At 32.8% G+C, this 71,911-nt stretch overlaps 7 protein-coding genes and 1 long non-coding RNA gene across 29 annotated transcripts; 4 read left to right on the top strand and 4 right to left on the bottom strand.

The window, feature by feature from the left end:
- Positions 1-3,008: 3,008 nt before the first annotated feature.
- Positions 3,009-7,286, top strand: LOC112802953 (receptor-like protein EIX2). Its single transcript, XM_025846393.2, has 2 exons — positions 3,009-6,516; positions 6,958-7,286. Exon 1 carries the CDS (start codon positions 3,268-3,270, stop codon positions 6,499-6,501), a length of 3,234 nt encoding a protein of 1,077 aa, XP_025702178.2. The 5' UTR covers positions 3,009-3,267; the 3' UTR covers positions 6,502-6,516; positions 6,958-7,286.
- Positions 7,287-7,371: 85 nt separating this feature from the next.
- Positions 7,372-9,548, bottom strand: LOC112802954 (uncharacterized). Its single transcript, XM_025846395.3, has 2 exons — positions 8,267-9,548; positions 7,372-7,663 (listed from the first exon to the last, which is right to left on the bottom strand). Exons 1-2 carry the CDS (start codon positions 9,372-9,374, stop codon positions 7,581-7,583), a joined length of 1,191 nt encoding a protein of 396 aa, XP_025702180.1. The 5' UTR covers positions 9,375-9,548; the 3' UTR covers positions 7,372-7,580.
- A 2,438-nt stretch (positions 9,549-11,986) lies between these two features.
- On the top strand, positions 11,987-12,634 carry LOC112802956 (receptor-like protein EIX2). Its single transcript, XM_025846397.2, has one exon. The coding sequence runs from the start codon at positions 11,987-11,989 to the stop codon at positions 12,632-12,634; it is 648 nt and encodes a 215-aa protein (XP_025702182.1).
- A 1,184-nt stretch (positions 12,635-13,818) lies between these two features.
- On the bottom strand, positions 13,819-15,400 carry LOC112802955 (protein MITOFERRINLIKE 1, chloroplastic). The gene has a single exon (XM_025846396.2). It carries the CDS (start codon positions 15,283-15,285, stop codon positions 14,140-14,142), a length of 1,146 nt encoding a protein of 381 aa, XP_025702181.1. The 5' UTR covers positions 15,286-15,400; the 3' UTR covers positions 13,819-14,139.
- Positions 15,401-21,925: 6,525 nt separating this feature from the next.
- Positions 21,926-28,033, bottom strand: LOC112802957 (uncharacterized). Of its 15 annotated transcripts, none has more exons than XR_011882449.1 (10): positions 27,833-28,033; positions 27,303-27,609; positions 27,022-27,227; positions 26,664-26,784; positions 26,054-26,126; positions 25,810-25,906; positions 24,975-25,033; positions 24,161-24,448; positions 23,453-23,600; positions 21,926-22,381 (listed from the first exon to the last, which is right to left on the bottom strand). It is a non-coding gene; the product is annotated as an uncharacterized lncRNA (long non-coding RNA). The 15 variants fall into 15 exon arrangements; XR_011882453.1 differs by having other exon boundaries at positions 23,535-23,600; positions 24,161-24,442; positions 24,881-25,033; XR_003202586.3 differs by having other exon boundaries at positions 24,161-24,442; positions 24,881-25,033.
- Positions 28,034-32,703: 4,670 nt separating this feature from the next.
- Positions 32,704-40,742, top strand: LOC112802959 (PH, RCC1 and FYVE domains-containing protein 1). The gene is made up of 9 exons (XM_025846398.3): positions 32,704-33,280; positions 33,953-34,039; positions 34,691-34,780; positions 34,919-35,005; positions 35,105-35,224; positions 35,786-37,885; positions 38,270-38,416; positions 39,034-39,545; positions 40,112-40,742. Exons 1-9 carry the CDS (start codon positions 33,233-33,235, stop codon positions 40,269-40,271), a joined length of 3,351 nt encoding a protein of 1,116 aa, XP_025702183.1. The 5' UTR covers positions 32,704-33,232; the 3' UTR covers positions 40,272-40,742.
- Positions 40,743-42,898: 2,156 nt separating this feature from the next.
- On the top strand, positions 42,899-58,909 carry LOC112802961 (tripeptidyl-peptidase 2-like). Of its 8 annotated transcripts, XR_011882459.1 has the most exons (8): positions 43,071-43,232; positions 43,346-44,011; positions 44,787-44,880; positions 45,784-45,919; positions 46,018-46,072; positions 58,414-58,499; positions 58,584-58,635; positions 58,709-58,909. XR_011882459.1 is itself a non-coding variant. In XM_072237893.1 (5 exons), exons 2-5 carry the CDS (start codon positions 49,846-49,848, stop codon positions 58,769-58,771), a joined length of 240 nt encoding a protein of 79 aa, XP_072093994.1. In that variant the 5' UTR covers positions 49,474-49,642; positions 49,763-49,845; the 3' UTR covers positions 58,772-58,909. The 8 variants fall into 8 exon arrangements, 1 of the variants encoding a protein (XP_072093994.1); XR_011882457.1 differs by lacking the exon at positions 58,709-58,909 and having other exon boundaries at positions 58,414-58,635; XR_011882458.1 differs by lacking the exons at positions 58,414-58,499; positions 58,584-58,635; positions 58,709-58,909 and adding an exon at positions 49,448-49,586.
- A 5,831-nt stretch (positions 58,910-64,740) lies between these two features.
- On the bottom strand, positions 64,741-68,910 carry LOC112802960 (receptor-like protein EIX2). Its single transcript, XM_072237892.1, has 2 exons — positions 65,488-68,910; positions 64,741-65,081 (listed from the first exon to the last, which is right to left on the bottom strand). Exon 1 carries the CDS (start codon positions 68,056-68,058, stop codon positions 65,503-65,505), a length of 2,556 nt encoding a protein of 851 aa, XP_072093993.1. The 5' UTR covers positions 68,059-68,910; the 3' UTR covers positions 64,741-65,081; positions 65,488-65,502.
- Between the last annotated feature and the right edge of the window lie 3,001 nt (positions 68,911-71,911).

Genomic DNA, 71,911 nt, shown 5'->3' on the forward strand with positions numbered 1-71,911 from the left:
TATACCATATTTCAAAGACGGTACATACTACTTATTGTTTCAAAAATAAACTTACGTTAATTTATGTTGGATATTTTTTTACTAAATTGATAAAAAGATAATGAAAAAAATAAAAAATAAAATTTAGAAAAACTAATGCATATTGTGAATTAGAGACAAAAAAAAAGAGTACTCTTTTTTATCATGAATTTTATATATACTTTTAACATTTATTCTCAATTAATTAAAGCAATAAATATGTACTCTTTTTATGCTATTTCAACTAATGCATCTTCCGGTCACAAAAAAAACTAATACATCTTCGGTTAATAAATGCTAAATTTACTAAAGATACGGAAAAACTGAACAAACATGTGAAAGAGTTCTTCCGATTTTGTAGTGAGTGGGCTTTACTTTAGTGCTAAGTGAAAGTTTTTTTTTCCGCCCAAAATTTCACTTGTGTTATTGTAAACGTTCATTTGAATTTATTTCAGTCACTTAATTGAAAATTTTAATTTAAATTAATAGTTAACTATAATAAAAAAATATAAAATTATAATTATATATCATATTTCACAGACAGTATATACTAATTAGGATTATGAATTTTGACTCAAATTTAAAAAAATAAAAAAAAATTGCCGGAGAAAAAAAATTAAAATTTTGTAACTATTTCAAAAATAAACCTACGTTAACTTATGTCGGATATTTTTTTATTAAGTTAATTAAAAAAATAAAAAAATAGAAAAATAAAATTTAAAAAATTAATACATATTATGAATTAGGGACAAAAAAATATATTTTTTTATCATGAATTTTATACTTTTATCATTCATTCTCAATTAATTAGAGTTATAAGTATGTACTCTTTTTATATTATTCCAACTAATGCATATCTTATCAATTGAAAATGGCTGGGAATGAGAGAGAAAAAATTATCGACAAACTAGATAAGTTTGCACCCTTAAAAATTAAAATTTATTATTAAGGTTTAAATTTGGAAAAAGGAGGAACTGCATATAAAATTTTTGAAAGGGATGGAAAGAAACACTAGAAGCGCGTAATTTGAAAGTAAACATCGTTTGATTTCGCCACGGTGAGCATTGGTTTTGTGGCAATTGAGAGAATCCAATTCAAATTGGCCACAGACAAACAAGAACGTGGGAAACTTTCGCACAATTTAACCACGGAAAAGCAAAACGTTGCAAGTGATTACGACGATCATGGAAATTTGCCACTGTTTCTTGTTCGTGAGTATTTTTCCGTGGTAAACTACCGTGTTTCTGGTAGTGCGGGAATAAGAATGAATAATGTCCATATAATAATAATAATAATTTTGTTTTAAAAAATCTACCTATTGACTCGCGTTATTAAGGGGTCTTTCCTACATAATTGATAGATATTTTTTGGAGAAAGCACTAAGGACTAACCATTCCAAGTCTTTGAACTAGATTCCACTTTCTAATTTTGAGGTGATTTATGATTTCTATCAAATTAACAAAAAAAATTATGTGTATTCATTTTTTATTTGTTTTATGTATAGATGTACCTACACAAAGAGAAAGTGCGGGAACTGAAAAATAAAATAGTAAAAAAGAGAAAATGATTAAGAGCGATAATAAAACAAAAAAAGAAAAAACTGTAGAAGAATTATTTGAGATAATATTGACAAATAATTTGGAGAAAACATGGAAAATCGATACATAAATTAAATGAATCACACATATTATAAAGCCATCTTATCGTCATTATATAAAGTCTAAAGTCCAAGTCATCCTTCAAAAAAAGTTTACATTTTCTTAGATCGTGATGTTACCTACAGATGAAGATAAGTAGTAATTCTTAATTGACGTTTTCTTATAGTAGTAATAATATAAAAGATCATAAGAATCAATGTTATATATTTTGACAATATTTAATTAAATATCAATGTATCATTTTTTTTAAAATTGAGTGGATAGATTAATATACGCGTGCTTATTAATTCTAATTTTTAAGTTTTGTTATAGTTAATTTAAAGTAAGAGAAATGTTAGGTGATAATTAGCATTCTCTCCTCTTTTTTTTTTTTTTTTTTTTGTTTGCCTTACATTTAAATCAACAGTTCAACACTACTCAATCTTTTATTTTATTTTTTTTTCCATATTCATCCTCTAATATTTCCTAAAAATAATTAATGTATAATGATATAATCAACATAGTATTAGTTAAGATTGACAGATTTTTAGTATAAACTCAAAATCAATGCTCATGGGTTCAAATCACGGAAGAAGAAAAAACAATTCTACGAGAAAACATCAAATTAAAGAAACCAAAATATGAGTGGAAATTTGAAAAGACTCATAAAATTAAATGCCTCAATTTTCTTTAAAAAAACATATGGATTTTGTATATGCACGTATTAGGAATATATATCAATAATATTTAGAAGACAATAAAAAATCAATCCAAATAATTCAAATTTGTTTTAGATATATTAATAAAAATTAAATAAGCCAAATAAAAATAGAACTATTTTAGGAATAAAATTTACAACTATCTAATAGTGGTTGATTTAATTTCCGTTGATCACATATTTTGAATCTTACTTTTCTAAAATGGCTTGAACATGTGAATTTTATTTATCTTACTAAATTATATTATTTTATCCTAGTTCTAGAAAACCTATTCATTTTTTTTTAAATTTGTTCCTTGTTTTTACCCAAAATATCATTTTTATTTTTATTAAATATATCAACTTACTTAATTTCTCAATCAATAATTAAAAAATGAAGTAATTAAAAGTGAAAGAAATTTTTGGGCCAGTAATTTTTAATATTTGTAATTAATATAAATACTAAATTATTTTTAACAAATAAATTTTATTAATTATGTGTACAAACTCTGAATAACATGTGTGTAAACTGTATTAATTTATGTATGTAAAATTTTAGTAAATATAGATACAAATTATATATTTTTATTTGTAAAACGTCTATAAGTATACATTATTGTTGATTAAATACAAGCAAAACATAATAATATTTATTTAGCATATGTAAGATTTTCGACACATCCACGTTATTATTAAAGAAGTAGAAGATGCAAACAGATATTTTGGATACATAGACGTTATTCCACTATATATATGATTATATGGGCCTTGGAGTTTTCAAAGAGAGCAAGTATAGAGAACACTACACAAAACTTTCTATATTTGTGGCTTGTATTAACTCATATTCTTATTTGAGCTAGTGATCATCTTCTCTTTGTAGAAATACATATATATACTTGGAAGAAACTACAAACGATGAGCAATTACTTTCAGAAATGGGATTATGCATTATTAGTGGTGCTTATTATGTTGTATGATGCAGGATTAATCCATGGGGAAGTTACATGCTTAGAGAATGAGAGGCAAGCACTCCTCAGCTTCAAACAAGGCATAGATGATCCTTGGGACATGCTGTCAACATGGAGGGACGATGATTGTTGCAAATGGCAGGGAATTACATGCAGCAACCAAACTGGTCATGTACTCCGCCTTCATCTCCGTGGATCATATTCACATTATTTATTTGGTCAAGCCAATATCTCCACCTTGATTGACTTGCAAAATCTTCAACATTTAGATCTCAGTTACAATCATTTTTTTAACAGTTATATCTCAGAACACATTGGCTTGTTTTCCAAGTTAAAATATCTTAATCTCTCAGATGTTGGTTTTGCTGGGAGTATTCCTTATCAATTAGGGAATTTGTCTCAACTGCTGTATTTGGATCTGAGCTACAATTATCTTGATGGAGTTATCCCATATCAACTCAAACACTTGGGACAACTACAATATCTCTGTCTTCAATGGAATAGTGATCTTTCAGGAGCAATCCCTTTTCAAAGTGGTGATCTTCCATTGCTGCAAACTCTCAAGCTCCATGGTGACTTTGTTCTCGAAAGTAAAGGTGCAGAATGGGTGTCTAATCTCTCCTTTTTAAATACTCTTGACTTCACGTCAATGAGTCTTGGCAACTCTCACCAGTGGCTTCAAATGATTGGTAAGCATATTCCAAACTTAACAGAGCTGAGGTTGTCGGATTGTAGTCTTTCTGATAATGATGTTCAACTTTTGTTTCATATTCATTCTAATTATTCTTCCACTACTTCCCTTACAATCCTTGATTTCTCTTATAATTTATTGACCTCATCCACATTTCAGTTGTTGTCCAACTTCAGCTCTAACGTTCGGGAGCTTTATCTTTCATCTAATAATATTGTTTTGTCACAATCTCATTACCCAAACTTTCCTTCTCTAGTGAGCCTTGACCTTTCTTTTAATAATCTCACTTCATTAGTGTTTCAAGGAAATTTCAACTTCGGCTCCAACCTTGAAATGCTTCGTTTGTCAAATTGCAGTCTTACGGATACAAGTTTTCTCGTGTCAGCTACTTCCATTGTGAATTCTTCATCTTCTCTTGTTAGCCTTCATCTCTCCTTTAACCTGTTGACACCATCAAACATATTTCACTGGATCTTCAACTTCACAGCCAATCTTCACACCCTTTATCTTGGTTACAACTTGTTAGAAGGTCCTGTTCCACTAGGTTTTGACAAAGCAATGAAATCTCTTGAAGATCTCTCTCTCTCTCATAACAATCTGCAAGGAGAGATTCCACATTTCTTTGGAAACATTTGCACACTACAATCACTAGACTTGTCATATAACAACTTGAGTGGGGACTTTTCAAGATTCATTCAAAATTCATCATGGTGCAACAGACACATATTTCAGGAGCTATATTTGTCTTACAATCAAATCACTGGCGTGATACCTAAAAGCATCCGAGTGTTATCTGAGTTGGAATATCTGTCCCTAGAAGGGAATTCTTTGAAGGGTGAAGTTACTGAATCACATCTCACAAGCTTTTCCAAATTAAAATACTTGTCTTTGTCTCACAACTCAATATCTCTAAAGTTTGTCCCCAGATGGATTCCTCCTTTTCAGTTAATATATTTGACGCTAGCATCTTGCAAGTTGGGTCCTAACTTTCCAAGTTGGCTACACACTCAAAATCACTTAGATTATCTGGATATTTCTGATGCGGGGATTCATGGCACTGTACCAGAGTGGGTTTGGTATAAGTTCCAAGTTGTAGGATACCATTTGAATATGTCCCACAACAATTTTATAGGTGCTATTCCAAGTTTACCACCAAGGTTATCCGTCCCCGGAGCATATATAGATTTGAGTTCAAATCAATTTGAGGGTACAATTCCATCGTTTTTGCAGCATGCATGGTGGTTGATTCTCTCTGAAAATAAATTTTCAGATGTGTCATCACTGTTGTGTGACAACAGCACTACTGCTACAAGCTCGCTCCTCAGTCTAGATTTAACAAACAATCAAATAAATGGACAACTTCCAGATTGTTGGGGTTCTGTAAACACATTATTGTTTCTTGATCTAAGCAATAATAATTTGTCAGGGAAGATCCCACCATCCATGGGCTCCCTTAACAAATTAAAAGCTTTGGTCTTAAGAAACAATAGCTTGATGGGAGAACTGCCTTCTAGTCTGAAGAATTGCACCAATTTATTTGTGTTGGATGTGGCAAAAAATTTGTTGTCTGGGCCAATTCCCTTTTGGATTGGTGACAACCTTCAACAATTGATTCTCTTGAGCATGTCAGAAAATCACTTCTCTGGAAATCTTTCTATGCATCTCTGTCACTTAGAGTACATACAAGTGCTGGATCTTTCCAGAAACAAACTATCAGATGGAATTCCAACCTGCATCAAGAATTTCACTGCAATATCCAAAAGGAGGATTAACATAACTGAAGTCAGTAGTTTTACTTACTTATACGGATATGTTAGTACTCTTGGTCAGTACATTGTTAACATAACTTTAATGTGGAAAGGTGTGGAAAACTGGTTCAAGGATCCAGAGTTTAGTCTTAAGGCCATTGATCTCTCTGGTAATTATTTAACCGGTGAAATTCCAAAAGAGATTGGATATTTGGTCGGATTAAATGAACTGAATTTATCAAGAAACAATCTAAAAGGAGAGATTCCTTCAGAAATTGGAAATCTAACTTCTCTGGATTCCCTTGACCTATCAAGAAATGATTTGTGTGGTAGGATTCCTTCAAGTCTGTCCCAAATTGATGGGATTGGTGTGTTAGACTTGTCATACAACAATCTTTCTGGAAGAATCCCATCAGGGGGACACATGGATACCTTTGGAGCCTCTTTCTTTGAAGGAAATCCTAATCTTTGTGGTGAGCAACTCAACAAAACTTGTCCAGAAGACATGACACCAACAAAGCCACAAGAACCAACAACACATGATGATGCAGATGACAATTCAGATTTTTATGAAGCATTATACATGAGCTTGGGTTTTGGATTTTTCATTGGCTTTTGGGGCCTTTTAGGCCCATTATTGTTTTGGAGGTCTTGGAGAATTGCTTATCTCAGATTCTTGAACCAAGTAGCAGACTACATATATTTAATGGTGGCATTGAATATGCGTAGGTTCCACAATTGACTTCAAGATTGGCAGGTACCTTCTCACAATAGCTTCTCTCTCAAATTTTTAGTTTCTTTTTCTTTACTTAATTACTTCTTCCTCATATATGCCAATATTTTTAATGATTTTATGCACTTTTAAGTGGTGTATTTAAAGATTTTTTTTTTCAGATTCCTGATAACATCTCTAGACTAAATAATTTAAAAATAATTTAAAAATAATTATTTATATGAAATATAAATTCAGTCATTCTAATATGTCTATGTTTATAGCAGTCACTGTAACTATAGAATTTTAAAAAATGTTATTAAAAATATTATCAAAATATAAAAAAATTTGTATCCTTAATTTTAACAATACTCGCATAGCCACGTTAGTTACTATAAACATAGACATACTAGAATTCCCCGTATAAATTATGGCGCTATGGTATTTTCATTGCGGGTTAAGAAAATTAATTGCATTTCGGTGCAGATGCGCTCCTCACTTCTAATCTGGGATGGATGCTAGTAGCAAGATGCATGCAGTGTGTTGGAGTTGTTGAATTATATATTCAATAAGATTTTGAGTTTGTAAAATCTATTACTTTTTGTCGTCAAACTTAGTTTGTGGTATTTTATATTTCTAGTAATCAGAATAATGTAATGTAATGTAATGCAGTGATGTAAGTACCTCTTCATCGTTGTAAGTTGTTTTTAGAATAATCTATTACTCTTCAAATATCTTTATAAATATACATGATAGATGAGGTTGTAATAACTCAATTTGAATTTATTTGCGTGCTGTATGTACTTCACTTCAAATTCGGCTGCTTCTTTACTATTTTAAGTTCTTAGCTTTCTGTTTGCCTTCAATAATAGCTTCATGATCGATGGGGACCCCTTAGTGTAGTGTCACTAGTGTGTGTTATAAGAAAATACGTTAAAAGCTACAAAATATATTTCTAACTTAGTAGTTCTTCCAAAAACATGAATATAATGCGTCCTATTCATCCCACTATACACATTCAAAATTTCAAATTGTGAAACCTCTTTATTGACACGCTAACAAACCATGAAAGATATAATAGCTATGTAAGGATAGTGATGATGAACTAGTCATTCTTGTTTGAAAGCTCTTGTTGGGTTGTTTGGATTCGTCCCACCAGCTAGTTTGGGCTCTTTCCTTGGAGATATGCAATCTGCAACATAATATGTCAAGCCCAATACAAAATCCAAGATTGGAATTATTTAAACTAAATGTGCCTCTGGCCCTCTGCCAATAAGGCTTAGCTCACACGACATTCTGTTCTCCCTATTTCAAAAGTCTCAAACTCAACTCCTACCGAAATATATGAGGAGTGTGTGAGTGTGTGTACTTGTATCTAGTATTGGGGGTTGTCCAATCTATCTGACAAAAAAAAAAAACTAAATGTGCCTCTTAATCCGCCTTTTTCTTTTTGGGAAACGATAGGTAAACAATGACTATCTTGAACAACATAAAATCATGAACAACAACCAATCAAATTAAAATATACTACTCTTTTTTAACACTATTAATTCACATTATTTACATATTGTTTAAAATGTTGTTGGTTATCTATACTTTTTTTTTTTTTCTATAATAATAGCAAATATAGAATAGTCAAGAGTAAATACTTTTGTTCTCAGGTCTTAAGAATAACAATTTTTTAAAAAATAAAGAAAATTTATTCACCAAATCCCTAACAATGTTGTTGATAGATATAATCTAATGGTAACTCTTACAAAATTAACAAGAAGCATGCTAACAAAAGCAACATTACCTTGGGAGTAAGGATGTTTGCGAGGCATTCCCTTGGTGAGCGAGAAAATAAAGGAGGTGTTGAGCACTTGAAGACCGTCGTCCTCTAAGTAAGGCATCGTATCGTAGACTTGATTCACGAGTACACGCACAGATAAGAACCTTTGCTCCTCCCCTTCTACCAACCCTAATTCAACTACTAAAATGGAAAGGGATGGAATGCCTTCTGCGAGACCACCCATGATAATGCATACTTTGCTGTTGCCAAGGTCAACAGCGTTCATTTCTATGGACGAACTATCAAAGTAGGATGGCTGAATCGCCTTACACAACTCATCAAGGAATTGATGGCCACGAACGCAATAATCTTCATTATCCACCAGCAAAGCGTGTATGTCATATTTCACACCATCTTCGCAGGGAAGCCCCCTCAAGTCCCATGTCAGCACCACCCTGCAATTGTCTACATCCCCAAGGGACGACACCAGCACAAGGGGTCGGTGAAACTGACGATCAGAAGAAGAAAATGCGCGCTCCGTTTTTTCCCACCTGAGAGTTCGGGGATCGTAGGCACGGTGAATGGGTGGTGCGGACGAGCAATGAAAGAAGAGCTTATCATTCAGCACGAAACCGGAAGGCAAAGAACGACAAAGATCAGGGAGCACGGTTGGAGGAATAGACAAGGAATCCCATTTCCCGGAACGGGAACTTAAAACCCATAACCCCGTCTCCAGTCCTCCCGGTGTCTCACGATAACCCACCAAGTAAACGTCATCTTGAATGTTTGCAATGTAACCGGGGCGGCCGGTCGGTAGCGGAGGGATTGCGCCCAGCACTGCTGCCTCAGAAATGTCCAAAGTGTCGCCGCCGACATAGGAGATTTGGTAGATCTTGGTGCCAGAATCGGTTGGATCACCGAGTAAGAAAAGTTTCGAGTGGAAGATAAAGGGATACAACATGGTGGGCTCTGGAAGCTCCAAATGGAAATCAAAGGGAGCCGGCTCAAGATGGGATTTCCAATCCCTAACCTCATTCTTCCCCAATTTTTCTAACTTCTCAATGCGGATGCCAAAGATTTTGTCGTCTGTCACCATCCACAGGCATGCTCCTGTTTCCGCCGACTCCATCATCAACAATATGAACTGAACACAGAAGAAAGGATTTATTTGTTTGTTAGAAGATTGGATTTCCTCACGGATTTCTTTTATTTAAATTAATTGGCCACATCTCGATTTTTGAAAACTGAACGCATAGATTTCAATTGTCTAATATATTTACATATTTTTTTAACTAAATAATTAGTTATTAGAATAATCAAATATGTCATAGTAAAATAATCAAATTTGTTTATAAATTATAATAGTATAATAAAACTTTTTGAAATGTCAAATACATAATTTTTATACATTATAATCGATTAGTGTTTAGTTTTGAAATGTGAAATACATAATTGAAAAAATTGATAAAATAATAAAATAAAGAGTTAATCACTCTTAAATTAAAAGAGTAGAACACATATTTTATAAAAGTTATAAAATTAATAATGATTAACATTTTACTTTATCACTTTATCAACTTTCTTACTTTAGATGATTCTAATTTTATTTTTTTATACACGTAATATGAATATTTCTAATCACATAGATTTATATATATATAGGTATTGCATAAAATTAAAGTTTATCTCATCCATAATTATAACAAAAATAAATAAAGATGGTCACAGCTTTACATGAGTGGTTGATTTAATCTAGGAATAAAATTTACTACTAGCTAGTAGTAGTTGGTTTTAACTTCAGTCTCTCACATATTTTAAATCTTAATTTTTTCAAAATGGCTTGAATGTGTGTATTTTATTTATTGTACTAAATGATATTATTTTATCCTAGTTTGCTCAAGAAAGTCTTTTTTTTTTTGGTTTCAATAAGCGAAAGAGTATTAAGTATTAACACAATAAAAGTGATATTAAAGAACTAGAATACGTACACTTTATTCAACTATATAAATGAATATTGGGCTTAGAGTTTTCCAAGAGAGCAAGCTTAGAGAACATTACATAAAATTCTCTATCATCTTCTCAATTACGTTCTGAAATGTGTGTATGCATTAGTGCTACTTTCCTTCTCTAGTGATCCTTGACCTTTCCTATACCAATCTCACTTCATCAATATTTCAAGCCAATTTTAACTTTGGCTCCAACCTTGAAGAGCTTGATTTGTCAAATTCCAGTCTTATGGATACAAGTTTTCTGGTGTCATCTACTTCCATTGTGAATTCTTCATCTTCTCTTGTTGTTCTTCGTCTCTCCGCTAACCTATTCACATCATCAAACATATTCCACTGGATTTTCAACTTCACAACCAATCTTCACACCCTTGATCTTGGTGGCAACTTGTTAGAAGGCCCTGTTCCAATAGGTTTTGACAAAGCAATGAACTCTCTTGAATATCTCGATCTCTCTTCTAACAAGCTGCAAGGAGATATTCCAGCTTTGTTTGGAAATATTTGCACGTTGCAGATACTATAATCGTCATCTAACAACTTCAGTGGGGACTTTTCAAGCTTCTTTCAAAATTCTTCATGGTGCAACAGACACATATTTGGTGTGCTATCCTTGTCTGACAATCGAATCACTGGTGTGATACCTAAAACCATTGAATTGTTATCTAACTTGGAGTATCTGAACCTATGGAATAATTGTTTGAAGGGTGAAATCACTGAATCATATCTCATGAGCTTTTCTAAATTAAAATACTTGTCCTTGTCACACAACTTATTCTCTCTAAATTTTGTCCCCAACTGGATTCCTCCTTTCCAAATAGTAGTTTTGGAACTAGTATCTTGCAGGCTGGGTCCTAGCTTTCCAAGTTGGCTACACACTCAAAATTACATAGATTATCTGGATATTTCTGATGCGGGGATTCATGGCTCTGTACCTGAGTGGTTTTGGTATAAGTTGCAACTTTTTAGATATTATTTGAATATGTCCCACAACAATTTTGTAGTTGTTATTCCAACTTTACCAGTAAGGTTACCATATCCCGGAGCATATGTAGATTTGAGTTCAAATCGATTTGAGGGTTCAATTCCTTTGTTTTTGCTGCATGCTTCGTGGTTGATTCTTTCTGGAAATAAATTTTCAGATATGTCATCACTATTATGTGACAACAGCACTACTGCTACAAGCTCACTCATCAATCTAGTTTTAGCAGACAATCAAATAAATGGACAACTTCCAGATTGTTGGGAATCTGTAAACACATTATTGTTTCTTGATCTAAGCAATAATAATTTGTCAGGGAAGATCCCACCATCCATGGGCTCCCTTAACAAATTGAAAGCTTTGGTCTTAAGAAACAATAGTTTGATGAGAGAACTACCTTCTAGTTTGAAGAATTGCACCAATTTGTTAGTGTTGGATGTGGCTAAAAATTTGTTGTCTGGGCCAATTCCCTCTTGGATTGGTGACAGCTTCCAACAATTGATTCTCTTGAGCATGTCAGAAAATTACTTTTCTGGAAATCTTTCTATGCATCTCTGTTATTTAAAGCACATACAAGTGCTAGATCTTTCAAGGAATAACCTATCAAATGGAATTCCAACATGCATCAAGAATTTCACTTCAATATCCAAAAGGAGCATTAACATAACTGAAACTGGGAGTTGCACAGATGTGAATACTATTTGTGATTATTACAAAACTACCTTTTATCTTGATCGGTACATAGTTAACAAAACTTTAATGTGGAAAGGTGTGGAAAACTGGTTCAAGGATCCAGAGTTTAGTCTTAAGGTCATTGATCTCTCAGGTAATCATTTAACCGGTGAAATTCCAAAAGAGATTGGATACTTGGTTGGATTAAATGAACTAAATTTATCAAGAAACAATCTAAAAGGAGAGATTCCTTCAGAAATTGGAAATCTAACTTCTCTGGAATCCCTTGACCTATCAAGAAATGATTTGTGTGGTAAAATTCCTTCAAGTCTGTCCCAAATTGATGGGATTGGTGCGCTAGACTTGTCATACAACAATCTTTCTGGAAGAATTCCATCAGGGAGACACATGGATACCTTTGGAGCCTCTTTCTTTGAAGGAAATCCTAATCTGTGTGGTGAGCAACTCAACAAAACTTGTCCAGAAGACATGACAGTAACAAAGCCACAAGAACCAACAACACATGATGATGCAGATGACAATTCAGATTTTTATGAAGCATTATACATGAGCTTGGGTTTTGGATTTTTCACTGGCTTTTGTGGCCTTTTAGGGCCATTACTGTTTTGGAGGCCTTGGAGAATTGATTATCTCAGATTCTTGAACAAATGGGCAGACTACATATATGTAATGGTGGCATTGAAGATGTGTATGTTGACTAGGTTCCACAAGTGACTTCAAGATTGGCAGATACTCGGATTATAGCTTCTATCTCAAATTCTTAGTTTCTTTTCTTTACTTATCGTTAATTGCTACCTCCTCATATATGCCAATAGTTTTAATGATTTTGTGCACTTTTAAATGGTTAAATTATAGTGCTAAGGTACTTTTTACTGGGGGTTAAAAAAAAAGAATATATATATATATATAATGGGAAATACTTGACTAAAATAATTATATGAATAGAAAAGCATATATATTTTGTGTTTGTTATTTAAATTTACTATCCAAATTTTTCTACCTTAAACTTTCACATTTTTTCCTATTTTTTTAAAAGGATGAGAGTTTAAGATACAAAAGTTTGGATAGCGAAAAAAAAAACCCTTCATATTTATTAAGGCATTTATGGTTCTACATATTTTGTAGAATATCCACACACATGATACATCTATTTGGTTGCATTTTGGTGCAGATGCGCTCCGCACTTCTAATCTGGGATGGACTCATTGGGGGTGGTTGCTGCTAGGGCCAAGATACATGCAGTGTGTTGGAGTTGTTGGATTATATATTCAATAAAATTTTTAGTTTGTATAATCTATCACTTTTTGTGATCAAACTTAGTCTGTGGTATTTTGTATCTCTACTTATCAGAATAATGTAATGGAGTGATGTACCTCTTCATATATCTTTGTAAGTTGTTTTCAGAATAATCTATTCCTCTTCAAATATCTTTATAAATATACTTGATCAAGAGTATTACCATACTAGAACTTTATTAAAATTGATTGATAGATGATTCTCTAATAACTCAATTTGAATTTATCACTCTCCGCATTTTTTTTCTTAGCTTCTAGTTCCCGCATTGTACTTAAATTCCAAGTTTGGCTTCTGTTATCTTCTTCACTTATAAGCTGCTGACTAAGCTAACAGAGTAACCAACTCTCTAACATCATAACAAACTTTTACATGGGTTCTTAACAGCTTAACTAACACCTCAACTAACTACACTCTCTAATATCCCTTTCAGCCACTTTTAACAAGCTCCAATTCTGAAGTCTTATCTTTTCAGCACCAGAATCAGCTACTAACAAGGTTGCTCACTCCTCTGAATTAACCAAACCGCAATTGTGAAAGAGGAACATGATCTTGAACGACAACAGAACAAAACCATTCATAGATCCTATTACACCAAGCATAAGTTGAGTTGGAAAGTGAAAACTATGCCGAAAATTGGCAAGATCATTTCAAATTGAAAGTATTACAACAAATTTCTTGCATATAGCTTAGTGAGGTATCATGAGTTCATGATAAAAACATGCTTGAAGCACCATATCAACTATGCTAGCATTTAGCCACAGGATAACTAACTTCCTAATGTATTTAACTGAAGCAACTACTTATGTCAATTGCACAGATATCAAACAAAACAGGGGTAACCAATATCTTAACAAGCAAAACTAAGCAAGAGAGAACCAAAGAGAATCCGAAATACCGGCAATGCGGCAATAAACTCATGAGCCTCAGCTAGGAGAAGCAGGCACTTCACTCAACTCCTTTTGCCTCAGATATTGTTGCAGTATAGTGAGCCTAGCAGTTTCAAATGCAAAGTAACCCAATGCCGAAAAGCAAGCACTATGAAGAACTCTAGGCCCCATTCCACGGGTAAGTCCAACCCACCCTTCCTCCTTTAATATCTGCTTTACCGTCGCCGAAACCCCGCCGTACACAACAGCCGCAGCCTTGTTCACAGCATCTCCATGTACCTGAGTCATCAGCCTTGTCTTCACCACATCCAAAGGAGTGGTTATAGAAGCCGAAATTGCGCCGGCAAGTGCGCCACAAAGAACACTCTGAACAGGTTCCAAGTGAGACTTCTTAGTAGTGTTCAAAACCGCAGCTTTCAAGTACTCAAATGATGAATAACTCAAAACCCCAGCAGGTAAATTCCTCAGCAATGTAGCAGAGTAGCCAGCATATAACCCTAAAAACCCATCTTTTTCTAAAATCTTCACCAAAACCTGCCAAGATCTTCCCTTTGCACCAGCTTGCATTCTCTGAGTAATCAATTCCTTAGGTACCATTATAGCAGAAGACATAATATTCCCCATTGCACCAGCACTCGGTGGAATCAACACAGAAGGGAACCCTTCAATTTTGGATAGAAATGACTTACCGAACTCGCAGGTTCCGAAATACACTGCAGAAGAAGCGGTGGATCCAACAATAACCGCAGATACGCCACTGTAGAATCCGAGAATGCCATTTTGCTGGAAGGTCTTCACGACCGCGTCAAGGGCATTCTTGTAAATTTGGGATGCTCCTTTGGTCTGCATCTTGGTCTTGATTGTGTCGAGAGGGTGGAGGCAGACGTAGGTGAAGGCGCCGGCGATTCCACCACCGGCTGCGCCGATTAGTGCACGCTCGACGACGGTGAGGTTTTTGAGCAAAGTTTGGGGCTTTGGGGCGGGCTTTGAAGTGGGCCGGATCCATTGGGGGCTGTGAGCGGTGGGGTATGTGGCGGTGGCAGTGGCGGTGGTAGAAGCGAAAGGAGGGTTTGTAGCGGTGGCGGCGAAGTGATTTAGGATGGAGGGGAAATCAGTGGGATGGCGGTGGGGATTGGGATTGGGAGAAGGAAGGCCAAGAGAGGATGAGATCCTGGCCTCCATTGAAGAGAATCTGGTGTGAGCTTCCGCCACTCTTGCCTTGCGCGTTAGACTCAGTGATAGCGGGGCTAAAAAATAAACGCGCAAAACCAGATAGAAACATAATCTTCTTTCGAGTAATTTTATTTTACAATTTACATCAAAATAAAAGATAAAAATTTAGGTGAAGTTGGTATTTGAGAATTATTAGATGAAAAACAGTCAAATTATCTAACAGTTTTTAGATATCAATTTTAATTTTGACCAAATTAAAATTATCGATAAATACTTTTTTTTTATCGAAGATAGGAAGACTCAAATCCGTAATCTCTTAAGTGAGTATAAAAAAACTATATCATGTAAGATATAATTCGTTGACATCCATAAACACTTAACATAGCTATCTTAAAATATAAAATATATATTAAAAATAATATATATATATATATTTAATATTTTTATGATGAAAAATGACAAGAAATATAAGTTTTAAATAATATTTGAGAACCAAAACTCAATATTGTATTTTTTTTTTTTTTTTTGGTTAAGGTAAGGGGCCAGAAGCCCAAACAACAAAAGGAACTACACTAAATTAATCATTCTGGGCCAAGAGGTGCCAGTAATATCACTAAGTACCCAAAGATCGCTCCCTGGAGGAGGGGAATTCCATACCATGAGGCTTTGTTCTTGTGCCGCTCCAAGATTGGCGAGAAAATCTGCACAACCGTTTACTAGTAAAATTTTAATTTGGAAGACAAATTTCAGCCCCTTCGGGTTTTGTTGGACGAAAGATAGCCTTTCTTGGAGCTTCAGTTTTTGGGGCAGAAGTTTTGGGGTAAAAATTATTTCCTTGGAAAAGAAGTTAGGCTTTCCTGAAGCCCACAAACTCCCAGTGTATTAAAGGATTGGACTCTACACAATAGATTCTGAATTTGTAGCAATACCAAAACCACAAAAAAGATTCTGAATCAATACCAAAAAAAGTTGTAGGTTCTCTCCATCATCCCTTTTTGTTCGTTGACCTAATGCAATCACAAAAAAAAAAAAATCTATGCAATGGTGAATGGTTGGAGGCATGTACTAGTAACATGTTGTGCCTCGTCGTTAAAAACTACACCGAGTTTGAGTCGGTGAAAACATAATAATAATAAGCTCACTAAATCAGTAAATAAAAATCCCTTAACTAAGTGATGAAAATTCCAATCTCACCTCAAATACAAAAATATGTCATTGCTAATTTTTTTAACCTCGAATGGAAGTTCTCTCAATAAGAGAGAATTAGTTATTACTTTTAGCAGTTTATCTTAAGACTTAAAAAATTGTCAACTCTAATTTTAAAAATATTAGGTGGCTAATATTTTTCTATACATTTAAGACAACACTAGTTAACTCCTAATTTTTTCACTAAAAACGTCGTAAACTAGTATTTTCCTTAATTAAATGCATTACTCTGGTTTTCTTTTTTTTTTTTTCAAGGAATGTTTAGGGTTTTCTTTTAGTCTTTATGATAGATAAAAAAATTTTATAAAGTAAAGGTTGCTTATGTATAAAACAAATTTTTTTTTTAAAAAAAAAAAGTAGTTGCTTAATACCGATGCAAAGCGTTCAAAGTTCTTTTTCAGCTGAAGCAACTCTTTTGGCCATTAATTACAATTGGAACAGATTTAAACTATGAGTTTTCATTATTTTTTAATTCGACAAAATAATAACTAATTTATCGTGAACTAAAATTTTATTTATTAGTTTGTATATATAATAATTATTGTATACATAAAATAAGATTTCAAATTTCTAACCATCCACACTTATTTAAATATAAAAAAATATAGGATATCAATATATTATTTACTAGTTTATTATTAATAATAATTAATTATTATATTTTAAATACATATATAAAAAGACACATTTAAAAGATATATTTATAAAGATTCTTTTGTTAGACACAATTATAAAAAAATATTTTTATTAAATATATCTACAAAAATATTTTTATTAAATCCAATTATAAATAAGAATTAACAGAAATTAACAAAAATAACGTAACAGAATTGTTAAACATATTAGTAAATTAATTATTATATCAACCCAAATTAATTTTTGTATGCATAAATTTATCTAAATCGTTAAGGAATTCATGACTTGGTTACATTTGGGGGGCTCCACATATATATAATTAAATTGGATACATCATTCAATGCTAATTGACAATAATATATACGAGCAAGTGAGCAACCACATGTCCATTGTAAAAGAAATAAACAAGTTAGTAATATTAATTACTTATGGGTGACAAGTTATTATCTAGGACTTGATATATTCATTTCTTCTTATTTACACTTCAAATTTAAAAAAAAAGTATAGGAATAATATTTTTATTAATATATTATGATTTCAGACAATTATTCATGAAATAAGTACATAAAATCAACGTACAAACACAAAAAATAAAAAAGGTTGTGCTATACTTTCTATTTCTAAAATAATTCAAATATGTGTAATAAATAGAATTAGAGTAAAGCTATGAAAGGAAATCTTGCTATAGAAAATTGTAAATATTGTAACATAAAAATTCAGCCATATAACTTATTGACGAATTAAAAAAGGAGACCACTTTAATAAAAATATTAAAAATATATTTTTTTTAAAAATATTCACACATGTCATATTATTATTGGATATTTTTATTAAACTGGTTAATAATATATTTTTTAATAAATCAGAACAAAATCAGTTTATTATAGCAACAATAATAAACTAAATTGTCTGTATTATAATTATTAGACTCGATTTGATTCAATCGAATTATACTATCTAAATCGAATATCTTTAAATTTTTTTATAAAAAGACAATTATATCCTTAATTTTTTTTTTTCGTACATTTAAATTCTTAAAAATTTAAAAATACAATTAAATCTTTAAAAAAAATTGGATTTATTGTGATTGTTATAAAAAAATTGGTTTTATTTTAATTTATTAAAAAATTTAAAAATAATCGATTCATTAATACGTCCAATAATAATGCGACACGTAAATATCTTTACAAAAAGACATTTTACGCATCTTTATGATAGCATCCCCTTAAAAAAATCTCCAATTTACTTCACATATGGTAAGTTTGATAAAGAATATATATATAAACTACAAACTAAAGTCAACTCTTAATATTTTGTATAGAAATTGAGACTATAAGTATAAATGTCTTTCTTTAGTTTATTATGCAATTTACACTACGTACCCATTTGATAGAGATTATCTTTGAAACTAAAACACATTAATAATTGTATAACTATATGCATTATTTGAGTGATGATGAAGTCAAACTAAAATTGTTCATCAACTTTTTGAAATGCCCATGCATGATTTGATTTTGTGTTAAGCTGATGAATATACTCATAGGAGGGAATAATATGATGTGAACATAAAGATAAAGATATAATATATAGGTCAGAGAAGTCACAACTTATTTATGCAATTGCATGTGTCCCATGCATATATATCTCTAGCCCCATTATTATTGAGAATAAACTTTATTCAGATGTTGAACTTAGTTTACATTGGTGGGGGACTTTACATATATAGGGTTGTTGATGCAATAATTGTAATATAATTAAATTTTATAATAATCATAATATTTCAAGAAGGGAACAAACTTTCTTAAAATTAAGCAATTTTATGGACACACATAAACAATGATAACAGTCACCAACCAACAAGAAAGCAATATGCAAAGGTTTTGTAACAAAATTGTTCCCTTTTATTCTTCCAATTGGTGGAGGACCAATCATATTTGTTCCTTTAAAAGTGTACTAACAAAACAAGAACAATAGATATAGAGTTCATGTTATAACTAGGATTGTTGCAATCACAATAACATTGGTCCATCAAAACAAAGATCACTACCTCTTTACCTTTTTTTTCTTTCTCTCTTTTTTCATCTATTTAGGCATGTGGATTTTGATTCCACTTTTTCTTTTAATTTTCATATGATGATGATGTGTAATCCAAGAACTATAACAAGGAGAATTTAATCTTGTCTAAAAAGGTACTTTAGTTTAGGATGGGTTACTTCTATTTATGTTAATGAGTTGAACAAACAAATCAATATTTGCATTGATTTGTAGTTTTGTTAGGGTGTGTAAAATTGGCATTGGCCACAACTCATCACATGCATGATGTGTAGATGTATGTGGGGATTTTCATAAGAGAAAAAAAGCAGACAAGGATAAAGCATAAAAGTGATTGATGAGATTTTGTGTATTACTTTAGCAATTGCATTTGCACACTATGCACTCATGCCCCATCACAATCTTTTCTTCAAACGGAATTTGAAGGAAGTGATGCCTTTTATTATTTTTATTTAATTTGTTTCTTTTATTATACGAGCAATCTTATATCATTAACAAATATTATCTCTTTTTTTTCAGTATTTAACTAGTAATAATTTATACTTATATTTATAAAATTTTATACATAAAAAATATATAATTTATACATATATTTACTAAATTTTACAACATAAATCAATATAATTTATACATATAAATTAATAAAATTTATTTATTAAAGATAATTTAATATTTATACTGATCAAATAATAATAAAAATACTAAAAATTAATGGTTTCCAAAATGTTGTTTTTATTATATTACATTGCACATACATGTAGTCACATATACTAAATTATGCATCATTTCTAATTTCTTTTACAATAAATAAAAAATTATCATTAGATTAATTATTTATGCATAAAATATATATTAAAATATAAAATTAAAATTAAAATTACATAAAATAAAATATATAAATATATAATAACAAATTGAACAATAAATTTTTAATATACACATCATGTTTTGTTCTTCTTCTATCCTCTTCCTTTCAAATATCACAACCATTCAGATTTAATTAATTTGGCCATCATTCTTACATTTGTGAACTTCCTTAAATTTGAAATCAAAGCTAAGAAAATAAAAGCATAGCTAGTTAGAGCGTCCAAGGCTCCAAGCTAGGGTAGTTGTTTTTTGTGTGATTTCATTAAACTAGCAGAAGTCCCGCGCATACGCGCGGGTAATAGTAATGTTTGGATGGTGTAACTGCTTTGTTTAAAATATTGGATTGAATACTAATATTGTATGTAATATATATAACGGTCTTTTGACCGATTTTAACATAGAGTAATAAGACATAATATAAATAAGATGTGAAATTAAAGAAAACATAGATAAAAAAAAGAGCCGTTGAATGTTTTAGTTGTGTTGTACTATCTACTATGTACTTCCTTCTAATTAAAAATGTAAGGTTCCAAAATTAGTGTAAACAATAAAGGAAACACAATAAACAAAAGAAATATAAAAGATAAGAAGATGATAGAATTGACACCGTCATTTAGATCTATGCTCTAATGGAAAATTGGAGGAAAATATGAGTAACTATGAATATCCACTGCTTTGTTAAGTAATATTTTTCTATTTTTGCATCAAGTTGGAATATAAATGCATAGAAAGATTATAATTTAACAGAAATTTGAAATATTTGGAAGCAATCCAACCAAGGCAGCATAAAATGAAAAAAATCATGTTAATAGGATTTGAGAAGAGTTTAATATACTAAATAGTGCTCCTTTAATTTTAAACTAATTAATAATTTATGTATAGTTTACATAATTAGCTAGCGTGCATAAGAAAAGAGTAATACATTTAAAGAAGCCATAATAATAAAGGTGGCTAATTCAAAATTAATAGATTATGTTGTTATTGGAAATTTTTTTTCTAAAATAGAAAGCATAAAATACCTTTTTTATATTTGTATCATGAAATCTTGAGCAATTGCTAATTTGCAGGAAATTAAAATAATTAAATAGAATTATAACAGAAAAAATATATAAAACAAAAAATAGTCTTATTAAATTAAAAAGGAAAGAAAAAGTTTTAGTTGCTTTTATGTCAAATTATCAATTATTATTGTTTTTGGAATAAGATTTTAGCCATAAGTAGATTAAAAATACTTTTATGACCTCAAACAAATACACTATCAAGAAAAAAGATACAAAATAAAAATGATAAAAAGAAATCATAACTCTTAATAAAAAAAATATATATCCATTTACAATTTTTCTGTATAGAAGACTCATCTTTTGATTATTTTTTTTTATATATTATTCTCTGATGTCATCTACTACAACAGATAAACAATTTGACTTTAAAAGAATATTTTTTTAGACTTTCTCCAGAATTTTGGCTTTTGAGAAAATGTTTTTTTCACGAATATTTTTGTCTTTTCTGTATTTATTAATATATATTTCCATAAAAATAAATATATAACTATCCTTTTATTCTACTATATCCTTCTTTGCTTTTAGAAACTTAAATTTATGCATCTATTCTATAAGTAGCCAATAATTTTCGCTGTAATATATTGAACATAAAACAAAGATAATACACACAATTTTGTAATAACTTTTATATCCAATGTTAGCTAGAATAAATGAAAAAAATTAATAAAAAAATAACTAACAAAATTTGAAACCGTATAATTTTTTTTTTAAAATAAGCCATCAAACAAAGATAGACAATTTAAGTATAATCTTATTTATAACAACATAACCTTTTGTTAAGTATATAAAACTCAGAGTGTTAAATAATGTAGTGTTAAATAATGTAATGGCATTTAAAATTTAGCTTTAATTTAGTGAGACATTCAACTTAGCAATACAATGATACAATCTTGTGTATATACTACTGGATGTACATCAAAATTTATTCTTATTTCCAAGCATAGCCTGAAGTGTTTGCTCAAACAAAGATTAAGTCTATTCAAGATTATTAATATTTAATGTGGCTTAATAGCAACCATGATGACTGGTAACTACCCATGCTTTCTCTTCTACTCCAGCTCCTCCCGCTATTATTAAATGTAATCTGGGACATCTTCTACTCCAGCTCCAAGATGTTCATGAAACACATGCAATAGTTTTGCAAAAGTACCAACGCAAGTTGGCACAGATGGATGAGGGTTTGTATCCCTTAACCATCTCTCCCGGGTTCAATACTCACTGGAGAATAGGAATGGAGCTTGCTTGTTTGGGAGGGTCGCCCACTTTGCCTCTGCAGTACAGTTCTGCAAAAGTAAAAAAGCCAAATAAAAATCTTTAGTTTAAAAGGGATAATTTTATTTTGAATCAATACAATTATTATGAACTCTTAATGATTCTTCTTCACACAAACAAAAGCATACTACATAAGTGCATACGAAAAATACTATCTCCTTAACACTTTGAGTACTTATTGTTAAGAGTTGACATATATATACACACTAAATCAATGAGATTTTTCTTTTCTCAAATATCATTCGCCAAGAAAAGTAGTGATTCTAGTGACTACTAAACTATTGTGAGTCTAATTCAATGCACAATGTTCCTCTGTGATAACAACATAAATAATGAGGAATAACCTTGGAATGTGGAAAGCACAAAAATAACGTAAATAATATAATTTAATGAGGGATATCATTGGAATTTGGAAAGCACAAAAGCAACATAAATAATGCATTAATTTTCATTAACAAAAAATGTAAAGACTTTCCTCTAGAATAATTGAGATGATTCCCGATGTTACCCTTTTCTAAATAAACAATAAATGATTATTCTCATGTTAACAAAAAATTGAAAGAGATCATGTATATTCTGATCCAAAGTAACTATTTAACTTTTAATAAATATGTAGCAACACCACATATTCGACCATCAACATTAATGAAATATCTTGAGGAGTTGAAACAATTAGTGCACCTACTATACATTCGGCCATTAAAATTAATAAAAACAGAAAAAGATAAAAAGGGCCATCTGAAGACTGAAAGATAACTTAAAAACACTAAAGCACAGCATGTATAGCAAAGTATAAAGCTTTTCAAAAAGAACTACACTCGGTCTAAGGAATGAGAAAGAAAGTCATTAAAATTTTAAGAAAACAATTTTTAGTCAAAATAAGAAAAAAAGTAATAGAATTCGGCAAATTAAATGATACTCTTTGCTCTTATTTTAGTCATCTACATCTCTTTCTCTCTCTGAAATTGACATAAAAACTATTCCACATTAAATAATGAACACAAAAGAATCATTTACGCAAGTTAGGCAATCATATTGGCATTTCAACCCAGATAAAGGATATGCAAACATGTGTATCTAACCTGAGTTGGGCAGTTGTATTACACTGATATTATCATGTTCTTTAAAGACCATAAATAAGAAGATCTTGAAGCTTGTACGTACTGATCATAATATTTAAGAATTAAGATCTCAGAGTTTATTAGGTGAAACCGAAAGGGTATCCATGATCTGCAGGAGAACAAATTTTGACCAAATGAAGAACAAATTGAAAAGATAAAAAACTGAGCAGCTACACTAATTTTAATTAGTTGTAAAACACAAACACAGAACCTTGAAAAAATTATCTCTTACAGAATTATTTTTTGCATTACTTCATGATCTTCATTACTCCAAAATTATCTCTTATAGAATTTCCAAAAACAAATCCTTTTTATTCAAACCAATTCGAGCTAATAAATTAAAAACTCAAAACATCTTTTGAGAAAATTTATATTGGCATATGTAAAGTGTTAGTGATGAGAGCATTCACATACCAAATGAAGAATTTCTAACAATGTGATGGTGGGAGCAAATCCGAAACACTGTTATGTTAGTCTTGGAATCAATTAGTTAAAATGAAATGAATATAACATACAAATGCTTATTCTTTCTTTATATGTTATAGAATAAGGGCTGCTGACTACAGGAATCAAACCCAAATAAATAGAAATATCAAGAGTACCAAAGACGATACAAAAAAGTAAAATAAAATTTAATCAAAATCCAAAAATGAAATGATAGAATAATACCTCTATCTGCTAGGGTACTTTGGGGAGCTTTGATATGATTCATTTTCAAATGCATCTGACTGGATAGAGTAAGCTGAGTTTACAGGAGGAACTGACGGAAACTCATTCTGATGATGCTTTCAGGGAGTGACTTCAAACCACAAAAGCTTGTTTGTGTGCTCCCCTCATTTGTCGCGTCATTCCACCATTGCCGACATCGAGATCTCCTAATCTTCTCCTCTTCAAGTGTAGCACACCATTCTGCCACTACGCTCTTCCAGAAAAGGGGATCTTGATGGAAACCTGAAGCTTATATCACCAAATAAAAGAAAAGAAAATCAAACAAAATCATCGACAATGTGAGAAAATCTATTAACGCTAGTTTCTTGGCCTTCTCATACAGTATAAACTTTGTTAATATTTTACGCTAGTTTCTTGGCCTTCTCATACAGTATAAACTTTGTTAATATTTTACTCAAGACGCTGCATTTCAATGAAAAAAATATTTAATGGCAGAGAAGAAAAAAAACACAGCTCGATTCGTCAATCATGAATATTCTTTCCTAAAAAAATTGAAGAAAACGATACACAAAGAAACATGCAATTAAAATCATCATTCAGCTCAAGCTCGAGGTTTCTCGACCAAATGCATCTCAACGCAGAAAAAGCAACAGGAATAGCAATTCAATGCAGTGAAAGTGAGAGAGAGTGTGCGACGACAAAAACCTTCCAAAGACAAACCTTCAGAATTCTTGTTGAAAGAGAGTTTGTCTGTATTGTATCAAATAACTCTCTAAAATCAGCATTAATCCATGTAATGATTAAAATCTTATACCATGTCAGATCACCATACAATGCTTCTGCAAATTGTGCCTGGCTATGATGTCTTTGAAACTGCCATAATATAAAGCAATTCATTATTGATTACTATCTCTGTATATTTTCTTTGACTGTAAGAAATTATGAAAGAAAAATGATGCCTACAATCATATAAAAAATTATGACTTTAGTAGCAAATATATTCTAAAGCAAAAATGGTAAATTGATGAGTGAAAAAAAAATCATGTTTATTTTTGTAAGAAATGTATATTTTCTTCACATCTTAATTTGCCTTCTTATCTTACAAAGATTTTGAGAGTAAAAAGAAAACAAATAAACAAATAAGCAATAAATATAGATCACAAACTAAAAACAAATCCAAATCAAGCATGGGAAAAGGTCAACAATAGTGAAGGATAACAGGATCATACTCACAGATCATCTCAATCCAAAAATCACAAAAACATATTTACATCAAAATAAATAAGTTTGCAACAAAAACTTAATCCCACAAAAGCCACTAAAATTTGAAATGAAAAATTTCCAACTTAATGGGTAGAAGGAAAGAATATACGGTACAGTTAAAACACCATGTTTTATTTTCAAACTTATTGGGTCAAGCAAAACCAATTAGAATTCTAAAAGCTGCATTTCACAAAATCTATTTCTCCTCTATTTGTAGTAAAAAATGAGGGATAATGGAATGTGGAAAGCACAAAAACAACGTAAATAATATAATCTAATGAGGGATATCCTTGGAAAGACGTTCCTCTATAATAATTGAGATGATTCCTTTCTAAATAAACAATAGATGATTATTCTCATGTTAACAAAATAGATAATGTATTTACCTATTGGACAACACCACCATGAAACTTTTGTTTGAAGGCACTAAAGACTTTTGACGCTAACGGAGCAGATGCAATCATAATAGGTTGGATTTTAAGCCTGCTAAGATCAAATTTCAAAATCAAGAAGTTTCAAATTCTATAGTTTACAAAAATTAAAAATGAAAAAAAAAACCATGCATTATACAGTAGCCAAAAACTTGTTTAACAAAAAATGGAATTGCATAATTCAACTTAAAACAATTACCTTATCATAGTTTGTTGTATCTTGGCAAGAAGAGGTTCACAGTACTCTTTCAATAAGCTTCCCATATATGAGGCTGTCATCAACAACCAACACATGAAATTATCTACATAGATGATAGAGTACTATGGATATTTCCATTTTCTTATTCTTCTTCGTTTTTCATATAATTGAGTCCTCAAAATATGTGTATAAAAGACAAAAAAATTACAAAATAAAGGATAATTTAGTAATAGTTTTGAAAAGTTAACAACCACCCTGATCAACAATCAAAAGATTTATTAAAACTGCACTCATAAGAAACTAAAACTTGACATTAAGTAATGAAAGAAAACAATATATTAGATAAGTTCTCTATTATCTATGCAATCTAATAATTCAATGGGGGCATGTAAATAGATGCACTTTCAAATGCAGATCAAGAAAAGGTCTATTCAACTATTATGGCATCACATAATGAGTTTGAATGATTTCTAATGAACATTAATAAAAACATAATAACACACCATGCCTTCTTCTGTATTAAGCCTGCAACCTAGGTTGTTTGAATGTTAAAATTTGAATATGCTATATAAAATTAATTAAGCATATGCTATAGCTAATTGGTACAAACCTCAATTGTAGCATTTGGAAGAAATTCAGAGCTGTTGTCAGGCTCAAAATTCATGCCTTCCCCTGGCAGCTTTGACAGGATAGTATAATAGTTATCGAAAGAACCTATAATTTTATAATACCTTGAAAAAAAGAACAAAAATTAATGCCTGTGAAGTTGCAACCGAATAAAACAATAGAAGCTGGAATTTATTTTATGTAGACAAATTAATCAAAACAAACTACAAAATCAACAAATCCCATGTTGTAAAGACATGCTACCTATACATGTAACATCTCTGGGAGGGCATTTAACTTGACACTAATGTAAGAATTCAATATGGATGCAAAAATATGGTGGTTGTTTAAAGAAATTAAACCTTAGCGAGCTTCTCAAAGGTGTTGTTGGTGCGGGGGGAGTCTAGTCGCTTCGTCGGCATATCCGCGACGGCCATAAACCAGGACGATCATCCCTGTGGAGTACCCGCGAACAGATTCAGCCTCGGTTTCTGGTGTTCCGGTGCTGGAACGCTTGCCGAAACCATCACACGTTCCTCTGGCGGTTCCTTTGCTTGCATCTCGAACCCTAACGACATTTTTTGTAATTTTATTAAAAAGAAAAAAGGAAAAAAATTTCTACTTTTAAAAAAGAAAAAATGACCTCTGCAAATAATATGGATGGGATATGGATCTCAGAGCTCTCCATTCTCTTGATCGGTGTCCTGAAATTGTTGTCAACTGCTCCTTCTTCGTTGATGGCAGCAACACCCTAAATCCTGCCACTGTTCTTTCTACCTGAAGCTGTATCAATAGCCACCATTACCTCTAACTTATTGTTTTTCATCTCTGCTACTCGTCGGAAACAGATTCGGAGCCCATGCCGTGTCTTCTTTGTTCTTTGCCAGACGCTCTCGTAACTGCAGCACTGACCAGCCATCTCTCGTGACTTGGAACACAATTTCCGGATGCTGAGATGAAGATAAAAATGAAGAGGACGATCAGAGAAGAGAGAAAAAGAGAAAGAGCGTCGAAGGAAAGAGAGTGATTCTGATTTTTGTGGGTAAAGGAGAGAGAAAGCCAGAAATAGTGTGCTCAAAATTTGAAAAAGAAATGAAATTTGAAAATTTTTGAAGAATTGCGCCCAAAATTTGCCATGGATCCCGCTCAAATTATTCCAGTATGCTCAATTACCCTTCCATTGCGTGAAGAACTATTGTGCAAAACCAATCACAAAGCAGCATTTGAACTCAAAAGAGTGATTTGGGGATTGCTGAAGCCACCATTGCCTTCGATCCAGTAGATAAATAGGGACCTTGAAACAGATCACAACATTGCAGGAGAGAGAGTTTGAGAGATAAGTAGTTTCCTCAACTTTTCAGCTTCAAATAGGTTAAAAGAAAGATAAAAAAGGACAGATGTTGTAAATAACGATGTATATGTAGGGCAGGAATGTAATTACATTAAAAACACGTGTTCCACCAAGGAAGCTTGTGGATGTAATTTTACTATTTTGCTAGCTATCTTTATAATTATAAATTGATAAGGCGGGGACCTATAATTTATATATATAAAAATTAATTAATTATTAGCTTCTTGTCCTCAAAGCATGGTTTTACATATTTACTTTTCTTTTTCTTTTATTCTTTCCATTTTTGGAACCATCTTCATTCTTCACTCTCCCATTATTTCTCTTTCTTTTTCATCATGCAACCTTTGCTTCTCTTGGATCAAGAATTTACTCACTTTTTCATGCATCCTCTAAAATTCAAACCAAAGTCGGCTTTCAAGGTGATAATGTCTCTATTATATTGTAATCATGTGAATATTTCTAACTATTATTTATTTATTTATTTATTTTTTCCGTCAAATTAAACTTTCTAGCCTATATAATAATAGCATTGTCCACTATGAAAATTAATGTATTTAATTGTATTCAATTGTGTATTTAATTAAAAAAAAAAGGGAAGCTAAAAATAAACATTATTAATAAAAGTAAACTATTTACATTTTCCTAATTAACCACAGATAAAAATAAAAGTGATAAACAATACTTGGAAATTTATGTACAAAATAGCATATGATTATTTACTCCTATAGAAATATTTTTTCAATTTAAAAGTTTACTCTTTCATTAGTTAAAACTATAGTTATTACCTTTCATTTTTGTTCAGAGGATAATTTTCGTTTAGAATTTTTGGTTCTTGCTTTTCCTTTTTCTGTTTTTTAATTTTTGTCCTTTTTCTGTAATGAAAACCCTACAATAATAATATTCGAAAATGTTTAATAACAAAAAAAGTTAACAAAAAATAGTTAAAATTTATCTTATTTAACATTCGTCAATTGCACAACAATTAATAAATACTAAATAAGAGCATATCTAGTATTTAGAATTTAAGTCCATGTTACACACAAATCTAATTCAGAACTCCAACAAACAAATCTATCATCTCATTTAAGATTTTAATTATGCTATCTTCTTGCATACATTTATGTATAATAATCTAATTAATTGATAAACAAACTAAAAAAATGCATAAATATATTATCATATATTCGCATGTTTTTGTTAGTTAGAAATTAAAGAGTAAGGTTTATTTATTTAACTTTATCTTATCAAAATCTCCCTTCCCAAATTTTATGGTTTTGTCTTGAATGAAAGCATTGTCATCATCTATACTCGTACACATATTTCCAAATCAAAATAGTATGTTATAACTTTTTTTCCACAGTAAGCCTTTTAAAAAAATATAAAAAAAATAATATTAAACTGAGTAAAATTATAGTAAAAATTTTAAGTGTACCAAGAATATCAGTATTTTAATTGTTTTAACTATTAATTTAAATTAATATATATTATATATATTTTTTATAATTCAGATCAATGGTTAAAACAACTAAAACACCGATATTCTTGGTATACTTAAAACTCTTCCAAAATTATAATTTTTTTAATGCATAATCCCTGTTCTTACACTATGATGACGTATAAGCCGCAAAAATGAGAAATGTAATTAAAACTGGAAAAGAAAAAAACATAATTGGTGGAAGATTATTCTATTCAAGAGTTATATATTATTAATTAATTATTCCATTCGGTGAAGCATATATAGTTTTGAAAAGTTGGTTATCTACTCTTAACAGACTCTCATCTAAAGCACAAATTCTTACATTGTTATAAGAATATTCTTATGGAAATAATAAAAAATAATTAACATAGTCCAAATAGGTTAGAACTCAGACAATTCAAATTATACTCGATTTTATCTACGATTATATATTTTAAATAGGAAACCACAATTCACATCATGATGCACATAATATGAAAAAAAAAGGAAAATAAAAAAAAAACATAAAATAATTAGTTAATAATAACTAAAAAATCTTCCCGCTTTCTAGAACTATCAAAACTACGTTTATTACATAAATAACTTACTATTCATAAAAATATTCTTTCCATGTATATATATACAGTATATATAATTAGATATTTTTTAAATATTATTTTTTATTTAATTTAAACAAATAAAAAACAAGTAATATTTTTTATTTTTTAAATAATTGATACATAAAAATAAATATTTAAATTAATTAAATAATAATAATTTTTTAAAACGATTTATTAAAAATTAAAATTTAAAGGATAAATAGTATTTTTGATATATATATATATATAGGCCAAGAGATAGAAATGAATGGTATGTGTGAATGTGAGGACACCTTATGTACACATGTATAAGCTATGCGTTATGAGGAAAAAGAAACATTAGACTAATTCTACAAGCTAAGAAAAATTCCATAAATTTGGTGAAAGATCATGATCTCTAGGTATTTTTTTAATATAATAATTATTATTTTATATATGAATTTTGTGAACACATGAATTAATGTGACAATGAACAAATGTTAATTATGACAAAGACTTAAGAGAGAATAATAATAATAAGATTGTGCAAAGGGTTTCACTAAAGTGATACATTATTTACCTTGATCTCATTCATTTCTCTTCAAAGGCTCAAGTTTTATTTTTGGTGAAAATTCAGATGAAGTCGACTTCACGTAAACTTGATAGCTCAGAGCTGAAATAATTTAATTGATTTAATAAAATTTTTATCTAACAACTCTTAACTATCAACTTCATATGAATTCGACTGCACCTGAGTTTCCACCTTTATTTTATCTCATCTGCTCAATCCTATCTTCTCCCATACGTAGACGCCATCCCATTATTATTTGATAGTATATATTCTTCTAAGTATTTCTATAGAGGAAAATAATGAAAAATGGTTTTTGTATAAGCTAAAGTTGGTTTAATTGATGATTCACATGTCTATAAAACAAAAAGTTTCTCCAAGCAATTTATTATTATATCATTAAATACAAAACTAATTAATTAATTTAAATGACTTATGTCTATATCTAATAACTAGCTAGAGGCCTTAGACTACTATTAACCAAGTATGTAATTATCACAAATGTATATTAGGAGGACAATAATTTTTTCTTTGCATTTACTTTATATTTAAATTAATATTAATTATTTTTTCTTTTTTTAACTATTATAAAGGTTGTTTTATTTAGTGCTTCTGTTTCAATTTTAATGTCTTATTTTATATATATATTATGGTTGGGTATTCAACTGATTTCAAAAATATTTTTTCAGTCCAAATGCATTTTTTTCTTAAAAATATTGTTGGGTTATGAGATACTATAATCAAATTAATTATATTCTGTTAAATTGAATTTGATTAATATTTACTCCCCAATAAATTAATTAAAAATATATTATAAATATTGAGTGAAAGATCTATCCGACGGTATTTTATTTTAATTTTTATATTTAAAAATTTGATCATTGAAATTTTTTGTAAATACCATTTTCATCCGTTTTAAAAATTCTAACTGATTGAGATACATAAACTTATATTATTATCTTAAAAATAATAATATATATTATATAATTATCTAGTGAAATTTCAAATTCACATTAACAATAAATTAAAATCAAAGACTCATTCAATAATTTAAATTTAAGAGGATGCACCGACTATTAATAATTATTTAACTTTTAATTTTTGAACATAATGTATAATTCTGAAAAGCTTTATTATTTTATATATAGTATTTAGTTTAACATTTAGTCACTAACTATTAAAACAATTTTAAAAAGTAGTAGCTGTTAAATGGGAAAAAGGAAAATTCATGTAAAAAGTAAAATACTAGGCAAAAGTTTCTGTCATAATATATAAAAGAGAGAGATTACACTTTTTTGTTTTTTTAATAAGGAAAATCAAATGTTACATGATAACATCTATAATCTATAAGAATTTCTATTTTCCTATTCTTTCTTTATGTCAACAAAAGATGTAAAGAAATATCAATAATTTTACCTGCCCTGTCCCCCTTCATCAGATTACGAAAACATCCTCGTTTCTTCTACGTGCTTCCCTACATTACATAAAAATTATTTAAAAAAAAATCCTCAAAATTATTAAACTTTTCTTTAATTATTAACTATTAACAAGTGAGAATTTTAAATAAAAAAAAAATCTGGTGTTGTGCTTTGAACATGTCTTCACATCTGTTTCCAACATAGGTCTCACCTCTCAGGTAAGTTTTTTTTTTTTACTTTTTCATGTTAACAAGTTAATTTTTTTGTAGAATATTATAAATATTGTTTTCTTTGAATTTACTAATAAATTTAGGAATGAAGTTAGATGAAATATTAGAGAAAACAAAAAATATTTACACAATAAAATAAAATTAAAATAAAATTTTAAAAAAAATTAAACTAAAATTTACCTATAATTTATACGAAAAAAATTAAAATTAAGAATGTTGTTGCCCCCTTTCTCTTCATATAATCAGTCCACTTTGAATAAACTTTAAAAAAAGTATTTTCATTTTTAAAATGGTTAAAGTTTTTTGTTAAATAATAATGTAACAAATTAAGCAACATTTAAAAAACAAAATTAATATTTTTTCATAGAGAGCAAAATAAAAGAGACTTGCATTTTTTTAAACTAAAAATTTAATTAAATTATTTATTTTATATTTATATTTAATTTTCTTTTTCTTTCTTCGTCTTTGACTAGTTGTACTTTTTCACAGACTCCGTTTTTCTCTTTCTCAAGTCTCAAGTGTTTTTTTTTTTATTTTCTCTTTCTCTCTCCTCTGCCGGAACCTGCATTTCTCGCCGGAACTTTTCCTCGGAAACCGTCTTTCCGCTTCGAACCACCGCTACCCTTTTGAGAGACCGTTTCTTCCGCCTCGGAAAGCTCTGTTTTTTCCACAGTTCTGTGAGTTAAAGAAGAAGCTTTGTATTTGTGTTTGACTTGGAATCTTCAAATGGAGTTTCATGGAATAAGGGTAGATCAATGAAGTAGCTTTGCATTCTAAGCGAAAACAAGAAGTGGTGATTTGGTTTTCTGTTTTCGAAAGTGAGAGATGTTTTGGTTTTTGATGGTGTGAAAGGTGAATGGTGGTTGTGGAGGAGAGAGAAGAAGAAGAGGTTGGAGTTGTTGTTGATGATGAACGGAGCTCCGGCGAGCGATCGGAGAGGGTGGTGGCGCTTCGGTGAATCTCTCACATGGAATGGCAGATCTTGCTAGCATAGGGAATGCCGACCGTGACATCGACCAGGTTCCTTTATCTCTCTCTATGTTAGAGGGTTACCACTTACAAGTTTTGTGTCAAAGTTGCAATTTTTTCCATCAAATTTGATGCTTTGTTTCAGTGTTTTGTTGTAATGTGGAAGATAGTTGAAGGGTTTTTTATTCCCCCTTTTCATTTCTTGAGCTGGCTAAGAATGTTCTTATCATTATTATGTATGTATATTTTCATTCGAGGTACATGAGAAGTTTGAGGGAGATAACAGTATGAGGGGAAGATATAGCCACTGAATTTTGTTCATTTTTGAGAATTGTAGAGATATTGGCATGCTTGTTTGTGTTTGAATGGGTGCAGAAGGATATAGGTTATGGGTAGTAACTTGGGTAATGAATTATTGGCTGCTAAGTCTTTAGATGTCTTCTAATGGCATATTGTAATGATTAAATGTTGATAGTTCATTTGCAAATAGGATTTTGAACCTTACATCATGTTGTCATAATATCAAGAAAGAAGTGAGATGTGATCCTAACTGAAACTGAATCAGTGTTGCATATTACTCTATTTCTTATGAAATCTGCCAGCATTTGTGATATAGCATGATTTAAATTACTCTTCTTCGCTGTTAGCTGAATTTCTTCTATTTATTTTGTTCTATCTGCTTGATCTTTCGTGTAGTTTATGATGTTACCTTTTATTCTGCAGGCATTGGTTGCTTTGAAAAGGGGTTCTCAATTACTTAAATATGGTCGTAAGGGAAAGCCCAAGTTTTGTCCATTTAGACTTTCCAATGTAAGCTGAATGAAAGCTTCTCCAAGATGAACTTCCTGCTTTTACAATACTCAAGTAGTTAACTGATTATATGCTCAATTCTTAGCATGAAAGATAGTTGCTTCTGCAATCTTGTTCATCTTTGATTCCCTATATAGGACGAAAAAGACTCTTAAGTTGTATTTGCTTTTTCAATATTTCATATTTCCTTCTTAGGATAAATTACAATATATTACTCACATGATTCCAAATGCAATTAGAGTTGGAGTTTCTTAAGTAGATTCTCATCTGGAAAGGTGTTGGGATTAATTTGTTTCAATTTCACCATAGGTAGTAAGTGGTAACTCCTAATGATTTTCATCCCCATTCTCTGTGACATTTTACTATATAGCCGTTAGATTATTATAGCTAGATGTATTTTAACTTACTACTACACAGTATGTAAATTTCACTTTGAGGCAAATATTAGTACTTTCCCAAGTTGGCATAGGTATTTCTCTGGGTTCATGGCTGCCTTTTTAGTTGTAGGTTTTACCGTTTTAGGTCTTCTTTTAGTATTGTTATTACCAGCCATGTTGGACATATACTTCCATGGTTGTAAACTATAAACTTGAATTTTGACTTTTATTTGAGTTACTTCTATCCGTGCTCAATAACTCATGAAAACTGCAGGATGAATCAACTTTAATCTGGATTTCTAGTAGTGAAGAAAGACGTCTGAAGCTGTCTTCTGTCTCAAGAATTATTCCTGGGCAAAGAACTGTGAGATTTCATAACTTATATTTGACAGCATACTTTGCCGTAACATCCTTTTTTGACAAACAAAGTGAATTCAGTAAATTGTTCCATGAACTTAATCTTTTATGTTCTGTGTTAACATTTCCTTAATATTCTTGGCAGGCTGTTTTTCAACGTTACCTGCGTCCTGAGAAGGACTATTTATCTTTTTCACTAATTTATAATAACGGAAAGCGGTCCCTTGATTTGGTTAGTGTTGAATTATGTGATTCCGTATCATCATTTTTCTTTTACTTTCTGTATTCCTTTTGTTATAACAATACATTATTTCTTTCGTTTGCTTTTCAGATTTGCAAAGATAAAGTTGAGGCAGAGGCGTGGATTGCTGGTCTTAAAGCACTGATAACTTCAGGTCGAGGTGGTCGATCCAAAATTGATGGATGGAGTGACGGTGGCCTCAATTTTGATGTAAGACATTGTAGTTATTTCATTTTAGTTGTTTATGTTTATTGTACTATATATCTATGTTTCTTTGATCTAGGAAACATAGTCATGGATACATGATTTATTGCATTATTTTCTAAGTGCAAGTTTTGCATACATCTAGATAGAGACAGCTTATTCCTATCTACTTCATTATAAGATGATTGCTCTTTTTTCTAAGGAAAGACGGTCTTTACTCTTTATTTTCTGTATGTAGCTCTTTGTTAGAAAGGATTTATAGTGCAGTTCTTTCAAAAACACACTGGCACTTTATACTCAGCCTATTCTCTATAATGGTGTTGGAGTAATAGATTGTGGAGAATATCCTAATTTAAGCTTTTTATGTTATGATGATGTGATGTTTGGTAACAATACGAATTGATTACTTAAGAGTTAAGAAGCTTTTTTCTTTCTTTTTTTGTTTAATATATAATTTTTATTTATTAAATTACTATACTTCCTCTGATACCATTATGCTGCATGTAGCTTCCCCTGATGAAATACATAGTAATTTGCTGATAATTCTTTTCGATCAATTACTTTCAGGATAGTAGAGATCTGACATCAAATAGTGCAAGTGAAAGTTCAGCGAGTACTTCCCTAGACATCAGTTCTCCTGACATTCCTGTGAGTCTTCTGAACACTTCACCAAAGACATTCCGACCTGACAATACCCTGAATTCTGAGAAATCACATGCACCATCAGACCCAATAAATATGCAAGTAAAAGGATCTAGTTCAGATACTTTTCGTGTTAGTGTTTCAAGTGCTCCTAGCACATCCAGTCATGGATCTGCACCAGATGACTATGAAGCTCTAGGGGATGTATACATATGGGGTGAGGTTATCTGTGAAAACGTTGTGAAAGTTGGTGCTGATAAAAGTATCAATTATTTCAGTCCAAGGGCAGATGTGCTTCTACCAAGACCACTTGAATCCAATGTAGTTTTAGATGTGCATCATATAGCATGTGGCGTTAGACATGCTTCTCTAGTCACCAGACAAGGTGAAGTTTTTACATGGGGAGAAGAATCAGGAGGACGCCTTGGCCATGGTGTTGGGAAGAACGTGGTTCAACCTCGCCTTGTCGAAGCATTAGCTTCTTCAACCATTGATTTTGTTGCCTGTGGAGAGTTCCATTCTTGTGCTGTAACAATGGCCGGGGAACTATATACATGGGGTGATGGTACTCATAATGCTGGGCTTCTTGGTCATGGCACTGATGTTAGTCATTGGATACCAAAGAGGATTGCTGGTCCATTAGAGGGACTTCAAGTTGCTTTCGTCGCTTGTGGTCCATGGCACACGGCCTTGATAACTTCTACTGGGCAACTCTTTACGTTTGGTGATGGAACGTTCGGTGTCTTGGGCCATGGAGACAGGGAAAATGTTTCATATCCTAGAGAAGTAGACTCCTTATCAGGGTTGAGGACCATAGCTGTTGCATGTGGAGTGTGGCATACTGCAGCGGTTGTAGAGGTTATTGTGACACAATCCAGTTCGAGTATATCATCTGGTAAATTGTTTACCTGGGGTGATGGAGATAAAAATCGCCTAGGACATGGGGATAAGGAGGCACGACTTAAACCAACTTGTGTTTCTGCGCTTATCGACTACAATTTTCATAAAATTGCATGCGGGCACAGTTTGACAGTGGGTCTGACAACATCTGGACGTGTTTTTACGATGGGAAGCACTGTTTATGGTCAGCTTGGGAATCCTCAGTCTGATGGGAAGCTTCCATGCTTGGTCGAAGACAAGATTTCCGTGGAATCGATTGATGAAATTGCATGTGGTGCATATCATGTTGCCGTTTTAACATCAAAAAATGAAGTTTTTACTTGGGGGAAGGGTGCAAATGGAAGATTGGGTCATGGAGATGTCGAAGATCGAAAAATACCTACTTTGGTTGAAGCACTGAAGGATAGACATGTGAAATATATTGCATGTGGTTCAAACTACTCCGCCGCCATATGCCTTCATAAGTGGGTATCCGGTGCCGAGCAGTCTCAATGCTCGGCTTGTAGACAGGCATTTGGGTTCACTAGAAAGAGGCACAATTGTTATAATTGTGGACTTGTACATTGCCATTCATGCAGCTCACGGAAAGCATTAAGGGCGGCCTTGGCTCCAAATCCAGGCAAGCCTTATCGAGTTTGTGATTCTTGTTTTGCAAAACTGAACAAGGTTGCGGAAGCTAGCAACAGTAATCGGAGAAATACTCTGCCTCGTCTGTCAGGTGAAAACAAAGACAGGTTAGAAAAATCAGACCTGAAATTGTCAAAAGCACTGGTTCCTTCCAATATGGATTTGATAAAGCAGCTAGATAGTAAGGCAGCCAAACAAGGGAAGAAAGCAGATACGTTCTCGCTTGTTCGCACCTCACAAGCACCTTCATTGCTACAGTTGAAAGATGTTGTCTTGGCAACTGCTGTTGATCTGAAGCGTACAGCTCCTAGACCAGTGGTTGCACCTTCTGGAGTAAGTTCCAGGTCTGTGTCACCTTTCTCTAGAAGACCAAGCCCCCCTCGATCTGCTACACCTATTCCAACAACATCGGGACTTTCCTTCTCCAAGAGCATTGCTGATAGTTTGAAGAAAACAAATGAACTTTTAAATCAGGAAGTGCAAAAGTTACGTTCTCAGGTACATTTTCTTCACCCCATTCTCTCGTCTGTATGGAGTATATATATATATATGGAACTCCAAAATAAAAATTCTGTCTTAGTGCTTTTCCCACTTTTCCCATTAGTTAGGGACAGTAGGATCTGGAAAAAAGGGGGAAAGGGAGAAGAAACCCTGAAAGAAGAGCAACATCCAAAATGTCCTACTTTAAGTTTAGACCAGATTCAACCCATATTCCTCTATTTTTATTTACTTCCCTGCCATTCTATGTCTGACAAATGAACCTTGTGAAACACAAGATCACTTTGCTGAAATTTCCAGAAAAGTTAGTATAACATGTTTATGGATATATCGTATTTATTACATATTATGGTATCAAGCAAAGTCTAATATAGGTATCATTAGGTTGAAAGCCTGAAACAGAGATGTGAATTGCAAGAATTAGAGCTTCAGCGGTCAAACAAAAAGACTCAAGATGCTATGGCAATGGCTGCTGAGGAATCTGCTAAATGTAAAGCTGCAAAAGAAGTCATAAAGTCACTTACAGCACAGGTTATTTTCTGGTTCATTTTCTTTCTCTTGAAGCCGGATGAGTTCAAAAGGGTTTACTTTCATTCGATGCTTTATTCTCAGATTTTATTTCAGTTTCTCCTCATTTTCATGTATGTCGAGTTAGTTCTTGAGGATGATGGTTCTCATTCGCAATCTTCTTGCATGCTATTAAAGCATTGGATCAATTCATTCATTTTGGCTTTGTTTCTTTTATTAATTTCACTGATATCTAAAATTATAGAAAACGTTGGTGTGGTACTTATTGTGGAAAACATGTGTAATCATGCCTTAGGTGGTTTAGGTGCATGTTTTGAGAAGGTGAAACCTCAGTAAGGAGGAAAGATGAGATAAATTTTAGTCCAATTGAACATAAAGAAAGAACTAATAAAACTACAGGTGAAACTAGAGGTTCAAATCTTAATAGTTTGAATGTAAACACGGTTTGCGACGAGGCATACATTGGCTAATCAATACAGGACATGCCACCTAGTCTGGCAAAGTTTAGTTTACCCTTGTCTTTTTTTGTGGTTAATTTCTCTAAATTTTTCTTGCTGCTTTCTTATACCAATAATATTGCTGTTCTATGCTTCCACTGATGGACATTCACATTGATTCAGCTCAAAGGTTTTGCTGAGAAGCTCCCACCAGGAGCTTATGATGCCGAGAACATCAAACCAGCTTACCTACCAAACAGTATTGAGCCAAATGGTATCCACCTTCCAGATTCAAATGGTGGGCACCACTCGAGGGCCGAATCAATCAGTGGCTCTAGTTTGGCCTCTACAGCATTCGAATCCTCTCTGCTCAATAGAACTGTGGGGAACTTTCCAGGAACCTATGGATCTACTCTAGACCAGCAAAACCGAGCCAGTGTGACGTCGAATGGTTCAGACAACTATCCAGATGCTAGGTTGTCAAATGGTGGCGGCAGCATGTCTGATACTGTTGACGGTAGGGATTCGGGGAATTTCCATGATGACGAGAGTGGTTTAAGATCAAGGAATGCAGGATTGTCTACTAATAGCAATCAGATTGAGGCAGAATGGATTGAACAGTATGAACCTGGTGTCTATATAACACTTGTTGCGCTGCGCGACGGAACAAGAGATTTGAAGCGAGTTCGTTTCAGGTAACAAAAATAATTTCCACATCAACTGATTACCTGTGCCCAGTTATAGTTGTATATTTGGTTGCAGCTAGGGTTTACAAAATATAATATATGGACTTGAACCATGATCTTTAGGGCAATTCCTTTTAATGCTATATCTTTTGGTGTCTCTTGTTGGATTTATCTTAAACTAGTCTAATATCTTTGGTCCTATATGAAGTATTTGGTCAAAGAAAACTACTCTTACCAACATTTTTAATTTTCCCAGTTGCCCTTGCTAACATTCATCTTCCATGTTCATGTCATTTGGAGTTGGTTTTTACTTTTTACCATAAAAAAAAGAAACCGGCGTTCCTTCTGAAAACCATCTACACTCACATTTTCAACATCTCTTTCCTAACTTCTTTTTTTTTTATGGAACTTCTAAAAATTATTTTTTAGGTGAGTACTATATTGTTACTTTTAAAACACAAATAAATATAATACACATCCTAGGTGTTTGCATCTCCCTGAATATTATCAGTGCTGTTTTAATTCATCATATTCTATATGTAATCGATGTGGCGGTGAATTAAATTGACTTTCAGCCGGAGAAGATTCGGAGAGCATCAAGCAGAGACTTGGTGGTCAGAGAACCGGGACAAGGTATACGAAAGGTACAATGTTCGTAGCGCAGACAAGTCTTCAAACCAAGCAGGGGCGCCGCATAGGACAGAAGGTGCTGGTTCTCTTGTTTCCCAATCATAGGAAAAGTAGAGATGGAAGCAAAGTCCTGCATTAACTCTAGGATTGGAAATGAGTCGAGCTGTTCGACATGAGCTCATGGCTTGGCTAGCATTAGGCGCGACTCGGCCCGTGTACTAAATGAACTACGCTTAGGCTTTTTGAAAAGCTTGTTTAGCTAAACAGCTTGGGTCGTAGACCTCAAAGAAAGCCTATAAAGTCCAATAGGCTAGCTCGTTTAAGGTATATGTATAATATATTGGTATTATAATCATATTATGATATTATACAATTTTTTTTTTATCCTTCTAAATGTCTCTGTCTTTAGCATCTTTTTACTGTTATATTTGTTTAGTGTTTAGGTTTTGGTTAATTGGCCAGTTTTAATTTTAGTTTGTGATTACTGAATGCAAATATTCTTAGTAGGATTACATTAATGTTGTTATATTACCCGTGGTTTGGACATTAAAATACTAGTGGATTTAGTTTATGTTATGACTAGATTTGTGATTGATTTGGATATCACTGTATTTTAAGATATGATATTACTAATTATTTGGACAAAGCATATGCGAAAAAAGATTTATGCGAAAGCATATATAACTAAGTATATTGCAAATAAAGCATATAAAACTAAGTATATTGCAAATAAGTTAGATAGCGTGATTTAAAAAATAATTAATTCTAAACTAAACTATATAAAATTAAGCGTGTAGTGCAAATATGAAAAAATTATGCTAAAATAAAATCATATAAAACTATATAAGTGTACCATACAATGAACTTGAGGTAATACAAATTATATAAGTGTACTGTAATACACTCAAAATAGTGTACTATCCAATGATCGTACCATGTAAGTATTCTATACATAATTATTTTTTAATACCAATAGTGTATTATACAATTAGTATATTATAGATAATTTAGACAGAGTAAATAAAAATTTGTAGAAAGATTAGTTATACTTGTATCCAATAATCTTTTCAAAGAATGTTTCTCTCTTTAATGCCTTAATTAATTTATCAATTTTCACTTTGAATATTTTACTTAAGATGTTATCTTTTTCATGGAATTTTTGGGGATATTACCTCCTTTTTTTTTTTTATCTCATTCCATTCTATATTACATATTATAGTGATAAAATAATTTTACCGACATTTTTACATATTGCAAAAGCATCTTTGTAATTGTTGAACATGTACCTTGGACCACCAATAAAATTTTTTGGAAGAATAATTCTTTGACTTGTGTTAATGGCATTAGTTTCATTATAAACCATACACTCATGCAATTGTTTGAACTTGCCTAGCTTCAAGTTTGGTTGTTTAAATCGCAAGTATAAAAGCCGTTCTGACTCAACCATAGTGTAGGCATTTATTATGAATTGTTGCAGTAATCTTCTTGACCGTAAAAGGATTTGAGAGTCGTTAGTCCTTTTTTGAAGTCTGTATATAAAGAAATCTCTCATGCTTATTGTTGATTTTTTTTCCGTTTTTCTGACATTTGGTAAAAAAAAAAGTAACTATACGTAATTTGTAACCATTCTCATCGTATGAAAACAACAAAGGATATTAAAGAGTAAGGTACATTGGATGTACTACTTCTATCCTTTGCAACATTCTTGACTTTATCTCAATTATTATATCCCTATTAATTCCGCTTAAATCAATATCTCCAATTATGACTACAGCAACTTCAAATGTTGTTGATAGATTATATGTCCTTGCATCAGTATTTCTTCTGAGCAGAACCATCAACTTGATATTTATTCTGGACTAAACGAAATAATAATATATTTCAAATACTAATTTGAGAATAGTTATGATATTTTGTCTATTAATTATGTGTAGAAATACAACATTAGAGTTATGGCTTCTATGTATATTTTTTTTATCAAATGTATCTTATGTTTTTAATCAGGATAATTTTTACTTTTTCAATTTAAACTTTATACTATTGTTATTTTCCATTATCTGAATGATTTGGTGATTCAAATGGTATAACTCCCGTAGTGGAACAAAGTGATGTATATGTTAAAAACGAAACAAGTATTACATATATGTTTGAGGTCTTGATTTGCATTTCTGATAGACTCATAGTTACAACATTTTTGATAGTAAAATAGAGCATATATGAACAAGTTGAAGAAGTTAGTCATTCTTGTTCAAAAGCTACTGTTGGGTTGCTTGGATTCGTCCCACCAACGAACGGAGAACCGTAAAATAAACGGCCGGGAGAGAGGTCCCGTCCCGTGGAAATGACTAATATATATATATATTAGTTCCGAGAAAACAAAACCCTAATCTTATGCCACTGCCGTCACTCCTCTTCTAAAATTCAAATCCTCCCTCACAATCAGTCCAGAAATTCGCACCTCTCTGGCTCTCTTCTCGCCGCCGTCCGACACCCTCCTCCTCTCTCTCCGCCACGCTCTTCTCCTCTTACCGCCACTGTCTCTCACTTTCACGATCTCACCGCAAAATCGTCGTCTTCCCGAAATGAGGGCTGAGGCAGAATCTTCGTTGCCTTCCCTCGTCGCAACCTGAACGTCGCCTCCTCCAGCCTGCTCTTCGTCGCCGCCTTCACCCCGGTCTTCTTCGCAGCTTCCAGTCCGGTATCCGTCACCGCCTCCAGCAAGATCTTGGCCGATTTTCATCGCCATTGCAGAAGCATCTTCGCCGATTTTCAAGGTTAATGGTAATTCTCACAACAATAACAACATCAACTCCTCTTCGGAGCTGAACAACAATGTTTACTCTTCATCTTCTTCCTCCACCTCACCCAAAGGTAAAAAAAAAAAATACAACTTCACCTCTCACTTTCTCTTTCTGTTCTGTCCTTTTTTTCCCCTCTCTCTCTCTTGTTTTTGGTGGCATATGAAATTAGGAGGAGGCATCAACAAATCAGGTGGCTGACCAACACATGCCTGTGTATGTTCTTCCTTCCAAGATCCTTTGTCGGGTCATTAACGTGCAGCTCAAGGTAGTAGCTAATTTTTTGGTCCTTGGAAAGAAAAATAAATAAATAAATAAATAAAAAACTCATGTGGTTTTTGAAGCTTATGAGGAATGTCATGTTATGTTTGTTTGTTTCAGGCGGAGCCCGACACGGATGAGGTGCTTGCCCAGATTTAACCTTGCTTAGTTTTGGAAAATTTGGGAATATGGTTGCCCAGGGTTCAAATTCGATCCGAACAAAACCCATCAACCGAACCAAAAAGACCGATAACTGAAAAGCGAAAAAATAATTTTTTGCAGATTTTTGCGGTTCGGTTCGGTTTTCAGTTCTGGTAGAAAAAACCGAATCGAACCGATGTTATTAAAAACCTATTATAAAAGCAGCCTCCCTCCACACTTCCTCCTAAACCAGCCGCAGCCATCCCTAGCAGAAACCCTAACTTCCTCGAGCCTTCTCTCAGTCTCTCTAGCGCCGAATCTCAGCGGAAGTTCCTCCTTCTCCTTCTCTGCCATCGACGCCGCCGGACAGCACCATTGCAGCGGCGCGGCCCTTTTCTCTTCCTCTCTCTTCCTCGTAGGCTCATAGCGCTTCTCTTTCTTCCTCAGCCTCGATAACTCCACACACTACCTCTCCAGCAGCCATCTCCTTGACGAACCAATAGCCGCTGTCGTCTTCGACGAACTGCAGCAGCACGCACCAGACGCAGTTGAAGCTGCTGCCGTTCGTCGTCCGTCTCTCGTTCGCCGCCGCCGCCTCACCATCCTGCACCTCCGTTGTCCTCTGCAACGGAGCTTAAGTCTCAGGTTGTTTTATTCGTTCTGATTTTATTTTTATTAATTCTGGTTTAGTCTTATTAATTTTAATTTGTAATGAACACTTGGTTGGCTTATCTTGATTCTATGGTTGAGTTGTTGATTCTGATTTTGCTTTTTTAATTTTGAAATTTTTGTTCTGTTTTGATTTAGGGAAATTCTGGTTTATGGTTTAGGGGAAGGTGAAAGAGGAAGAATTTGTGGAATTGGTGCACCACATGAACATTTTTGGAATTAGTTTGGTTGTATTTTTTATTCAGTTTGGTTCTATTTCTTGATTCAGTTTGGAATTGGTGCACCATTTTTGCAAAATTTTTGGAATTAGTTTAGTTGTATTTCTTGATTTTCTTGATTCAGTTCAAGTTGATTTTTGTTCTATCTGTTTCTGCTGTTTATGCAACAAAATTGTTAATGATTTTAATTTGTTGTTCTTCTGCTAATTTGTTAGTGATTTATGAGTCAAGCTGATCATTGTTTCACCTGCATCTGCTGATTTTGTGAAATTGTTAATTATTTTAGTACCCTAGATATGATTTGATGATTAGAATTGGATAGGTTTTCAAAACAATTTAAAAACCGAACAAACTGAACCGAATCAAACTGAATTTAATTGGTTTGGTTTGGTTCGGATGGTCTGAATAGAAAAACCAAACCAAACCGAACCACACTATTAATATAACGTTGGATCGGATGACTTTTCCTTAAAAAAACTTCCTGTGTTTTGCTTTTTTTTTTTCGGTTTTGATTTTGAATGTTGTGATGGCAGCAAGATGAGAACGCAATCGACAAAGAGCCTCCACTGCCACCACGGTGTCGTCCTCCCCTGCTCTCTGCCTGCATCTAGATAAATGGAGCCTCAGGTAAATTAATTGCTGGTTCTTATTTCTTTTAATCTGGTGATATGTTATTGGCCGATTTTTTGTTATGACTATCTGTTCTTGGCTCTGATGATTTTTTTTGTTGTTCTTGTTGATTTTTGTTTATTTGTTTATTTGTTCTTGTTATTTTTTAATATGGAGGGTCGGCTTCCACTATCCTAGGCTTTTTGAAAAGCTTGTTTTGCTAAACAGCTTGGGTCGTAGACCTCCAAGAAAGCCTATAAAGTCCAATAGGCATCTTTTTTACTGTTAAATTTGTTTAGTGTTTACGTTTAAGTTAGTTGGCTAGTTTTAATTTTAGTTTGTGATTACTGAATGCAAATATTCTTAGTAGGATTACATTAATTTTGGTATATATTACACGTGGTTTGGACATTAAAATACCAGTGGATTTAGTTTATGTTATTATGACTAGATTTGTGACTGAATTATTATCTGCAACTAATAATTATGTTATTTAATTTATTATATGGATTTCTTTTAATACCTTTCCAATTATAATTCGAATTGAAGAAGTGTTTATAATTATTCCCAAGAATGAGAAGTGTTGTGTTCAACAATTCTCTCCTTGCTACTATATTCAGATAAGATGCATTCGTTAAGCGGGAATGTTCTTCGAAAAAATTTTTGAATTTCAAATTTATCCTTTAAATATCTTTTTTGCCCACATTTTGTTTGTTTCTCAGTTCAATTCTCGGCTCATAGCTCATAGGTCACAACCAAAACAGAATTTGGTTTTATGATATGTTTATAGATGCCTTCAGAATACAATAATTTGACACAATTTTTTTTTATATATATAATGCTTTGCTGTAAACACAGCCTTTCAATTTTCTCATCTCTTTTCTTCTAACAAGTAACAATCAACAATGGCTTCAATGGCAGCGTCTTCTTCTAGCACCTTCTACACCATCCTTAAGTTTTGCACAAAACCCAAGAACAACAAAGCTTCTTTGTCACGATAATAATCATATCATGAAGACAACATCAATAGGAACAGCAACAGCAACTTGAACTGAAGGTACATTTTGTTTTTTCTCTTTGCTAAAGATATGAAACTATTGAATTTAATTACCCATTTTCTGAAATTTCTGTTAAAATCATTTTACCATGTTGAAGGGAACTCATTGAGAAGCAGTGAAATAGCAACAGTTGGTGCCATCTTCGATTTCAGGTAACCCCTTCTCTATGTTCTTTTTTCCCGTTTATCATTATCACCATTGAAAGTTGTTCAATTTTTTTATATTAAAATTATTTTCATGCAAATTTGAAATATCTTAATTTAAGATTTTATGTTTTTCCTTATTGCAAATTTGTGCCGCGGAAAAAAAACTTGATTATCTTAGAGTGCAGAAAAATCCTCCATCTTTAGCTTTGTGTCCAGCCACTAAACTGCATATCAACATTTGTGAATGTCACTGGCGATCTTTTTGGTGGATATATATTTACAAATATAAGACCATAAACAATTTTACTTGCCTATGATGTATTTTGATAAAACTATAACCAAGATTCACATTATTATCTCAAATTGCTTTGGTTGTTGACGTCCATGTTGCAATTGGGGATTTAGATACCCGCCCAATCTGCAACCGGAAAGAAACCCCAACGCAATCTTCTTCCCCAGATGTCTTGAGCAACGCCGTTTGCTAGGCAGTGGGATGTCAAGGTTTTGGGCCTAGTTCGGAGTTGGAGAGGAAGTGGAAGGAAATTAGGCAGCTCACCAAGGAAATTGGGCTTAGTTCACAACAGGCCCCATCATTATTATTATTATTCTGCACATGCACAACACCCCTACTAATTCATACTTCTCCAGAGTCTAGACTTCTCCTGCTCTCCAATCTCAAGGTGATTGAGTTTATTTGTTATTATCGGTGATTGAGTTTCTCTGATGCATTGAATTGAATTTACTTTTATAAGTTTGCTTAGTTATAATTTGTTTTTTAGTAACCATGATTGGAGAAGAAATTTTAAATTGGGGAGAATATATTTTGTCTCTAAAATTTGACAAATTTTAAAAATATCCTTTAAGTTTTATTTTATTTCGATTTTGTTTCAGAAGTTTTCGATTTGCACTAAATATACTTTCAACGGCTAAATTTTCAAAAAATTTAAGATCAATCTAACATTAATGCATGAAAATTATGTTTGATTTGCTTGTATTTATGGTTATTCTTATGAAATTATTGTTGAATTTGTCTTAATTTTTTTGAAAAATTAGCCGTCAAGGGTATGTTCGATGCAAATAAAAAACTTAGGACAAAATTGAAACAATAATACTTCGGGGTATTTTTAAAATTTTTGTCAAATTTTAGGGACGAAAAATATACTTTATCCTTTTAAATTTAATCTTGGACAAACAATTCGGAGACATCCATACTCTTAATTATTTCATTAATGATGAATTTAAAAGGAATGTGGAAATATACACTTTTGACGCTGACATCGGCTTTCCGAATTTTAAAACAAAATGTAAGGCGGTTAGAGTCTCTAACAATAACAAGGATATAATAGAATGTATGCAGCAACATTTTGAATTGGCATTTAAATGTATTCTCTTTTCCATTTAGTGCTTTAAAAATGAAAATTTTAGATATTTTTGTTCTAAGAATGATAAGAACAACATTCACAGTTTATGACTATATGACGGAAGGGATTAAGATTGACTTAAGAAGATTTTTCGGATTTTGTAGTAGGATTGTTGAATTTTCATCAATCTGGTCAGATTCATGGTAATATAATGGTACTAGATTGAAACTATTATTTTATCATGAAGCTGGCTTGATTGATGAAGATCCAACAATCTTACAACAAAGCGAGAAGTTTTTGTTGAGTCCATCGTAATCTTGTGTTATATAGTCATATAAAATGTGAATGTTGTCACAATTCTTTGAAAAAAAAAGGTAAAGTTTTTGTCTTTAAAACACTGAATAGGAGGGAGAATACATTTTTGCAAACTATGCCTAACTCAAAACGTTGCCGTATGCGTCCCATTAGATTCTTGTCATTGTTTGGGACTTTTACCGTCTTATACTTTGTTTTAAAATTTGAAGAGCTGATGACAGCATCAAAATGTGTATTTTCACATTCTTTTTGGGCCCATCATTAATGAGGTAATTAAAAGTATTGATGATTTCAATTTGTTTGTCTAAAGATTAAATTAAAAATTTTTGCATCATGATTACAAATTCAGTTCAAAGCATCAGAGAAAATTCAATCATATAGATAAAAATTCATGCTTTCATATTGAACAAATATAAGCTCAATTAGTAAAATATATGTTAAATAGGGATGAACAACCACTGGCTATTTGATAGCATATATACACCATAAGCATCAAATTTAACAATAGCATAATATTCATGAAATAGTGTTTAGATATGTTCTGTTCTGACTATATATAAGCCCCTTTTTTCTATAAACTAAAACAACACAATAATACACACACTTTAACTCCGCCTCTTTTTCTATAAATCATCATTTTCCTTAAGAAAACGGTTGAGTTTTTTTTAATATTGTAAGAGTATGTGTGATTTTCTTTCATATTTGTGTATGGGTGAGTTTGACATTGCTATGGGATTTTTTTTTGGAACACAACGTATGTGTTTAAAATTTTAATGGTCTAAACAAAAAACGGCACTGCGTATTGGATAAAAATTAAAAAAAAATGAAAATGGAACACGGCGTTGCCGTTGTGTTAACATGTGGGAAGAGAGAGAGATGCCAAAGTGTATGTGGGAAGAGAGAGAGATGCCAAAGTGTTGCCCATGCAGAGCAAAACGTCGGTAACATTTTCCTTCATAACGGCGTTGAAAACTGACAATTCCCATAACACTGTTTTTTTTTTGGACATGGCCATGGGCCAGAAGAACAATCCTGGCCTAGACCCAGAACCCGAACTCCCAAACCCAGAAAACCAACTCGAGCCCGCTCATCTCACCCACTCCCAGGGCCGACCAAACCCAGAACCCTAAGCAACCTCACCCTCTTCTTCATCCTTCCGATGAGTGCGACTTCGCTTCTGCTGCGACTACAGCGACTCCTTGTGAAAATTTACGGTACTGCTGCGGGCCGTCCAGAGTTATATCTCCAGTTTCGATTCTCTCGTCAATCATTGTGTGTATCCCATCTTCATCCGGCGCGAGTTCTCCTCCACGCTGAAGCTCCACCTGCTGCCGTTGAGCACGTCCTAAGTTTGCTGAATTCTCAACCACGTTGTGACCATTGCTGCACTTGTGCTGAGAGAGCATCTGCCCAATATGAAATGAGTCTTCATTCCCTTTGTTGCGGCTATTTGTGTTATTGAACGTGTCTCTGCTGGTGGGTTTCGTTTGCCGAGTTGAAACCGGGCTGTGAAGTCGCCGATTCCCTTGAGTTGCATGGCTGTTCCAAGTTTCCCTTTCCACCCGCCCAGGTAATCCTTCGTCTCTTTGATTTCCTTGAGGGTTGGTTGAACTTGAAACCTGATTGTCTTGAATTCGATTGCGATGATTGTTCTGAAGAATTGCGAATCCTGCCTCTGTTCTGATAATATTCATGATCTGTATAGGCGGATTGAATGTCCATTGCCTCTGTAGCTGATTTACTGCTGCCATCGCTGCCAGTTGGTGAGCTAAAGTGTTGCCTTCTCGTGGAGTCCAAGTAGCTCCCACATCCAGCGCCTCTTCCAGCAGTTGCAGAATGTCCCTGATAATTGCGTCTGCTTCAGCTAATGGCGATCTTGCCTTGATCGCTTGAACCAAAGGTAAACAATCTAATTCAATTATGCAGTTCCTTATCTGTAAATTTTTTGTGAGAATAAGAGCTTCTCTGTATGCTTGTGCTTCTGCTGCTAAAGCTGATATTGATTTGAATTTTGATGAAGCTCCGGTTATGATTTTGCCTTCCCAGTCCCTGAACACTGCTGCTGTTGTTGCGATTCCTGTCTCCCTTTGAAAAGCCGCGTCTATGTTTACTTTTATCTTGTTGCGGGGTGGAGGTCTCCAGGTAATCCTCCGCTTCTCTCCATTCCTATCTGCCATAGCTTTAATGTCTTTGTTCAGATCTTTTGTTGCATTATGATATTCTGTTGCAATCTGTTCTAAATGAATTATTGTATTTTGTGGATTGAGTTTCTTTTGCTGGAATATGTGCTGGTTCTTAGCTTTCCAAATGCACCAACAAACACATCCTAATTTGCACAAAATTTTGTCTTGTTCACCTCCTGCTAGTTTCTTAATTTTGTCAGTTGTGTTTATCAACCATTTTTCAAAAGATTTGACCTCATAAGCCGTAGGCACGATTTGAATACTAGATCCAAACCATACCGCTCTCGTCCATGGGCATAATAGCAACACATGTTCTATTGTCTCATCTTGTTCATGACATATGCTGCATTTGGGAGTGAGAGCACTTTTGCGCTGATATAAACTCGCGTTCACTGGCAGAATTCCATGTGCTGCTTTCCAAAGAAACATTTTAACTTTCTCCGGTACCGGTAATCTCCAAATCCTCTCCCATATCTCCTTCGAATTCTGACTTGTTGAAACTTTGCCTATTGTTGTGACTTCCATTGTATCCTTCTCCTCCTTCGCTGCCTGATATCCTGATTTGACTGAATATTCTCCGTCATTCCTATACGGCCAAACCAAATGATCCTTCTTGTTGATCAAACTAATGGGCGTTCTTGTTATCAGCTCAATCTCATTTCCATGAAAAAATTTTTGATTTTTGTCTAAATCCCATCCCTCGCCCTCTCTTATTAGCTCGCTAACTTTTCTATGTTGATTTTCTCCGACTCTTCTCAACTTTTCTATTCCTACCACCCAATTATCTTTCCAGATATCAATCCCTCCTCCATTTTCTACACTCCACCTTCCTTTCCTTTTGAGAAAATCTCTACCCTCTAGCATACTCCTCGAAATCCATGATGCGCTGCCTCCTCTTTCCGCTTCCCATAGGCTACAATTTGGATAGTATATGGCATTTAGAATCCGAGCCTATATTGCATCTTCCTCCTTTACCAGTCTCCAAGCTTGCTTAGCCAAGAGTGCTATGTTTTGGCATTCAAAATCTTTAAATCCTAAGCCTCCGTTTAATTTGCTCCTGGTCATGTTTGTCCAGCTCTTCCAGTGAATGCTTCTTTTCTTATCGATCTTAGTCCACCAGAATTTTGCAATTATTGATCCCATTTTCCTGCAAAAAGACTTTGGAAATTTGATGATGTTCATGGCATAGACCGGAATCGCCTGTATAACTGCCTTTATCAGAACCTCCTTTCCCGCTTGATTTAAGAGTTTCTCCTTCCATCCTTGCATTTTATCTAGTATTTTTTCTTGAATCCACTCTAGTGCTTTGTTCTTGGATCTCCCTCATGTAGCTGGTAATCCTATGTATTTTCCTGGCTCTTCCCATGACGCCATTCCGGTGGTTTCTTCAATATTAACTCTCCTCTGAATCGATACTTGGCTTCCAAAGATCAGTCCAGATTTTTCTATATTTATTCTCTGTCCTGATGCCTCTGTGTATTTGTTTATGATCTGAATTAATTGATAAATCTCTTCTTGCGCACCTGCAAAAATGATACAATCATCAGCGAATATCAAATGGGTTAAAACTGGAGCAGTTGGAGCTAATTTTATTCCTGAAATCAGGTTGTCCTTCAATGCCCTTTCCATGAGAATAGTAAAACTTTCCGCTGCTAAGATAAAGAGATATGGCGATAGCGGATCTCCCTGTCTAAGTCCCCTTTGAGGGTGGATCTTGGCCGATAATTTTCCATTAATTTTAAATCTATAAGTGGCACTCTTAACACAACTCATCATCAGCTTCACCCATTCTGTACTGAAGCCGAACTTTTCCATGACCTTTTGCAAAAAATTCCATTCCAATCTGTCATAAGCCTTATTCATATCCAATTTGATGGCTATATCATTACTTCCGTGATTTCCTTTTCTGTTTAATTTGTGAAACACTTCCTACACTACTACTATATTGTCCTGTATGAGCCTTCCTTTTATGAAAGCGCTCTGAACCAGAGATATGATAGTATCAAGCACTTTCCTCAATCTTCCGACTAAGACCATTGTTACAATCTTGTATATGAAGTTACAGCAGCTGATGGGTCTGAGTTGATTCAGACTCTCCGGTTGCCTCACTTTCGGAATTAAAACCACAGTTGTTTCTCCTAACTCCTCTGGTAAGTTGCCTTCTTCAAAAATCTGCCTCACCATGCCACACACTTCTTTATTTAGAATATCCCAATGCTGTTGGTAGAAAAGTCCATTTAACCCATCAGGACCCGGGGCTTTTAAGCTTCCCATGCTAAAGACTGCTTCCTTGATTTCCTCATCTTTGATCTTTGCCATTAGGTTATCATTCATCTTTCTCGTGACCCTCATAGGTATATGTTTTGAGCATTCTTCCATGTTCCTATCCCTTTCCGTGGTGAACAGTTTGGCAAAATGTGTTTCTACTAGTCTCATGATTTCTGCTTCTCCCTGTATCCAATGTCCAGCCTCATCTTTTAGTTTATCAATTCTGTTTCGCATTCTTCTCTGTATGGTTGTTGCATGAAAAAAAGCTGTGTTTTTGTCTCCCCATTTGAGCCATTTCAGCCTTGATCTTTGCCCCCAGTATTTTTCTTCTTGCCTCCAAAGATCATTTATTTGTTTCTTCAATTCTTTCTCTCTTTTTTGATCCCTGTCCGTCATATCACCTTTTTGTATCTGAAGTAACTCGTTCTTCTTTTTTCCTATTTCTTTGTCTGCTCTTTTGAACTTTCTTTTGCTCCACTCCGTCAATTCCCTTATGCATCTACCCCTCTTTTTGATGAATTGATTCCAGCAGTTTCTATTTCCATCATCCTGCTGCCAGTTCCTCCTAATAACCTCTTCATATTCCTCATGCTCAGTCCAAAAGGCCTCATACCTGAATTCTTTTTTTATCCTAACTTTCGGCTGTGTTTCCAAAATTAAGGTACAATGATCCGAACTTATGGCCGGAGCAGCTTTTAGAACAACATTCTGATGTAGACTAAGCCATTTCCAATTCACTAATACCCTATCTAGTCTTTCCCTAGTGACAAAGTTGTTTCTTGGGTTGTTGTACCATGTGAACCTACTTCCTTTAAGATCAGTATCTATTAAACCATTATCATCTACAAATTTTTTGAAGGTATCCAAATAAATTTTTGGTTGAGGATGAAGGCCTACCTTTTCATCTTGACTTAGGATATCATTGAAATCTCCCAAAGCAAACATAGCCCACCGGACAAGCCCCGGGGTTCTACACAAAAAAGCTTGTCAAAATTCAACATTCTTCTTATCCTACTCATTCTTTCTTGACTGGCCCTAGTTTCCATTAAAAATACTATAAGCGGCTTTACTTTTTTACAAAGGTTATACAACTCAGAAATTGTCGGGGCAGCCGCTATTCCCCGACAATTCCAACTGATGATACTCGTGGCTGAGGGTGGGGCTTGATAAGGCCCGCCTCCTCAGCCATTTGCATTTCAGTAATCTGACCAGTAACAAACCTAGCTAACTGATACTCCCCTGAACCATTGGAATTGTTGTTGTTCTTTGTTTTCTTGGGTTCTCTATCTTCTTGCTCCTCTTGTCTCTCTCTAAGTTAGCATTGGAATCTGTTTGGTTTCTCGTTTTCTCTTCAGATTCAGATTCAGTTCCAATTTCTTTGCAAGTCGCATCTCCCAATCTGTCTGTGCTTCCGCTTCTTTTTCTTCATCTTCATCACTTGCTAACTCAACACTGTTAATCACGCATGTGTGCTCGTTCTGGTGGATAACACCACCGCTGACCCAATATTAAAATAAAAGTTTTAGGAAAACAGATTACACAAAGAAAAGATAATACTAATATAAAGGAAAATGATGTGTCTTTTAAAATTTAGTTTTTAATCAGTCTTTTAATTCAAATAATATTATTTAATTAATTAAGTAAATCACATTTCTAATTTGTAGCTAAACATGTTGGTAATCGAAACTAATTTAAATTTTAAATATTATAATTTTTCTAACTTTTTGCCCATTTTATAAAGTTACTATTAGGGTTGTTCGTGGTGCCGTTTGATTCGGTTTGGTTTGGTTTTTTTATCGAAGCCATTCGAATCAATTCAAAAAAAATACTACCATATTATTTTATAAAGTTATAACATTAAAATCGACAATTAGAAAGATGCCCTGTGTATGTTGCATTCATAAATTAAAAGCATATAATGAAACATCATGACCTTGAAAAAGCATATATAGGTTACTTGTATAAAAGCATATAACCACAATCCAAAAGTTAAATGAATAGATTAAAAAATAATTTGTATAAAAGCATATAACCACAATCCAAAAGTTAAATGAATAGATTAAAAAACAAATCACATAATGAAACATCATAACTAAAATCAATATGACTTTGAAATAGACCACATAGAATTCCAACAATAAATTTTCCTAAACAATGAAAAACAAATAAAACAATAACAAATTAACAACAACTAGCAATAATAAATCAATAATTATTAAACAGAAATTAGTCAAATTACTTAATTATAATAAATTAAATTACTTAATTATAATGAATCAATGGTCAGTGAACCAGGAATCAAAAGAAATTTCAAGCAAATTCAAGCAAGCTCGTATAAAACTAAATTAAAATAAACAAAACTAATCAAGTCAGGAAGTTAATACTATTTAAAAGGTAAAAATAAATTAGCCAACAAGACAAGGCATGTCACAACATCACAAATTCACAATCCAAGAGAGAGACAAATAAAGATAAACATAGCTAAATCCAGAATAAAAAAAACATAACTATACAATTCACAGATTCACAAATTACACAGAACTCTCTAGAAATTTTTTGCTTCAAAAGTAATCTCAAAGTTACATTTCATAAGATTAATACAATAGAAAGAAAGTACAATAAACGATTAATTGAATTATTTGAACTAATGCTTAAGCTCAAATTACCAAAATCACAGACATAAGTGCATAACCATCAAAGCTATGAAATTTTTTGTCAATCTACACAAAATACAGTTATTAAATATGGCATAATCCCACGCATAATTAGAAAACAACCAATTGAACAATTATTTTATCAGAAAAAAATATCGAAAGCCAAATTACATTATTTCTTCAACGCAACATGAATCAAATCGTCAAATTCTATGTGTGATAAACCCTAGGATTTGATATTAGAAGAGAATGCTGAAAGGGAAAAAGAAAGAAAACTAGGTGGAACGTTACTTGGTTGAAAATTAGGGTTTATGAAGGGTGAATTGAATGGAATCAAATGTTGGTGACTCCTCTCAAGTTCTGGAAGAAATGAAGAATGTTGTTCGTGGAGGACGACGCAGCTCCTGGTGCGTGGAGGACGACGAGAAAGGGAGGGAGAGACAGAGCCTCGCCAAGGAGAGGGAAGCACGATGAAAGGACCGGGCTGAGAAGAGGGACGCGTGACGAGTGACGAGGAAGGGCCGCCGAGAGGGTGCCGTTTGGCGATGCGATGTTAGTGGCTGAGAGGACGACGGCTCTATGGAGGGTGGGAGGAGTTTTTGGCGCTGTGGAGTGGTTGAGAACTCCAGGGGAGACGAAGAGTGGAGGAGACGGAGAGTGGAGAGAGTTGGGGAGTGGGGACTAGGGTTGCTGAGTGTGGGAGTGGCGGCTACTTGGGGAGTTAGGTTTTGAGGGCTTGATTTTTAGGGTTTTTTTAAGCAACCGGTTCGGTTCGATTCGGTTAGGGTTTTCACTATTAAAATCGAAAACCGAACCGAATTGCAAAAACCAGCAAAATATCATTTTTTTTCCGGTTTTTTTTATTTTCGCTTTGTTTGGTTTTCAATTTGTTTGGTTCGGTTAGTCGGTTTAGATCGATTTTGAACACCCCTAGTTACTTTATCATTTTTTCATTCTCTCTCTAAGTTCTTCTCCCTTTTCCCTCTTTCGTGCGTTCTTCTCTCTCTCTCTCTCTCTCTCTCTCTCTCTCTCTCTCTCTCTCTCTCTCTCTTTCTCTCTCTCGTTCTTCAGTTCTTCACAAAAATTTCCATAGAAGAGTGCTACTTTTCTGCAGTGGAAGATACAAAAATCAGTTAGATATTTTAAATCAATTCCTCAACTTTGTGATATATGAAACAATTTTAGAGTTTATTACAACCCTTGCAGTGGCCATAAATTTTTTTTCAATTGTAATACATCTAAAATTGAATGCGAGTGTACAAGAAAAGATAAAGATAAAAATGGAGTGTTTTAAAGAGTGGTCTTTATGCCGTAACGCAGATAACTGGAAAAAATATAAGGCGTCTAAGAAAGAGACAAAAGTGGTTGTAAGTGAAGCGAGAACAAGAGCATATGAGGGTCTCTACCAGTCTTTGGGCACGAAAGAAGGAGAAAAATGTATATATAGAATCGCAAAGAGCCGTGAAAGAAGAACGAGAGATTTGGTTCAGCTTAAGTGCATAAAGGATAAGAATGGAGAGGTGTTGGCTCAAGAGGAGAAGATTAATGAAAGGTGGAAGAGTTACTTCTACGAGCTATTTAATGAGGGACAGAAGACTCTTCGGAGCCTTGGTCGGTTATGCACAAGGGAAGAAGATCAAAATTTTGACTACTATCGAAGTATTTGAGACTTCGAGGTAAAAAAGGCTTTAAAGCAGATGAAAAATGGCAGGGCAGTTGGACCTGATAATATCCTGATTGAGGTTTGGAAGGGTCTTGGAGAAAAAGGCATCAACTAGTTAACCAAGCTTTTCAATGAGATTTTAAGGTCAAATAAGATGCCTGATGAGTGGAGAAAGAGCACCTTGGTACCTATCTACAAGAATAAGAGGGATATACAAAGTTGCGGAAACTATAGAGGAATCAAGCTTGAGTCATACCATGAAATTATGGGAAGGGTGATAGAACGTAGATTGAGAAAAGAGATACGAGTAATAGAGAACCAATTTGGATTTATGTTAGGCAGATCTACCACTAAAGTGATATACCTATTAAGAAGGATGATGGAGAGGTATCGTAGTAAAAAAATGGATCTACATATAGTGTATATTGATTTGGAAAAGCGTACGATAGAGTACCAAGGGAGGTCTTATGGATGGTTTTAGAAAAGAGGAGAGTAAGGATCGTATATATTCGTGCAATTAAAGACATGTATGATGGGCCACAATTTAGTGTGAAGACTCAAGGTAGTGTGACAGAGGAATTTCCTATTGGTATAAGATTACACCAGGGATTATCTTTAAGTCGATACCTTTTCACATTAGTCTTGGAAGTACTCACAGAGCACATCCAAGAGTCTGTGTCATAGTGCGTGCTTTTTGCCGATGATATCGTTCTTATTGGAGAGTCCAGAGAAGACCTAAATAAGAAGTTGGAGTTATGAAGAGAAGTTCTAGAAGTGTATAGTCTGCGTATAAGCCGTAGCAAAACGGAATATATGGAATGTAAGTTCAGTCTGAGAAGGGAAAACTCTAATATAGAGATGAAGATTGGAAAAAACATCTTACGAAAAGTTAAAAGTTTTAAGTATCTTGGGTGCATCATACAAGATAATGGAGAGATTGAATAGGATGTAAATCATAGGATCCAAGCAGGTTGGTCAAAATGGCGAGGTGCATTTGGTTTTATATGCGACAAAAAAGTAATGTTCTGAAAATCGGTTCGAACCGGCCGGTCGGACCGATCGAACCGGGAACCGTTAGCAAATACGGTTCGAATAAAAGACAAAACCGCAAAATTTAAAAATCGAAGTTGGCCCGTCGAACCAGCCGGGAACCGGTTGTTTGAACCGAACCGTGACTCGGCCGGTTTTTAAAATTTGCCCCAAACGCCGCGTTTTGCATGCTGAAGAGCCAAAGGGAACCCTAGTCAGTAGTCACAGAGGCACACAGACCTCACCCCTCTCCTCTCTCGAGCCTCCACTCCCACCTCTCACCTCTCATCTCTCACCTCTCACCTCTCACATTTCCAGTCTCCACTCTCACTCTCCGTTGAGCCACCGCCGCCGTCGCAACATCCGTTGAGCCAACGTTAGCCAGCTTTGTTCGCGCAGCCACGAACCGTCGTGAAGTCAGTTTTCGAGAATCGCAACCACCGCCAGTGCCAGTTTCCGTCGCGCAGTGTCCTCCCGCCGGCGTCAACTCTATCTGACACTTTCCGTCGCGCCACTGTCCTTGCCAGCTCTGCATTTTTCCAGGTTTCTAGCTTCTAACCCTAGGATTAAACTCTTTTGATTGTAATAATAATTGTTGAAGCTGATTGCTAGTTATTAGAATATTTTTCAGAAACTGCTTGTAATGTTCTTCACATCAAAAGTGATTACTTGTTGGTTCTAAATTTTGCTGTTGATTCCTTGAAGCATCAATAATTGTTGAAGCTAATTGCTAGTTATTAGAATATTTTCCTGACATTATTTGAAATGTTATTCACATCAATAGTGATTAATTGTTTGTTCTAAACCTTGCTTTTGATTGCTTGAAGCATGATTAATTGTTGATAGATTTATTTTTTTTTGTCTCTGTTTCCAGGAAATCATTCAGCTATCCTTTTTCTCTCAACATGATGGCCCAGTGATTGGAAATGGCTCCTTTAAATCGTCATTCTTATTTCCAGGGTATGAATAGGTTTCTATTCTTTCATAACTACCTACATTTGTATATTTTCTTTTGTTGTCATATTGACTTTTGTTTATTGATAGTATAAAAAAAGGATTTTATCTAGGTCCACCACCGAAAGATAAGCTTCCCAAGGTATATTCTCCTTTGTTAACCCTTTGGATATTGCCACTGATAATATATAATCCTGTTTGTAGTATTTGTGCAGAATTCTACACAAGGTTCTGTATTATTAGGGGCAATTTCGTATGGAAAACTGTCATTTTCTTAGTGAGAGAATAAAAATCCAGAAAAGCACCCTGCATCATATCAACTAATAATACACAAGGTTCTGTATTGTTAGTGATTAAATGTTTGTTTTAAATCCTGCTGCTGTTGGTTTTTAATTTATGAGTATGTTATTTTTAAATTTTTGTTGTTAGATTTATTGATTTCAGAGTTTAGGGTGATTCATCAAATTGAGAATTGGATTGTTGGTATTTCTCTATATGTATACTTGTTCTATATCTTAGTACTGAGTCTCACAAATATTCTCAATTACTTACAGCTATGATTTCCTTCTTGAATGAGATTTTATTTTTCCAAAAGAAATCATAGAAGATTAGGGTTGTGAATTTTTTAATTGAGTGATGAGTGTAAAGCTGAAGATGATGATGACAAAAGTGCTTGGAAACATATATTTTAAGAATGTTTTAAAAAAAATTTGAGTTTGTAAATTGATAAAATCATATAGTTTTAGTGTGTTTATTTATATTTTATTTATTATTTTATTATAAAACGGTGTTTTCGATTCAACCATAGTCGAACCGGTTGAATCTGTAAACCAGTAAACTAGTAGCTAGAGCGGTTTGATGACCGGTTCGATTTTCAGAACCTTGGAAAAAGTGCCTTTAAAACTTAAGGGTAAATTCTATCGCACCGCTATAAGACCGGCTATGCTTTATGGTACGGAGTGTTGGGCGGCTAAAGGGAAGCACGAACATAAACTGAGTGTAGCAGAGATGAAGATGTTGAGATGGATGAGTGGTCATACGCGATTGGATAAAATAAGAACGAAGATATAAGGGAGAGAGTTGGAGTAGCACCCATTGTGAAAAATATGGTTGTATCGCGTCTCAGGTGGTTTGGACATGTGAGAAGAAGATCTAAGAAGACCATCCATAAACCCTAAACCCTAAACCCTAAACCCTAAACCTAACCCTGTGAAAACGGTTAAAAAGTTCGTACCAGGAATTTCAATGGAATCCGAAAGAGATAATGAATTCCTCGGCTGGCAACTTTTTTTAGTCCCACCAACAGAAGCCGCAGCGAGACTATCATAGGAAAGCCCGGGAACACTTTGGGGTGAACACCCATCCGAACAAGTAGGGTCAATAGTTCAGCATTTAGGCCGTAACATTTAGCAACAAAAAAATCTTGCTCTATTGGGCGCAGCTTTCTTGATCTAGCTTTCTGACTAACTGAATAGGCTCCACCTCTTGGTTGGTCATTCTTGCAGGTGCCACAGCAAGAAGGGGGTTGGATCTGGTAATCTAAGTTCTGGTCGGCTCGTATTAGCCTGTGCTTTATTACAGGTAGTAATTCCCCCCGTTTGATGTCACTTAGGAGAAGTATAGGGAAGTGTGCCCGAGTCTTCTAGAATATAATAAGTAAAACAACTGCGTCAAAAGATACTTAACGATGGTCCATGGGTTGTTGCTGGGTACTGTATTGCTACTCAGAGACGGTCTCTCTGTAGACATAATACATGACAGAGCACAATGGCGTCATTTGATTCATGTAGTCGACCCCACTTAGTGGGACAAGGCTTTGTTGTTGTTTGTTGTTGTGGTAATACATCTAAAATTATTAAGTTATACAGAAAATGTTTTTGAAATACATCCAAAATTATAAATCTAAAATTTAAATTTGAGTAAAGTATCGTTTTTGTCCCCAACGTTTGGGGTAAATCCTATTTATGTCTCTAACGTTTAAATCGTCCTATTTGTATCCCTAACGTTTGTAAAAGTGATTCAATGTTATCCTGCCGTCAATTACACATCATGAACGCTTTAGTTTGAGTTTTAAAAATCTCTTCTTGAAGTTAAAATACAAATGTTTGGGATAGAATCGATGATCCATTTCGAAAAATAGCTCATCAAAAGTTGAAACTAATTCCTACAACATTTATATAATTCACTTTTCTAGGGACATAATTGAATCTAAACACAAATAGTGGGTATAATATTAAAATCGAACACATCCAAGTTAGACCTAATTGAGAATGAATACATCTAAGTGAGAATAATTGAAAAATATAATCTGATTTGTTATTATAATTGATAGTAGGATAACATTGAATCACTTTTATAAACGTTAGGGACATAAATAGGACTTACCCCAAACATTAGGAACAAAAACGATACTTTACTCTTTAAATTTATACGTTAAAAAACAATTGTAACACATCTAAAATTATGAAGTGATACACAAAATATTTCCGAAACACATCTAAAATTAAAAATTTAAACCCTGCAATAGCCATAATCATATATATCACAGTGTTGACAATCTGAGGATTGTGATTCTTTAAGTTATTCTTCTATCTAAACCATTCTCCAATGCAAATTAGGATGATGTACATAGCATGCAAAATCAATGTGATTGACTAACTAAACAGATACATACGTTTAACTATGAATCGCTTTCTCTTAAACACATCCAAAATACCTGAGGTCCACTGTCGGCGCAGAAGAATTGGCGACGTTGATGAGGACGAACGTGACTAGGAATAGGACGAAGTGAGGCAACGTACTGAGCGGCGAGGAGGAAGGCGATGCCAAGGACGAGCGAGGCGGATTACGGTGGCGCAGAGGAACGGTGTGGGGATGATGCGGCGGTGCTGAGGAGGAAGGCGGCGCAGACCAAGACGGACGACATGTAGCTCGCTGAGGATGACGCGGCGGTGCGGAGGAGGAAAGCAGCGGCGAGGAGGAAGGCGGCGCGGGCGAAGAATCCCACGGACAGCGTGCAACTCTCTTAGGACGACGACTGTATTAGGAGCTTGATGATTTTTTTAGGGGTTTTCTGTGTCGTTTAATTAAAACCCTTAAGATTTACTTTCTGGATTTTAAAATTAAAATCTTTAATTTTGCTGAATTTATATTTTTTTAATGTATATTTAAATGATAATCTATTAATAATTAAAAATAGTAAAACTGAAACAGAAATTTTAAATTCTAAATTTCAGTTTTATTTAATTTGTATTTTGAATGTATATTTAATTTTAAAAAGACACTAAATCTATTTAGATGTGTTTGTTTATAATTTATTTAAATTATTGTAATAAAAAACTGAATAAAAGATCACTTTTAAAGAATATCTAGTCGTATTGTAATATAAATACAATGAAGAGAAATAAAAAAGGAAAAAAAAATCAAAGGCAGATAAAAAAATCATGAGAACAGATTTCAAATGATAAAAAATCATAACAGTTAAAAAAATATCTTATAACCCTAACATACCCAGAACATATTGCACAAATTTGGAATCCTTAAAAAATTATAAGTACAGATTACACAAATATGACTCATACAAACAAATAAAAAATCATAATAACCCCAACATAAGCAGAACATATTGCACAAATTAGGAATCTTTAAAAGCTCACCTGGACCACGAGGAAGAGGCAGTGATTGCGCCGAGGGAAGGAGTAAGCAGAAAGCAAGTCAGTGGACGCACAGCAGAAACCACGTCACGACTTTTTTTTTTGAAAAAAAAATAATAAGCATTCTGGGTTTTGGGACCTTGGTCCTGACCCATCTGATATGGCCATTGGGTTACAGTGTAAAAGATCGAGTCATTTTGATTGACTTAATTACAATTAAGTGAATTAACAAATACAAATACGCTATAAAATTATAATTTAATAGATATTATTTTTGTTAATTACTCCTAACAAAAAGAATATTAATTACTCAAATTACCTTGAGTTAGTCAACTGCTTAGTTTATTTGTCTGCTTAAACAAATGTTAATTGTGTTCGAAATTTAAATACTACCTTCTATGTATAACAATTCATTGGCCGGCAACAGACTATTTAAATAGAGCTCAGATCTACAAATTAATCTTTAGTATGTTGGACTGAAGATATGTAAAAAAATATATTAATTACTCAATCACGTCATTTAGTTACTAAATATTTACATTAACAATTGCTTGTAGATATTAGTATTTTTTTAACCACATTGGTGATGAAAGAATAAACACTATACGTTAATTCTAAATATTCTGTGTCATGTTAGTTTTTGGGTAAGGCATATTTTCTTTCTTGTCAAAAGAATATTTATAATTAGAGATTTTATTCCTCATATATGTGAGAATAGTAATACACTCTTTCATATAAAAAAATAATCGTTTAAAGTGTGAAGAAAAAAAAATAGATGCACTTCTATATGAATTAGGTTCTTTTAATCTCAATCCTAATACGTATTTCTTATTTAAATTTTTCATGTACTTTCATCTTGCTTTGCTAGTGGAAATTGAATCCTTGTGTTTTGCCATGTAATGGGAAAGAATATTTTGAATGACAAAATTGAAAAAGAATTTTAGACATCAAAATATATTTTGTTATTATATATTGTTATAGATATTAAAACGGTATATTTTTTCTTTTTTGTTGAATAATAATATTATTAAATCATATATAAATTTCAAAATTAAATAAATGTATTGTACAATATTTTTTACAAATTAACTTCTAAGTTTAATATTAATTTACATATGATCTAATATATCCCAAAACAATATATATAACATTTTAAATTTATGCTATTAATATAATAATTTAGTTCTCTGTCCATTACTGGTCTTAATCTGGTTTATTACTAAGAAAGATAAGAAATTTTATGAATCCAAGAAAAATTGACATAAACCATTCATTCAACATTTCTAAGCAATGCAGTATAAATTCTATTGTCTGAAAATTCTGTCTATATATGATATCATACAAAGCAATGCATACCTAAAAGAGGGTTTGATGTAGATTAATTCTACTTCCCAAAAATCCATTGCATTTTCCAAACCACTCATGACAGTAGAATCCCCCTAACTAATACTAGATTTGTTTTGTAAACAATCCAAACTATAAATTTAGAACTCCTCCCCTAAAATCTTGATGCATCATGATTTCTACATATCCTTTGGAATTGGAGGATATATAATCTGCCCTTAAAGCTAATGTGAACTTAGCTTATGATCTATGAACTGTGGGAAACTTGGGCACACTTTGAATTCTCTGAAGGACTCCTCTCCCTTGTTAAGGTATATATCCCTTAAGATCAATGTTTATAGAGTCCACAAAATAAGCCAGCTTTTGCACACACTTTAAAGAAAGTAAGTGAGTTGCTGCTTCTTCCTTGAACCTCCTCCATATAATTCATTCCAATATTCCAGCTCATTATTCATAAACTAGCAGCCATAAATGAAGACATATTCCAAAACGCTAAGTAGCATGTTACAATGGTTTCGTTGGTTCGCCATTTACCTGACTCTTTGCCTGCCTCATGTCTTCCATGTTTAAAGACCTCAGAGTAATTTGATTATCTTCTTTATTCTCTGATGCATCTTCAGAGCTTTGGCCTTCTGTCTCTTTTTTCTTCTTTTCCTGATACAATATATATGCATTGAGATAAAAGATGTTACCATATCCTTCTTTCTCTCCTGCTGTAATAACTCCCTAACTGGTTGATAAACCGTGGTGATGCACAAACTCTGTTCAAACAAATTAATCTCAGCATCAAATCACCACATTAATAAGGTATCTTATTAATGATACTTATTAATGATAGATACCTTATTAATGATAGGTTCCTTATTAAATTCTTGATAATTAACTAATGACAAAAACAATAAATTCTTGATGATCTCGACTCAGCCACTAAGGTATCTATCATCAAGGATTGTCCTCTAGTTCATCATCACTATCCTTACATAGCTATTATATCTTTCATGGTTTGTTAGCGTGTCAATAAAGAGGTTTCACAATTTGAAATTTTGAATGTGTATAGTGGGATGAATAGGACGCATTATATTCATGTTTTTGGAAGAACTACTAAGTTAGAAATATATTTTGTAGCTTTTAACGTATTTTCTTATAACACACACTAGTGACACTACACTAAGGGGTCCCCATCGATCATGAAGCTATTATTGAAGGCAAACAGAAAGCTAAGAACTTAAAATAGTAAAGAAGCAGCCGAATTTGAAGTGAAGTACATACAGCACGCAAATAAATTCAAATTGAGTTATTACAACCTCATCTATCATGTAAAGATATTTGAAGAGTAATATATAGATTATACTGAAAACAACTTACAACCATGAAGAGGTACATACATCACTGCATTACATTACATTACATTATTCTGATTACTAGAAATATAAAATACCATAAACTAAGTCTGACGACAAAAAGTGATAGATTTTACAAACTAAAAATCTTATTGAATATATAATCCAACAACTCCAACACACTGCATGTATATTGGTACTAGCAGCAACTCCACAGTGAGTCCATCCCAGATTAGAAGTGAGGAGCGCATCTGCACCCACAATGAAAATACCATAGCGCCATAATTTATACGGTGAATTCTAGTATGTCTATGTTTGTAATAGCTATAATGGCTATGCAAGTATCGTTAAAATTAAGGATACATTTTTTTTATATTTTGATAATATTTTTAATAACATTCTTTTTAAATTCTATAGTCACAGTGACTGCTATAAATATAGACATATTAGAATGACTAAATTTATATTCCATATAAATAATTATTTTTAAATTATTTAGTCTAGAGATGTTACCAGGAATCCCAAAAAAAAAAATCTTTAAATACACCACTTAAAAGTGGATAAAATCATTAAAAACATTGGCATATACGAGGAAGAAGTAATTAAGTAAAGAAAAGAAACTAAGAATTTGAGAGAGAAGCTATTATGAGAATGTACCTGCCAATCTTGAAGTCAATTGTGGAACCTACGCATATTCAATGCCACCGTTACATATATGTAGTCTGCTACTTTGTTCAAGAATCTGACATAAGCAATTCTCCAAAACCTCCAAAACAATAATGGCCCTAAAAGGCCCCAAAAGCCAAAGAAAAATCCAAAACCCAAGCTCATGTATAATGCTTCATAAAAATCTGAATTGTCATCTGCATCATCATGTGTTGTTGGTTCTTGTGGCTTTGTTGGTGAAATGTCTTCTGGACAAGTTTTGTTGAGTTGCTCACCGCACAGATTAGGATTTCCTTCAAAGAAAGAGGCTCCAAAGGTATCCATGTGTCCCCCTGATGGGATTCTTCCAGAAAGATTGTTGTATGACAAGTCTAACACACCAATCCCATCAATTTGGGACAGACTTGAAGGAATTCTACCACACAAATCATTTCTTGATAGGTCAAGGGAATCTAGAGAAGTTAGATTTCCAATTTGTGAAGGAATCTCTCCTTTTAGATTGTTTCTTGATAAATTCAGTTCATTTAATCCGACCAAATATCCAATCTCTTTTGGGATTTCACCGGTTAAATGATTACCAGAGAGATCAATGGCCTTAAGACTAAACTCTGGATCCTTGAACCAGTTTTCCACACCTTTCCACATTAAAGTTATGTTAACAATGTACTGACCAAGACTACCATATCCGTAAAAGTAAGTACCATTACTATATATATCTGTACACCTACTGGCTTCAGTTATGTTAATCCTCCTTTTGGATATTGCAGTGAAATTCTTGATGCAGGTTGGAATTCCATCTGATAGTTTGTTTCTGGAAAGATCCAGCACTTGTATGTTCTCTAAGTGACAGAGATGCATAGAAAGATTTCCAGAGAAGTGATTTTCTGACATGCTCAAGAGAATCAATTGTTGAAGGTTGTCACCAATCCAAAAGGGAATTGGCCCAGCCAACAAATTTTTTGCCACGTCCAACACAAATAAATGGGTGCAATTCTTAAGACTTGAAGGTAGTTCTCCCATCAAGCTATTGTTTCTTAAGACCAAAGCTTTTAATTTGTTAAGGGAGCCCATGGATGGTGGGATCTTCCCCGACAAATTATTATTGCTTAGATCAAGGAACAATAATGTGTTTACAGATCCCCAACAATCTGGAAGTTGTCCATTTATTTGATTGTTTGTTAAATCTAGACTGAGGAGCGAGCTTGTAGCAGTAGTGCTGTTGTCACACAACAGTGATGACACATCTGAAAATTTATTTTCAGAGAGAATCAACCACGATGCATGCTGCAAAAACGATGGAATTGTACCCTCAAATTGATTTGAAGTCAAATCTATATATGCTCCGGGGACGGATAACCTTGGTGGTAAACTTGGAATAGCACCTATAAAATTGTTGTGGGACATATTCAAATGGTATCCGTATCCTACAACTTGGAACTTATACCAAACCCACTCTGGTACAGTCCCATGAATCCCCGCATCAGAAATATCTAGATAACCTAAGTGATTTTGAGTGTGTAGCCAACTTGGAAAGTTAGGACCCAACTTGCAAGATGCTAGACTCAAATATATTAACTGAAAAGGAGGAATCCATCTGGGGACAAACTTTAGAGATAATGAGTTGTAAGACAAAGACAAGTATTTTAATTTGGAAAAGCTTGTGAGATGTGATTCAGTAATTTCACCCTTCAAAAAATTCCCTTCTAGGGACAGATATTCCAACTCAGATAACACTCTGATGCTTTTAGGTATCACGCCAGTGATTTGATTGTAAGATAAATATAGCTCCTGAAATATGTGTCTGTTGCACCATGAAGAATTTTGAATGAATCTTGAGAAGTCCCCACTCAAGTTGTTATATGACAAAACTAGTGATTGTAGTGTGCAAATGTTTCCAAAGAAATGGGGAATCTCTCCTTGCAGATTGTTATCAGAGAGATCGAGATATTCAAGAGATTTCATTGCTTTGTCAAAACCTAGTGGAACAGGACCTTCTAACAAGTTGTCACCAAGAGAAAGGGCGTGAAGATTGGCTGTGAAGTTGAAAATCCAGTGGAATATGTTTGATGATGTCAACAGGTCAAGGGAGAGATCAAGGCTAACAAGAGAAGATGAAGAATTCACAATGGAAGTAGATGACACCAGAAAACTTGTATCCGTAAGACTGCAATTTGACAAATCAAGCTTTTCAAGGTTGGAGCCGAAGTTGAAATTTCCTTGAAACACTGCTGAACTGAGATTATTATAAGAAAGGTCAAGGCTCACTAGAGAAGGAAAGTTTGGGTAATGAGAATTTGACAAAACAATATTATTAGATGAAAGATAAAGCTCCCGAAGGTTAAAGCTGAGGTTGGACAACAACTGAAATGTGGATGATGTCAACATATTATCAGATAAATCAAGGATGGTAAGGGGAGTAGTGGATGAATAGTTAGAATGAATATGAAACAAAAGTTGAACATCATTATCAGAAAGACTACAATCCGACAGCCTCAGCTCTGTTAAGTTTGGAATATTCTCACCAATCATTTGAAGCCAGTGGCGAGAGTTGCCAAGACTCATTGACGTGAAGTCAAGAGTATTTAAAAAGGAGAGATTAGACACCCATTCTACACCTTTAGTTTCAAGAGCAAAGTCACCACCGAGCTTGAGAGTGTGCAGCAATGGAAGATCACCACTTTGAAAAGGGATTGCTCCTGAAAGTTCAAGATACCCTCGAAGACTGAGATATTGTAGTTGTCTCAAGTGTTTGAGTTGATATGGGATAACTCCATCAGCATAATTGTAGCTGAGATCCAAATACTGTAAATGTGTAAGACTGCCTAGTTGATAAGGAATACTCCCACGAAACTCGGAATATGACAGATTGAGATGTCTTAGCTTGGTAAACAAGCCAATGTGTTCTGAGATATTACCATCAAGAAAACTATTGGAACTGAGATCTAAATGTTGAAGATTTTGCAAGTCAATCAAGGTGGAGATATTAGGTTGACCAGATAAATAATGTGAATATGATCCACGGAGATATTAGGTTGCTGCATGTAATTCCCTGCCATTTGCAACAATCATCGCCCCTCCATGTTGACAGCATGCCCGTCTCATCAGCTATGCTTTGTTTGAAGCGGAGGAGTGATTGCCTCTCATTCTCTAAGCATGTAACTTCCCCATGGATTAATCCTGCATCATACAACATAATAAGCACCACTAATAATGCATAATCCCATTTCTGAAAGTGATTGCTCATCGTTTCTAGTTTCTTTCAAATAAGAATATAGAGAATTTTGTGTAATGTTCTCTACGCTTGCTCTCTTGGGAAACTCCAAGTCCCAAAATTCATATATAGTGTATGTATTGGAAATATAATAACATTGGTCCTTGTGATCTATTATATTATTACTACCATAAGAAAATTAAACATCAATTGAAAATTACTACCTGTCTTCATCTTTAGGTAACTTCACGCTCTAAGAAAATGTAAACTTCCTTTGAAGGATGACTTTAGACTTTAGACTTTATATAATGATGATAACATGACTTTATAATATGTCTCTGTGATTCATTTATATTTCGATCTTCTATGATTTTATGTCGCATTCTGGCTCTTAATAATTTTTTATGTCTTTCATTTCCTGCACATTCTCTTTGTGTAGGTACATATATACATGAAATAAAGAAAAATAATACATATGTCACTTTTTTTTATAGTTTGATAGAAATAATAAGTCACCTTAAAATAAAAAGTGGAGCCCAGTGCAAAGACTTAAAAAGATTAGGTAGTCAAACACGCGGTGAAGACTCTTTTGTATTGTAGTCAATAGGTAGGTTTTCTAAAAAAATATATTATATAACATATATGGACATTATTCATTTTTAGTTCTTATGTATATTTTCTACCCCATTTCATACGTTATAAAATTATGTAGATAAATAATGACAAATTAAAATGTTGAACCCCTTAATTTGATATGAAGACTTGGAAAAATTGTTAATTAGTTGTTGGTGTTTAGTGCTTAGTCGCACAAAGTATATATCAATTATGTGTATGTGGTGAAGCTAAGCCCCCTTGTCTTTGTAATGCTAGTCTCTTTAGTCATTTTAGTTAGGCTTTTTCTAGTAAACTAGTCCAAATGTTAATATCTACTTAATATACTAAAACTGGGTTTTCTCCCAACTAATGAAAGTGAGGTGTCACTTTTTCGTGAACCCATTTTTCCTCCAAAATGAATGCATTTAATGAATAATACATAATTATACTAATTTAGAAAAATATCTTTATTTTAATTATATAAAATCAATATTTAATGCGTTATTAAACTACTTATCAATTATTAATTAGAAATATTTTTAATTATTTAAATGAATAATGCATAATTATACTAATTTAGGAAAATATCTTTATTATAATTTTATAAAATCAATATTTAATGCATCATTAAACTAATTATCAATCGAAAATATTTTTAAATATTTTAATTATTTTCATATCCTTCTAATTCTTATTCATTGTCCAATGATTTTATTAGTGGCAAGTTGTTAATCCATTTATATTGATAATAATAATAATTTTATTAGGATAAATATCAAATTTTATTCCTAATATAAAAATATAAAATTTAATTATTTCTATTTTTATTTTACCACTATAAAAGACAATGTATGCTGGAAGAAAATATTATTCGTTTATCAATTACTCTTTCATTTGATAGCTTTTACCACAATTCTTTTCCTTCCTATGAGGCGTCGTTGCAAGAAGACAACTATCGTGAACACAAACTACTATACTTTTCAACTTTCGTTCTCATCATTCGGAGCTCTATAAGATATGTTATCTATGAAGTATTTATAGACCATGATATTATCATGTATGCATAAATAAAAAATATTTCGTATTTAAATTTAAGTCATTTACCTATTTGTGATATATTGTAGTGTGAAATTACTTTTAATATGTGTTTTATAATGATATTATATTCTAATTTAAGCTTTTACTTTTAGAACTGTATTATGATTTTATCTCATCATTTTTTCTTAGATATCAAGTTGACGTATTTTTATTTATTATTATTATTATTGAAACGGATGTGATATGAAATGTACCAAAAAAACTATCACATTCAATTATTTTTATTGTAGTCTTCTATCTATTCTATTTATTTTTATTTTCTTCTTATTCATTTTATTTTCTTTTTAAATGTTATATAATTTATTATAATTTATACCAATATACTTCTATCTATCTATCTGCTTAATATACTAAAATTGGGTTTTCCCCTAACTAATGAAACTGAGGTGTCACTTTCTCGTGAACCCATTTTCGTTCCAAAATGATTGCACTATTTCTCTCTTTTAGATTTCTTTTTAAAAATTATCTTTCATTGATTTAATTATATTATAATTAGTATGTAATGAATGATACATAATTATACTAATTTAAGATAATCTCTTTATTATAATTATACTAATCTCTTTTAAATTTATTTCAGAAAATTATCTTAATTATAATTATATAACAATATTATACTTAGCATTTAATGAATAATTCATAATTATACTAATTTAGAAAAATATCTGTATTATAATTATATAAAATCAATAATTAATGCATTATTAACCTAATTATCAATCAAAAATATTTTTAACTATTTTAGTTATATTGATATAATTCTATTTTTTATTCATTATCCTAAAATTTTATTAGTGACAAGTTATTATCTTAATGGTGACCTATATAATAATAATAATAATAATAATAATAATAACAATAATAATAATAATAATAATAATAATAATAATAATAATAACAAAAAGATAAAAAATTATATTTTAGAGAAATATAAATTGATTATTAATAATTGGTTATTAATAATGATAATTATATGATTAATTTTTAATGATCATTAAATATATTTAATACAAATAACCAATTTTAATTAGTTAATAAATAAAAGAAATTATTATTGTACAATTGTAGAAGTAACAAAATATATATATATATATATATATATATATATATTAATAACCAATTTAATATTAATAACGATAATTATCGTTATTATTCAATAATAATAATAATAATAATAATAATAATAATAATAATAATCTTTTTTTATTAAAACACTTATCTAATTAAATTAATATAAATGTTTAATGAAAATAAAGAATGGATTTTTTAGCTTGAAGGATAATACAATCGAATATTCTTGAAGATTTTAAAGCTGTGAGTATATATTCTTCCTATATTAATATATGCATGCATGTTATCTCATTTATAATATTTACCCGTTAAATTTGTTAGTTGCTCAACCGATTCATTTTATTTATTGTGATTGAAATTGATATATAATTATAAAGATTTTTTTTCCTCCATTAATTTTAGTAAAGAAATCCATGACATAAAATAAAATAAAATAAAGTC

Source organism: Arachis hypogaea, chromosome 5 (assembly GCF_003086295.3).
Source record: "Arachis hypogaea cultivar Tifrunner chromosome 5, arahy.Tifrunner.gnm2.J5K5, whole genome shotgun sequence".
In the NCBI taxonomy this organism is placed as follows: domain Eukaryota; kingdom Viridiplantae; phylum Streptophyta; class Magnoliopsida; order Fabales; family Fabaceae; genus Arachis; species Arachis hypogaea.

Excerpts from the sequence above, each read along its gene's own strand:
- LOC112802960 (XM_072237892.1), bottom strand. The coding sequence starts at position 68,058 with ATGAGTCTTGGCAACTCTCGCCACTGGCTTCAAATGATTGGTGAGAAT.
- LOC112802955 (XM_025846396.2), bottom strand. The coding sequence starts at position 15,285 with ATGGAGGCCAGGATCTCATCCTCTCTTGGCCTTCCTTCTCCCAATCCC.
- LOC112802956 (XM_025846397.2), top strand. The coding sequence starts at position 11,987 with ATGTGGAAAGGTGTGGAAAACTGGTTCAAGGATCCAGAGTTTAGTCTT.
- LOC112802959 (XM_025846398.3), top strand. The coding sequence starts at position 33,233 with ATGGCAGATCTTGCTAGCATAGGGAATGCCGACCGTGACATCGACCAG. Across the intron at positions 34,040-34,690 it reads GTCCATTTAGACTTTCCAAT|GATGAATCAACTTTAATCTG; the intron begins GTAAGCTGAATG and ends TGAAAACTGCAG. Across the intron at positions 35,006-35,104 it reads GAAAGCGGTCCCTTGATTTG|ATTTGCAAAGATAAAGTTGA; the intron begins GTTAGTGTTGAA and ends TTTGCTTTTCAG.
- LOC112802953 (XM_025846393.2), top strand. The coding sequence starts at position 3,268 with ATGAGCAATTACTTTCAGAAATGGGATTATGCATTATTAGTGGTGCTT.
- LOC112802954 (XM_025846395.3), bottom strand. The coding sequence starts at position 9,374 with ATGATGGAGTCGGCGGAAACAGGAGCATGCCTGTGGATGGTGACAGAC. Across the intron at positions 7,664-8,266 it reads CAAACATCCTTACTCCCAAG|ATTGCATATCTCCAAGGAAA; the intron begins GTAATGTTGCTT and ends ATTATGTTGCAG.
- LOC112802961 (XM_072237893.1), top strand. The coding sequence starts at position 49,846 with ATGTTTACTTTTATCTTGTTGCGGGGTGGAGGTCTCCAG. Across the intron at positions 58,500-58,583 it reads TCGTCATTCTTATTTCCAGG|TATAAAAAAAGGATTTTATC; the intron begins GTATGAATAGGT and ends GTTTATTGATAG. Across the intron at positions 58,636-58,708 it reads CGAAAGATAAGCTTCCCAAG|AATTCTACACAAGGTTCTGT; the intron begins GTATATTCTCCT and ends GTATTTGTGCAG.